General features: G+C 37.5%; 8 protein-coding genes and 1 non-coding gene across 10 annotated transcripts; 5 read left to right on the top strand and 4 right to left on the bottom strand.

Moving 5' to 3' along the window:
• Positions 1-4,497: 4,497 nt before the first annotated feature.
• Positions 4,498-13,570, bottom strand: LOC149013516 (3-ketoacyl-acyl carrier protein synthase III). The gene is made up of 8 exons (XM_089158623.1): positions 13,117-13,570; positions 11,021-11,169; positions 10,407-10,543; positions 10,002-10,107; positions 9,789-9,907; positions 6,788-6,852; positions 6,430-6,652; positions 4,498-5,324 (listed from the first exon to the last, which is right to left on the bottom strand). The coding sequence occupies exons 1-8, from the start codon at positions 13,308-13,310 to the stop codon at positions 5,103-5,105; spliced, it is 1,215 nt and encodes a 404-aa protein (XP_089014749.1). The 5' UTR covers positions 13,311-13,570; the 3' UTR covers positions 4,498-5,102.
• An 8,245-nt stretch (positions 13,571-21,815) lies between these two features.
• On the top strand, positions 21,816-23,390 carry LOC149013515 (protein RGF1 INDUCIBLE TRANSCRIPTION FACTOR 1-like). Its single transcript, XM_089159488.1, has 5 exons — positions 21,816-21,946; positions 22,051-22,233; positions 22,311-22,385; positions 22,499-22,639; positions 22,720-23,390. The coding sequence occupies exons 1-5, from the start codon at positions 21,944-21,946 to the stop codon at positions 23,065-23,067; spliced, it is 750 nt and encodes a 249-aa protein (XP_089015614.1). The 5' UTR covers positions 21,816-21,943; the 3' UTR covers positions 23,068-23,390.
• Positions 23,391-26,840: 3,450 nt separating this feature from the next.
• Positions 26,841-28,940, bottom strand: BAG7 (BCL-2-associated athanogene 7). The gene is made up of 3 exons (XM_089159952.1): positions 28,017-28,940; positions 27,435-27,716; positions 26,841-27,209 (listed from the first exon to the last, which is right to left on the bottom strand). Exons 1-3 carry the CDS (start codon positions 28,782-28,784, stop codon positions 26,976-26,978), a joined length of 1,284 nt encoding a protein of 427 aa, XP_089016078.1. The 5' UTR covers positions 28,785-28,940; the 3' UTR covers positions 26,841-26,975.
• Positions 28,941-30,126: 1,186 nt separating this feature from the next.
• Positions 30,127-30,197, top strand: TRNAG-GCC (transfer RNA glycine (anticodon GCC)). Its single transcript has one exon. It is a non-coding gene; the product is annotated as a tRNA-Gly (tRNA).
• Positions 30,198-30,273: 76 nt separating this feature from the next.
• Positions 30,274-34,520, bottom strand: LOC149013512 (flavin-containing monooxygenase FMO GS-OX-like 5). Its single transcript, XM_089159467.1, is given in 8 exon segments — positions 30,274-30,796; positions 31,359-31,532; positions 31,614-31,749; positions 32,591-32,673; positions 32,801-32,953; positions 33,595-33,665; positions 33,869-34,270; positions 34,273-34,520. Coding segments are annotated over 8 exon segments (1,434 nt in total). The 5' UTR covers positions 34,505-34,520; the 3' UTR covers positions 30,274-30,613.
• Positions 34,521-40,920: 6,400 nt separating this feature from the next.
• LOC149013511 (uncharacterized) lies at positions 40,921-44,654 on the top strand. Its single transcript, XM_089159977.1, has 4 exons — positions 40,921-41,101; positions 41,414-41,602; positions 42,003-42,507; positions 42,714-44,654. The coding sequence occupies exons 1-4, from the start codon at positions 40,988-40,990 to the stop codon at positions 44,300-44,302; spliced, it is 2,397 nt and encodes a 798-aa protein (XP_089016103.1). The 5' UTR covers positions 40,921-40,987; the 3' UTR covers positions 44,303-44,654.
• A 7,558-nt stretch (positions 44,655-52,212) lies between these two features.
• LOC149013510 (adenine phosphoribosyltransferase 3-like) lies at positions 52,213-58,212 on the top strand. The gene is made up of 6 exons (XM_089158577.1): positions 52,213-52,526; positions 52,747-52,857; positions 54,854-54,946; positions 56,203-56,352; positions 57,156-57,214; positions 57,837-58,212. Exons 1-6 carry the CDS (start codon positions 52,445-52,447, stop codon positions 57,888-57,890), a joined length of 549 nt encoding a protein of 182 aa, XP_089014703.1. The 5' UTR covers positions 52,213-52,444; the 3' UTR covers positions 57,891-58,212.
• A 431-nt stretch (positions 58,213-58,643) lies between these two features.
• Positions 58,644-60,661, bottom strand: LOC149013509 (uncharacterized). Of its 2 annotated transcripts, XM_089159106.1 has the most exons (2): positions 59,754-60,661; positions 58,644-59,183 (listed from the first exon to the last, which is right to left on the bottom strand). In XM_089159106.1, exons 1-2 carry the CDS (start codon positions 60,511-60,513, stop codon positions 59,113-59,115), a joined length of 831 nt encoding a protein of 276 aa, XP_089015232.1. In that variant the 5' UTR covers positions 60,514-60,661; the 3' UTR covers positions 58,644-59,112. The 2 variants fall into 2 exon arrangements, with proteins under 2 accessions (XP_089015232.1, XP_089015231.1); XM_089159105.1 differs by lacking the exon at positions 58,644-59,183 and having other exon boundaries at positions 59,190-60,661.
• Positions 60,662-66,960: 6,299 nt separating this feature from the next.
• On the top strand, positions 66,961-67,806 carry LOC149013508 (thioredoxin H-type 1-like). Its single transcript, XM_089159554.1, has 3 exons — positions 66,961-67,139; positions 67,253-67,375; positions 67,488-67,806. The coding sequence occupies exons 1-3, from the start codon at positions 67,074-67,076 to the stop codon at positions 67,620-67,622; spliced, it is 324 nt and encodes a 107-aa protein (XP_089015680.1). The 5' UTR covers positions 66,961-67,073; the 3' UTR covers positions 67,623-67,806.
• Positions 67,807-69,532: the final 1,726 nt, after the last annotated feature.

Here is a 69,532-nt window from a genome sequence, read left to right as displayed (position 1 = left end):
CAACCCTATAAAATATAATTCACTTTTTCTTTCTTCAAATTATTTTCGTGCACCATTACAATCACCTACCCCACACGGGTTGGAAAAATTTTTCTGTTCACACATCATCCGTCCATTCTAAATTAAAATCGTCATTTTTTAATAATTAGTTTAAAATAAATCAAACTATATAAACTTAAATCTCTTTTTCTTTTTCTAAATTTATTATTTCCTATTTTTTTTCAATATTATTTCCTATTTTTTTTACTTTTAGTAGAAGGAAGAAAAAAAAAGAATAAAAAGTTGTTCTTACTGTCCTATTGTGGATCTTAAAGTCCAAACCCTCTCTTTTTCTTTGTTGAATTGGAAAAATTCAAATGTCAAGTTTTATTTGATCATAAAAACGATGAAAAAATGAGGGAGAGCAATTCAATTTTGAGAGATCGCAATTTAATTATTGAGTCGTTTGGTTCTTTAATAGACAATTTTAAAGGATTTTTTATTCTATTTTTTTATTTTTAAACAATAAAAATTATATATTTATAGGAATTACTGTAAGTGTGGAAGGGAAAGGGAAAGAATGGAAGTAGAGATAGATGTATCAAATTTTGTTGAATTAATTGAATTATTTTCAATATTATAAAAATATTGATTTTTTTTTTTTTTTTGTTTTGAATATAGATGTTGGATTCTATTTTAGATTAACTTCTTTTTGGTAATTAGAGGTGGCTAATTCTACTTTAGATTAAATATCAAAAAATGAAGATTATGTTTTAAATTACAAATGGTACACAACTAAACGTGTGAATTGAAAAATATTCTAACTCATATAGGTAGAGGATCAAGTCTCAAAATAAATTATCATAAAGAGAGAAAGGAACAAATATCTGGTTCAAAGATTTGAGTGAAGATCTTCCCTGATTTTGACCATTGAGTTGATCAAGCAACAAATATCTGGTTCAAAGATTTGAGCGAAGATCTTCTCGGACTTTGATCTCACTCACATGACCTAATTCCTTGAATTCATCCCCCAAACTGGAGGTTGGCTTGTGATGGGATTTGAACTAGTAAGGATTGGCAACCCGGTAGTTGGGTCCTCAAAATGCAACAATGATGGGTAGAATCGTAGACCATCAGGGGTGGTGCTCTAGTAGTTTCAAGTCAACTCTCATGCGGTTTGATAGTTTCTATGTCTCAAATTCGAATATCAACTGCTCTTATGTTTCTTGTATTAGGCAGCTGTATATTCTTTGACATGAACATGAGATCGTTACTGGCTTATGTAAATTATAATAGACTTCCTGTAGGACTACGCTGATGGTATAAATATTTGTGCTTGTAGTTCATATGCCTAATACTTGCATAGGTCAAACTCAAAAGTTCAAACATTAACAGTAAATAATGCAAAGTAAGAAGATGCATAAAATCATCCATAGCTAACCTACCACTAGTTGGTTAGAGAATTATCACTTAGAAGGCTGCGTGGATGCTGAGGGATAGTTTTGTCAAACACTCACGTGAGCATAGTTAACTAGTCAAGTCTATCTGCCATCAGTAATTAAGATTATCACATGGAACCAATGAACTTCATTGAAAAAGTTGTTGATGCATGAGTAGAGATGTTGGAAGAGAGAGAGGATCTGATTGCCTTTACATGTTCACTTTTCTACTAAGAGGACTAGCATTTGTTAATGTGCTTTTAGCACAATTGTGATAATCTTCTAGGAAAAGCATCAAAGGGGTCTTGAGTTCGAACATTCGTTACTTTATAATTTTTATTCTGAGTGAATCATCTTCCACAGCATCTCTAAATTTCTAATTTTTTTTATTATAAATATTACTGAAAACTCAGGCTTATGGGGAGGCAAGAAGATGTAGAAGGACAAATGTTCAAAGCCAAGACCTTCTTGAACTTGGTGCCTCTATTAGGAAGTTGCCACGATTGTGCTAGAACTACATCCATCCACATTGTGTTTGGCATTTGTTCTAAAAATGTATTTTAGGTTAGTGTACTTAGATTCCAAACAATGGGACTGAAAAAACAAAAAAATTATAAGTTTATTTAGACTGTTCATATTTAAAAAATCATGCTTTAAATTTCAGCCTATTATTTGACGTTTAAGTGCACTGTTATCCATAGCAGAAATTTTTTCCCCATAACTACTAAAAGGTCTTGAGTTTAAATGCACATAAACAAATCAAAATATTGACTTGAAAAAATGCAAATCAAACACAAATTTTCGTATTAATTTCAGTGCATCAGAGAGATTCAGAGTTTGGACCACTTAATTGGTTGTTCCCACCACCCCACCCCCAAAATAAGCCGCCATAATATAATGAAACAAAAAACTGCGTTTACTAAGTTTGACATGAATTTTAAAACTTCACCTGGCATAATTTTTGTCGTTTCCCTAACTGTGGTAGAGAAGTTTCATGAATAAAATTCGACTAGTATATATTTTCAAGATAACATTTTGTTAATTAATTAATCAAGAGTTAAACCCAATGATGATTAATTAGAGGCTAGCTTCCAGGAACCCAAGGAGGTAACTTTGTCGTTACTTGGTGAAAGCTGAACTCAAGGGTCCTCCAATCAGATGAAGACGAAAATGCATCTCTACTTCAATAAACTATTCTTACCCTTTCTGTTGGGATGACTTCTTTAACTTATATAGATGCTTTGCCGCTTCTGTGTCAAGTTTCAATCACTCTGCAATGTACAGAGCTCAGAGCTATAGCTTCTTCAATCTTGAGAATCACTGCAACTTCCGTAACAGAGCTACACAGAGCTCTTATTGTGGAACTTCATCGATCTGTCTCTACATGTGATGTGGATCAGGCAGAAAAGAGCTTGTTAATGTGTGGTGCCCAGCTTGAACTTCTATGCTTCCAACACTTGTGTTCAAAGGACCAGTTCCTATATTTATATTAAATTGAGGATCGCGTTAACATTAAACAAATTTGTCCAGACACGACAAACCAACGTGTTATCAACTACCCATCATTTATTTCTGGTCCTCTTCAGATAAATCTATACGTACCCTTCCTTCCATAAGCAACCTGCAACCTTCACTGCATTATTCACAGATACAGACACAGACACAACACCTGCTCACATGCTTGTCTCTCTTGCATCTCTCTCTCCTCTCAGTAGAGCCAGCTACTGGGTCTCCTCTATTATCTCCCAACAATGAAACAGAGACGCTGACCCATGAATGGTATCTTGTTTGGCAGGTATAAGATTATAGACACAGCACCACAAGGAATCTCTCCATCACTCCCTCTCCCCCTCCCCCACCCCCCCCCCCCCACCCCACCCACCCGATGAAGTGATCTGATAGATAATCTCAGGGATTTTTCCAGTGGTTATATTTGTATTTAGAAATAACTGCTAATGGATAAGGGATTGACATTATATATGGATGTTTCATGCCTTTTCAGTTGAAAAAGATTAATCAGAAAAGAACAGGAAAGGAAGTACAGGTCTTCGCAATCACAGTTGTACATACCTATTATAAAAGGAAGTGCTATAGAACTTGTTTATAATCATTGTTGTTTTACTACTTATATTAATTACATGTGAATAGAGTATTATCAAATTAGAAGTGGAAACTGAGGAATAGATCTTCATTGGATGAAACTCTAGATTGTTTAATCCATGGATTATTCTTTACTGTGATCGATGGAGAGAACTCCTAAAGATATTCATCATCTCGATGGGGAACAGGCTCTGGCTTCTACCACGAACAAAATTTTCTAGTGGGGGAAGAGGGGGACCTTCCTATATTTTGTAACATTTTCTGGACAAGCTAGCTATGCATGACGAATAGGGCCTAACTGGACTTTGTTTTATTATCCTTCGATGTGATTTTGTTTTCTCTCGTTCTTGTTTTATCTGTGATTTGGCTCTCCTAGATTTCTCTTATTCAATACAGCAATTATTGTTCGTAACATACAATAGAATATATAGTTTTACTCATGAATAATGGTGGTTTTGGATTATTCAATTAATTCTCCAACTTGATAGCTGTTCTTTCACTAACCTGTCAATTCTTACTCTCGATCACCCATACAACACCACAGTTCGTTGGAGAAATCCAGAGTTTGTTGCTATTAATTGATTCTTAGGTTCAACATCCATTGTAGATTTGTAGTATTCCGCCTGGAGTAGAAAATCCATCGGCTATAGATTTGGAGTCTGCGTTGCCCATATCAGAGTCATCTACAGTGTAAGATTTCTTCTAACAAAAACAAAAAACAGTGTCAGATTTCTGTGTCACAGGGGAAGATTGCATAGGAAGACGTAGTTGGACCCCAAGGTAAGATTTCTCCCTGAGCCCAACCTAATATTTTTTTTCTTTTCAAGGAAAGAAAATGAGACTAATTTGAGCCCAAGTCCATAGATCCCCAGAAAGCATGATATGGGTTGATTTTGTTTTTTGTACACCTCTGGGATGGGCTTAGGCCACAGCTCTAGCCTGACCAATGTCTATACCTAAGTAGTCCTGTTTCAGCAGCTCCAAAGCTGAGTTTCATAGAAATTGTAGAAGAGGTCTTTAAAGTGAAACCTCAATGGGTGGGTGGCTCAGTTGGTAAAAAACCAACACCTCCAAATCAGAGACTAGAGTTTGAATTCCCTCAGGACTAATCTTCAGAGACTTCTGCCAGCATAATTTGTAATTGAGTTTTCTTCTTTAGATTTCACTGGCAAGTTAAACTGATGCCAACTACTACCAATGTGATCTGATACCAACATGTAGCGATGTCTTGGCCAATAACTTGGCTGCTAAGCAGTGAAGACAAGAGGTATATTGAAAAAATGAATTGACTACCATAGTACTTATGTTACATTTCTGTACGTAAAAACAGCATATAGAGAGAACCTCAGGTTGGTTCGGAAAAGAATAAAATTATTGGGTTACTCAAAAACGCTGCAAAATTCCTACTAGACAGAAAAAAGGAAAAGGAGAAAAAATAAAAAATAATAATAATAATATGGAGCGGTTGGTGATTTGGGCGCAAGATAGATGTGAATTGCATTTCCCCCCAACTATCTCCCAGTTACAATACCAGGGAAGGCTTCGATCTTCTCTGGTGCTGGTGGGTTGTCCAAAAGTGACTTCTCAGCCCCATCTCACGATTGTTGAACCCCATGTAAGGCCAGCTCCAAAACCAGCAACGGCAATTGTATGGCCTGGCTGCACCTTCCCACTTCTAACAGCTTCGTCCAATGCCAAGGGAATGGATGCAGCACTGGTGTTGCCATAATTAGCCAAGTTTGATATAACTCGCTCTGGTGGGATATCCAAACGGGTAGCAACAGCATCAATGATCCTTTGGTTCGCCTGCATGTGAACACTCTTTATATCATTCACCATAAAAAAATAAGAATGTAACTCAACTGAAACCACTTGGAAATTGGACAGATTTAGGGATGCTGAAACCATCAAACACAAAGGGAACACCCAAGATCTGGAAGCCAGAATATATTCATCTTACTACAAATTCCCAGGCAAATTGCTTCAGTGCTGCTGTAGCACCGTGCAACCTATGGTCCATATTGAAACTTGTGGTTGAGATAAAATCTTGACCACTCGTTTCGTCTCGTTTCACGTAAATGAATTTCTTTTTGGTAAAGTTTAACTGCAAAACGAGTGGTAAGTTTCGATCTGGAATGTAGACTGCATGGCACAGCGCCCAAGCAAATTCAGGGTCTAATATATATAATGATAAAAAAGTGGATTGTTCTTTCATCAGAAAAAACCTAGTGTTCTATCAACAAACACCCTTGATACTCCTCTACCCCCCCCCCCCTCAAATCTAAAATAGAAACAGAATCCATGTACAGTTAACATGAGATGCACCAGAAACCGAACCATAAGATCGGTCCAGACCACAAAAAAACAGTGGTCCAAGGTGACTCAGACCACCCAAAGCCACAAGACATATTTCTTTTCTTCATTCTGGCTGAGATCCAATCAGAGTAAGAATTAAAAACTTCAAACGCCTAATTTCCACATACCATGACCATGTTCCCTTACAGCAAGACTTCTTGTCTTAATATTTCAGCTTCACTTCTAAAATTCTCAGCCCCATGATTATAATGACCATTATCTTGATGCTTTTTGAAGGATTCTCCTGGAATCAGGAAAAAAAACTCTACCGTACTGTTAGGTTACTTTATGTTTTTCTCCCTTCCATTCTCCCACCACCTCCCAAAACTTCTTTTTGCTCTTGTTAATTGGGAAAACAGTATTATTAAATGTAATTGGGTGCATAAAGTTGTATGATCGAGGAGGTGAGGCTGTGACAGCTCTGATCATGAAACAGGATTAGATAAAAAAGCATAAAGAATGGCCACAGCCACACATGCAACACTATACAAAAATCAACTCCAGAACAGAGGCCTGTATTTCCTTATGGTGAGATTAGTGAGATCTTCTATAATACCTGATGAAGAAGTAGCCAATCAAGGTTGGACCCAGCGAGACCAGCATTTGCCAGTGCAGTCTCAATCGAATGCGGCACAGAACGAACTGCAAAGCGGAAGACTTCTTTGCCATTCATTTGGATGCAAGAGTAAGAGGAACGTCTTGGGGGAAAGCCTAAAAGTGAACCATTAGTTCCCACCACACTTTCGATTTCATCATCTTTAATTCCAGCATTTAAGTGCCTGCACAAATACTCAGTAAATGACTACTCAATTCATTTTCTCCTACACATTTAGTACAACTAGATTGCCAAAGAAGAGAAAGAAGCTGGAGGGGGTGGGGAGGAGCATTCAATCAGTTTTATGCCAAGGACATACTTTTGGCCATCTCCATCGCTGTGCAAGTCAAATCCAAATAACCCATCCTCACTGCCATCACAGGCCTGCAAAATAATACTGTGTCAAATACAAGCAATGGTCCATCTTCTGCAACACAGTATGAAGTACTATGCCAGTTTATTATTAATTAATCCAGAAATGAACTAATATTCTCATAGGTGTTAATGATAAAAAGTATAACCAATTACCAAAAGTAAGAACTGGTCTCAGCCCATCAATAGAAACCACAGAGTCACAGACTGTTTTTGAAGGTAAAAGATACGGCGAAGTTGCTAGAAATCTGGAGTTACTTACCCCACAAACCATGATATTTAGTTTTTCACTTCAAGTAAGAGAACAAACGAGGAAAGAGAGAAGTGATACAATCTTACAGGCAAGACGCCATACATGATATAACCTGAATGGTAGATAAGGACATTGTTTACCCAAAAAAGGAGTTGAATTTTCCCTCATTACTTAATGCAAGGAGTTAAATTTCAGCTTTTGGATCAACTAACAACTTTGGCCTGGGACAAAGCTGACATCAGATCCTACAAATTTTTAAATAATCATTAAACTTCATACATAACATAGATACTTGGAATTTAATATCAAACTTGACTGAAATAGGTCATAGCTTAAATGTTTACTGAAAATCAAAGTCCTTCATTCTCAAATATGGCAAAAAATAAAGACCCTAGATGTCAGATCACTATTAAAGAACCTTATGAAAATAAATATCAGAGAATATGCTTAGGGTTGGGAACTTGGAGAATTGAGAATTGCACTCTGGCAGGTCAACTACAGTCTTTCACAACCACTCCTATTCCACTTATTTATGCAAATTAAATACATAAGTTCCTTCAGGCAGCAGATAATCCAAGGAGCAGAATGATAATCTGACAAAAACACGTCCACTTGATAAAAATACTATGATACATCCAGTGGTAATGCATTAGAGAGACCTTGCAGTAACAAGCTTACAGAAAGGAGAAATGATATCCATGATTTCCAAGGAAAACACTATTCATGGAGAAGTTCTAACATAGGCATGGATGTCTAGTACGAAGCTTATCTGTACATGACTGTAACAAGATCTTGTGAGAGTTGTACATATAGCAAATTGCAGATCTCAAGGCTCATCTTTTAATAGGTGAAGCCGCTTCAAATTCAAAATCCATCATTGATTAGATGGAAAAAGAAATCTGAGTTTGAGATGCTAAAGTTCTAACACTGCCTTGACACACCAGAGGGATTGTAATCTAATAACTGAAGTAATATCTCTTGAACTGTCATGAGATTGTGAGTTACAATAAACTATGTGGGAGAGGAACATGAAACACAACAGCTAGAATGAGACCTGTTAATGATTGCAAAACAGTATCACATGTATGGGTAGTCAACAAAGTATAAGTAAACCAGCCACAAGCGACGACCAATACATCAGAGGATCGCAAATTTTTAGTCCAGCAACAGAAAGTACCTCAATCAGATCTCAGGTTTTCAAGAAAATTCAGAACAATAAACTAAAAGTCAACAAATCAAAGAAACAAAGAAGATAGGGCACTGAGGTAGTCTCTCACTCCGAGCCTCTCACCGATGGCATCTCACCATCCTCTCAAAAAGGAAAGCAAAAAAGCTTCCCCCCACCCCCTCTCAATCTCATTAATCTAATCCGCATACAAGGCTGTTGACCCTTAGAGACTTATAAGAAGACTCGAAAGAGACTCAAGCACTAAAAAGGTAAATCCAATGCCGATGGCTTCACACAAGCAGAGTTTGGGCAAACGCTTTTCCTAGCAGTCTTGCCCCAGCAATTTTTGCTGAGAGGCAATTTTGATTCCTTGACCTCAGGATACAACTATGGTCCACCAACCAATGTGCGAAGGCCCACACCTAGACTCAAAACACAAAAACAGCAAAGTAATATAAATTGAACACGAACTAAAATAATGAAAGAAACCACCTCAAAACATGACTCTAGCTATACTAATTAAATAAAGGTAATTTTCATTTGGACCCCCTGAGGTTTGATCCAAGCCATTTTCAATCCAATAAAATAACATTTTGCATTTGCCTCCCCTCTGCCATCCAAAAAAATTAATTAAAGATTCAGCATCATTTTTTTTGACCAATTTGCCCTTACATCCTTTTGATATATTTTCTTCAACTTACCTAGATCTTGAACAGAGGTATGAGGTACCACTAATTGGGTATTGGAGTAAGCTTATAACTGGATATGCTACCAGTTCAAATTTATATGGGTATCTTGGTCATAAAAATGACGATATGTCCTTAATTGGTTTTTTTGGAAACCAAACGGCAACCAAATACAGATTGTCATTTTTTTGGACTGAAAATGACTTGGGCCAAACCTCAAGGGGTCCAAATGAAAATTACCCATTAAATAATTCTCATTTTCCTAATTTCTGTCCATATTTTAGGCCCACTTCAAAGTCTTTCTTATTTAAAAATAAAAAAGGAAGCCCTCCAGATCACTTATTGCAACAACAAGAATGGTTCAGAAATCAATATACATCTTGAGAACTACTTGGTCTCAACCATAGAAACTAACTTGTTCCTCTCTAGCTACATCAAGCCTAAAAGACTGATGAACTGAACAAAATATTATTAAACTGACTCAAAACATGACTCTAAATAAATTAATTAATTAAACAAATCCCATTTTCCTACTTTCAATCCATATTTCAGACCCATTACAAAGCACACATATTCTTCTTTACTTTATTTCCAAGAAAAAGACTACGCCCTGTACATGATTTATCTGTATCAATGAGAATAATTCAGAAATCAATATGCCTCTTGAAAACTTGGTCTTAACCATAGAAACTGACTTTTTCTTCTTTAGCTACATCAAGTCTAAAAGACTGATGAAGAAAACACAATATACCAAATAATATCAAGATATGATAATAATAAATAGTTAGGCGGCCATAGCTAGCAAACACTAGTACCTAAAAGATTGAGAAGAACGAAGTACCTGCACTAACACAGCACCAGCAGCATCCCCAAAGAGGATACAGGTCCCTCTGTCAGTCCAATCAACGTATCGAGAAAGAGCATCAGCACCAATTACCAGAACATTTTGGAACCCACCTCCTGTAATTTGAATCAGCTAAGTTCACATACATAGGCCATAAGTAATATGCCCAAAAGAACTCTTTTTTTCTTTTATAAGTGCACATCTGTTTACCTCGTATGTGACATGCAGCCGAAACTAGGCCCAACACAAACCCACTACAGGCAGCCGTAATGTCATAGGATAAAGGATTTCTTTTACAACCTAGCGCTTTCTGGATCTGATATTTAAAGCATGAAAGGATACTTTCAGAAGTTATTATATGAAGATAAGTACAGCTTAACACATAGAAACTGAAATTTATTAACTGACAAAAAATAAAGTTTTAAATGAACCTATATCACCTAAGCATCACACTTCCTTACACCAACAACGATATCGTTCTTATAAAGTACCTAATTTCATTTATAATAGAAATAACATGTACTAAAGCCACAGCTATTATTGTGATTTCCTCTTCTTAAACAGATGGTTACTTTAACCTTAGCACATCCAAATTCCTAAATCATGTGGATGTACCTGAGGAGCACTACCAAAAAGATCCTCCGGAGTAGATGTGCACAGCAGGATAAGGTCTACATCATCAGCATCAACTTGAGCCATTTGAAGAGCTCTCTTTGCCGCATCAACAGCCATACCCGTTAAATTGTCTTTTCCTGCAACGGCACAAGTCAAACTAAAAGAAATAAATATATTTTCATCCGTAGGGTATCATAACCTCTTAAGGTTAACCCAACCCCCCCCCCCCCAAAAAAAAAAAAAAGAAAAAAAGAAGAGAGAGAGAGGGAGATAGAGTGAAGAAGGAGAATTTCAAGTAACAAATAAGCTCTCCAATGATTGTTCACTATGTAAAACATGAAAGAAAAGCAAAGGGAATGAGGAGTATAAAAGAAAAGAGAGAGAGAGAGAGAGAAAAAAAAAGGAGGGAAAGTCCCACTTTAGAAACCCAAGGGAGTATGTCACCGGTGGTTAGGTCATGGTAAACAATTGAAGTTTGCCCCTAGTTCCACAGAAGATACCACCAAACAGTGGGGATCAACAGCCAGCAGCATTTTCCATTTAACCTTTTAGTCCTGGTACTAAACATAGAAAAATGATAAGGACGGCACTATCCTGGATAGTGAGGATGGTACCTGCAAGAACTCGTCGATTACGAATCCCAGTGCGAACAGAAATCCATTCATCAGACGTTTCAACAAATTTTGCAAGTTCATCATTTGAGATCTGAAGATTGGGAACTGCTGAGCCAGATCCAACAAGTTTACACCCCCTGCTTACAAGCCTGTAGGAATTCCTTGTCAAAAATAATAAATTGAAAAGCAAACCTCAAGTCACAAAAGTTGCATCATAGTTGTATCATCCTAATATAATAGAGATGCAAATATAGGAAGGGGGAAAAAATTGCTTTCATTTCTCAGAAGAACAAAGTCACAGTAAAATTGTTACTAAACTCCAGCTAAACTTACTTTGTCGCTGCAGCATAATCCAGGTAAACTATTTAATTTAACCCAAAAAAAAATTTAATGCAAGAATAGCTAGAAAAGATACTGCTAATTTGCTTCTCGTTGACAGGTCTCCCAATATGAAATTTCAATTAGTTTTGTCAAAACTTTTACCCATGGAATATTTTACAACTGACGCCCACAAAATCAAGGAATCCGCCAAGGGGTTGGCAACGTTGGTTAATGAACTTTTTGATTTGTCAAGTAGTTGAAAATTGGAAGCCACTTGTAAAAAAGGATTCTTTGCAAGCAAGGGAAGCATGTTTGCTAAACCTAAATGAGCAAAAGGTATTCGATTATAAGCACATCATACTACTTATGAGAATCTTTCATCCCTATTTGGTGAGGTCTAAAATTCTTCAGTTTGTCAGTTAAGGAAAACTGCACAGAGAACAGAGATGAATAACAGGTAGCAGCTCTGAGTTTGATGCTTGGAATTAAGAAATCAATAAGTAGAAACAAATACATCAGAGAAACTGCTACATTATCAACAAGCTATTAACTTTCATACCTCCAATAGAAAAGGTTTCCCGGGAGACTTGGATTTCGATTACAACCCAAAGTGGCCACTGAGGTGAGTCGTATGGGATTTATCAAAAGTGTAACAAAAGAGAAACATAGAGGACAGATACCCAGGATCCAGACCATCACCGACAGCAAAACAGTTTTCTTAGAATCAATAGCCAAATCCAGGATATGCCTTACTTCAACAAAACTTAGTAAGATAAGAAGAACGGAAAAAGAAGGGAGAGATCCTATATAAACTCTACAAGACGTAGATGATCATCCTTCAAGCATCCTGTTCCCTTCTGTTAGCATCAACATAAGAATAGTCAAATTATAGCTCATTAACAGAAGTAGCATCCACTTGATGATGGCTCAATATATATTCTTAAAGGAAGGCTTCCCTGAAGCTTTCTGCACATTTAATTTTCCAAAAACTTTGGTAAAGTCATCCCTCTTTCATAGCCTTTCTAACCTATCCTGCATGTGTTCTGAATCACATCAAAATACATTTCATTGATTCTCAAACTAGGAACACCTACTATATCCTATGAGTGTGTCCATGACGAGGAAATTAATCAGGAAAAGATAAGAGCCATCAGCAACAAATCTGGGAATCCCTTCATATCTGTGACATTTGAAACCTACATGATAAATAAAGGAAACACCGTTTAACAGAAACCTGGAGCTAGGACAAATAATTTATTGAAGTGGAACGTCCTTTTACAACTCTGCAATTCGCAGTTTCTGTCCCCCAATCATCTCGAATTATTTTGTCTAATCTTAATCTCTATCCATCATTAATCACTTAGATATAACTGGCAGAGATTTTGAAGTGGCAAAACACTAATGTGAACAAACTCAGCAAGCATCAAACAAAAGAAATGATTGTAAGTTTAAAGCTAATCACTTGGAAGTACATAGCTTTGCAAAGACGAATCCCGACTTCGAAAGTTCATGAACTAAACTAAAGCTAAATGACCATAGACCGTTCCCAGAATAAAAATCAGTAAAAGTCAGATTAAAAAGAAGCCAAAATTCTCCTGGTTAAACATGATCACATCCATCACAAAGAAATACATCTACAGCATCGCGCTTTGAGTTGCACTAAACGGGCAATAGGGCCAACAAAGAGAGGAAATTAAAAGAACGAATGAACAACACTTTGACGCTGATACCTGATCAATAATCCCTAGAAGAAGATGACGGGGGAGGGAACTCACCTGGGTGCTCTCGATTCGGAAGGGGCTAGTCCGGAATCATGCTTCTCCACACTTTGGACAGCTCTGCAGCAAAATACCCTAGTGGAATTTCTCAGAAATGGGTAATACCCAAATCGGTAAACGCAGGGAAAATGCAGATTTCTCAGCCTTGGGCTTTGAACTGGAGGAGAAACGTAACCAATTGCATTGGCCATTTAGAAAACAGGCAGGTATAACAGGATCTGTTTGAGGAGAAAAACAAGTTAAGAATAAATAACTCCGATCTCTAGCTTATGGGGGAGACGCCAAGAATGTTGAAGGAATAAGTAGAGCCCATGATGAAGGCAGGCAAATTACATAAACGAAGACATAAAAACAGTGGGCTTGAAGAGAGCACCCAGAGGAGAACTTATTTCTAAGCTTTGGAAAGTCCGCAGTGAAACGGGCGATGATGCCAACAACATACGAAACTTCAATGCAAATTCCATACGACCTTTTTTTTTGTTCCCCCTTTTTTTTTTTTTTTTTTTTTTTTAATAAAAACTCCATTATGATTTCAGAAAAGAAAATTGAAAATTCTCACCGAGCAGAGCACACTAGCTTACTCACTTACTATTCCTTATTTTTATTCAGGAAATCACTCAAGCATTCCTTATTTCCAAACACCCCCAAGCCCTAATCCTCTACTTAGTTTGTTCTTCTCACTTCTTGGTGTTACCAGTTACCATCACCACCCTCTTAAAAAAATAAAAATAAATTTGGTGTTCCTCGGGCATTCCCCTAGCATTAAGATTTTGCCCTTGTTTGGCATGTAACATTTTATCACAGATAATGGTACTTATAGATTGGCCCTGTTGGTGGAGTTTTCGATAATAAAGTCATTGATCAACTCTAAAGGTTTGCTTTGATTAGTCAAATCCGTTGGTTACACCTCCTATATTAATTCTTCTATAATTAACTAAGAATTTAACAAAACATTAGTAGGTCGAAGTCTCCTTATTGTTATAATGTAGAACATTAGATATGAAAATGTCAACATTAAAGGGGTTGAACTTAGAATTCAAGTAATGAATTTAAATAATAGGAGAAGGTGATGGATTGGCCTTTTTCCATGACTTGGTTGAGATATCCAATCTCTTTTATAGCTATGTCTAGTCTCTTTTTGAATAAATTAACTTTCAACCATAGAAAAAAATCCGGCGATGTTTTGTTGGTTTAGTGGATGGCATATCCAAACAGGGGTTGAACACAATATTGTTGATATATCAACGACATATTGCCGAAAAGTTGGTGATATATCGTGGAACGGTCAAACATTGGACTATATATCGCAACTTCCTCAAAATACTGTCTAATTGTTTAAGGACCAACAACGGCACCGGCATAGCAAACACACATGGATTTAGCTAGCCGATCAAGCCTTCATGGAATGCAACTCCACATCCATCGAACTCAAGGTGGTATTTTGTAGATATCTATAGGCCTTCAATATTTTCCAGAAACTATCTGTCTACGTCGTCATTTCTCTAGTGAAGACCAAGAACAACAACAGCAGCAAAAATGAGGAGAAAGACAAGCAAAAACAGTGGTAGAACCCCCTAATTGATAGAAAAGGAGACGAAAACCCTTGTTGGAACCATGTTATGCTTTTCGACCTAAAAGGGGACCATCAGTTACCCTCTCTGGTGGTTATGCACTTTTCTTATAAGATTATCTAGAAAAATGTATTGGCAGTGGTAGGGCTAATATTGATGACCACAACAAGATCTCAATCAAAGATGGTTATTAAGTTATCATCCACATCCAATAGTGGAGGTCGAAATGTTGAGTGAATTTTGCCAGTTTCACCAAGAGGCAAAACGACGAACTGTGCCTAAATTGCGCACCTTGCTTTCAACCAAAAAATAATGATGATGAATTTAAATAAATAACCAATATTGATTGGTTTTCTAAAAATAAAGCCCTTTCTTTCCCCTTGGTAATAGTTTATGAATCCTTGTGATTTGGTCGATGATGGGCCAAAAAAAAAAAACACAATTTGGTGAATGCTAATGCAAATGCAAATTAATGTTGTTGTTTTTTTTGTTGGAATTAGATGTAATTGACAGGGGCACTTTGGTATTTTTGCTCTGGAATGTATAAGATATATATGGATGAATTGTGGATCTGTTGTTGTTCATCGTGTTAGCCTGTTAGGTGAGATCTTTCCATTAGGATGTTCGGCTGTGTAATGCTCTATGGTTTTGTGGTATTTGTATATGTTTGAGAGAGTGAGAGTACATAGACTCTATTGTTGTAATCTCTTGATGTTAATTTGGTTAGTGCATGGTATGCTTTGAGTTCTTATAATTCATCATTGGATGTAGACCATTCAGGAGATTTTAAATATGTGGATTCATGAATGCGAGATTTGTACTTGTTTGGTTATGAAAATCTCTAGATTCATGAAGTCTAGAGATTCATATTTACACTAAGAATGTGAATTTGTAGATTTATAGATATGGAATGAAATTCAGAGACTTCATTCCAACTATAAAAGTGTTAAATATTTGCACATTCACAAATCACGTCAACTAAACAGTTTTTCATGATGAATCCATAGATCTCATTCAATAAATTCAAGTTAACCAAACCGTTAATTTTATGATTTTCACTTGAAATCTTGTGTTTCACTTGATGTGTTTCTTCCTATCCACTGCGTGTTCAAAAATTTGGTCTTTATCCCTTTCATATTAAACCCAATTATTACATATCCATTAATAAAAATTATATATATATAAAAATTCATCTAATTATAATTACGAGTCAAAATACAAGCAATCAATGGAAACGTGGTCAAATTGTTCTACAATGACTGCTCCTTTGTTTTTTAAGGCTCAAACTTTCACATGATATACCATTAAATATTTATTGTTGAAATTAATGTCATGAGAGAGAGAGAGTGAGAGAATAGAATATCAATCTCAAGAGTGGATGAGAATACAACAACATTGCATTCCTAACCTTAATGCGTAGCAAGTGTTAGGTTAGCTACTAATTATTAGAAAATGACACGATTACTCAAGGCCGAAAGCTGAGGTAACCATTTCTATTAATAACGGGTCCTTGGATTTTTTTTTTATATTTTTTTTTTTGGGGTCAAGATAACGTATTCTTGTTACTCCATGTATAACTGCAACCAAAAAGAAAATTGTTAGAGAAATTGAAGAATAGAACCATATCAAGTAGCATTCATGGATCAAAAGTGTTAGCTAGCTGGGACATCCAAATGTATCTACAACGACTTATCACTTCCTTTCTCTTAATTCTCAAGCATATCTTTAATGCTCATTCAAAAAAAAAAGAGACATATTATCATTATAAGGAAGATCATAGACTTGAACCTAAACCATTTCTCTCTTCCCACATGAAGTGTTTAACTAACTCATCTTTTTGGGCCTAATTCTCCTCCTCCTCTTTGATGGGCAAGATCATGGCAATCAATGCGGTCTAGCCACGCTAGAAGCACTACTTTGCGAGTGATCATGGAGTCTTCCATTTACCCAGAGAAAAATTCTCATCTTTTCATTGTTTACAGTAGTACTGTTCATGAGTTCATCCTTTATCGCTGCTGGACTTCTCTGATTGCTTGCACAAGAAAAGAAACCAAATGCATCAGCTTTACTGTCTCTCTTTTCTTCATGATCCCATGGCGACAGATGAAATTTGTCAACAGGTAACTAATGTTTTTTGGTCCATTACTTTAATCTTCTTGGGTTTTCTTGGTAGGACTAGATGTCACTACGAGGATTGATACATAGAGCTGTTTGGAGAACCGGGATTCATATAAGCTGAACCTGTGTAAAGAGATGTTCCTAAAATGCTACTTTGAGTATGTCTTCTACAAATGTCTCCCAGTTGTTAAGAATTAAAGTTAGCATGCACCACTAAACAACAATTTAAAAGATCAATTTTACACTTTTTTTATTTAGGCATTTCTTATAATACCAATTCTAACTCCCAATGTTAAATGAGTAATATACTTCTCATGAAATTAAAGTGGAGTAATTGCGAAGGACCACCAGGGACGTCCAATCCTGGCGTTTGTCGAGTCTTTTGTTGATGGATCACCTCTAATGGGGGAAGTGTTGGCCATTCATTAGTAGGGTCACACATATAAACTTGGGCTCGTGAGCGCCAGGAGTGCGAGAAGCATGAGGGGATACGAGAGCTTCCCGTTTATTATATGTGGATGATCAGTAGAGTTAAGAGTCTACGTAGCCAAGAAGGAGACAATGATTCTAGGGGGAAAAGTACTAGATCACGAGAAGCGATGAATGGACGTATCCGACCCTAATGTAGATGTGACTCAGTAGAGGACTTGCATTGGGCTAGGTATAACCCTAACATGTGCTAATACTAATACCAATGGTGGAGTGAGAGAGTGATGACTTAAACCCTCAGTCATGAAAAATCTGAGAAGGATGCCTTGATCAAACTACTGTGGAGAACCCAAGAGACAGAGATTGTTGAAGGAGAGTAATTAAGATTACCCAGAGGAGTATGATGATTTGTCTTAATGAGTGTCTACCAATAGAGATCAACATTTATAGAGTTAGAAGCATACTTGCATATTGTTTCATCTCATTCGCATTCACTCATTGTTCTTGTTCTTGAGATTATGACTGCTATAATTGTTAATTGTGTTTGAACAACTTGCTAAGTTTTTTTGAGCTCACCCTTCGAGGAATACCTTTTTTTTTATATTTTGTTGCAGGTATTAATGATTGCAAGAGCCAGGACTACAAGTGACTCGTATTACATGCAAGATCTTGATTGTTACGAACATAACGGTGAAGATTTCCAATGTTGTGATGGTTTGTATCAGGATTAGACCTATCTTAGAGCTAGAGTGTTCCATGCTGGAGTTGAAGACATTTGAGTCTAGACATTGTTTGATGAACATAGATACTCGTTGTGTTTAGTGTTAGAACGATTCTTAATTTTCTTTATTTAATTCAATTGTAATACTTTAGATATTCGATCTAACTTCTGCATTGATTTTAATTTAGAGTTTATTTCTATTATACTTTATACTCTTATTTTGTTTTATTCCGCATTTGGATATTCTTTTGTGATATTTCTGAGTTTCATACTTGATTGTTTCTTAATTTACTTTAATATAATGATTTGTTATTACTATTAATTATATCATTATGCTATGTGGGTATATGGTCACCCTGAACTTGATCTTTGGGCTGTGGATCAAACCTTTGGATATTCTAGATATGGTTACTGGCTGGGGGATTGTGATAAGTGAAATCAGATAATGCAAAGTTGGTGAACCTTGTATTCGATGCAGATCTAGCGATCCCTATTGAAGTCCTCAACATTTCGGAGGATATTTGAACCCTCATGAGGGTAGAGTAGAATTTCAATGCAGCTTATTCCTAGAGAGGCCAATCTTGGCGAGTTAGATGGCCCATTCCATTTATGATCCTTGGCTTTTGAATTTATGTAATATGGATGCTAGGTGTTTTCACCCTTTTTTTCTCAATATACTCAACTTTTACCAAATGAAAAAAGAAATTTAAAGAGAAAATTTTATTAAAATATTAATTATTTGAATAAATACCACTTTGTGAAGCTCATCCCTCTCCTTCCTCCACTCTGCCTGAAATCACCACTGCCCCCACCATGCGGGAAACCATCACCCACTACAAACCTTCTGCCATGAATGTTATGAACGATTCCTCCATTGTTGGCCTTGTTGGTTTTGAGAGACCTTTGGTTGCCAAGAGAAGAGAAGGAATTGCTCCAAAAGACTTCTAGTTCTATTGAGGCTCTACTCCGTGGTCACGTCAAAAGCCTCTTGTAGAAGGTTGAAGAAGTCGAGTTCTTCAAACTACTTACCAAGCACCGCTTTTTCCTCCATCTCTTGGATTCTCGTTATGGGACTTCTAGCACCAACTCCTGCCAACACAAAACTTCCTGAGTTTTCTACTTCATTTCAAGGAAGAAGAAGAAGACGATTGAATTATTGAAAAGGCCCTGTAGGTTAATTTCTCATTTCCCATTTACGTGACGAAGAGCAAGTGAGCACAGAAATTTATTCATTTTATGTTCATTTGTCGCTGGTGATTAGGAATTTTTGATGAAGTTGATCTGTTATCCATTAATGGCAACTTTGTAGGCTTGCCAAAATGGCAATTGAGGAGTTGCCACATTGTATGGGGATGACAATTTCCCATTGGGGGTGGGGGTGGGGGTGGGGGGTGGGTGAATTTCAATAAGGTGAAAGAAGGAGATGAGTGAGGAGGGAATCCCTTCATTTACATATATGAAGTGGTATTTAATCAAATAAGGGTACTTTAGTAATCTTTATCTTTTTCAATGAAAAGGTTGTTTGTTCCTCTTTTCACCCCCCCCCCCCCAACCCAAGGCCCCATCAAAAGCCGGGCAAAAAAAAAGGGGGGCCCGGGGGGAACGGGGGGGGGGGGGGGGGGGGGGGGGGGGGGGGGAAAGGGGGGGGGGGGCCGGGGCTTAGTTCTTTCAATGAAAATGTTGTTTGCTTCTTAACATTAACATTAGGAGTAATCAACATTTGAAGAGCAAAATGAGATTGGTTATGCTTTTCTTTCTCCAAGTGGAAGTCTGCTCATGCTGTTTCGGATCCAAAAAAGATTTCATTTTTTTTAATGGGTGAAGCTTTGTGCTTTCGTGATGCTCTTCAGGATGCAATTCGAAGTGAATATAGATGCATCCAGATATGTTCTGATAATTAATTGATTATCTATTTCTTAAATGTCATCAATTTATTTTTAGATTGGAATGTTAGTCTTATTTTAGGAGATATTTTAAGGCTATGTCAGGATATTGATGTTTGTAATTTTCTTTTTATTTCAAGAGTATTTAATGCTTTAGCAGACACCTTGGCTAGGAGGGTCCGGTCAGTGCAGAGTTTTGACTGTTTAACCCATTTCCTCTGTGGTTGGTGGATTTCTTACTTCCAGGTTGTTCCTCTCGGTAGTTTTTTTATGAATGCAATTCTATTACCAAAAATAAAAAATAAACGTTAACATTGGGACTCAAAATTAGTATTATTAAAAATATTGAATAAAAAAAAAGATAAAATTGATGTGACATTATTATCTAATTCCAATTCTTAATGCACCTGACATATCTGTAATTGAATTTTTTTACAGGAATAATAGGTATAATTGATCGTAAATTTAAGAATTGTCCTTTAATTAATTCTTAAAATTTTATTTATAACGGATCCCATTTAATTGGGGTAAAATTAAAATTATGATTGTTGACTTGTTGATGTAGCGGTCTTCGAGGCCAATGCTCCACCATTTTTGAAATCCTTCCCTGGTTTTTCAGCTTTAGCATTTTTCCTGAGAATTGTATTTTCGTCTACCACTAGCCTCAGCCCACCTACCCAGCAGTACGAAGACTAGACTTAATTTTAGGTCCAACCCATCAACAAATCCAGGCCCAACTGCCTTGCCCAGTCTCTGTCTACTAGCCCAGGCCCATCTGAGCTTCAAAAACTGAGTCTGTTATTACTTCTCTGGCCCTCCCATTATGGTTTTTTTTTTTTTGGTACTTCTGTTTCTGGTTGTCATCCCCCATGGTGTCATGAGGCACTTGACAAAGAACAAGAATTAAAAATTTCTGAACATCCTACAGTAACACCTACTGTATTTTCTCTCAAATTTTCTTTTTTGGGTAAATGTCCTGTCTCTCATTTGATTCTTACAGTTTCGTCTCATAAAATAGCACCCAAAGTATAAACACTAATTAATGCTTGGAAGAGGGATTCTTGCCTCTATCCTCTTATAGGATTTTAAGCTTAAATCCTCACAAGGAAAAAATGTTCTTTGAGTTGATTTCATTAGACATTTAAAACTTAGTGTGGGATGTGGTGATTCTTGCATTTCGGCTCCAGAATGTTTTTTTTTTTCTTGTTAAAAAAAAGTCTAATGCTGTAGCTGACTTCCTTGTTGGAAATGCTGTGTCCGTAGTATGCTAGACTCTTTGGCCTAATTTGAATCCTCGATTTCTTGATATGTGTAATCTTCATGCTTTACATGGAAACATACGTTGATACTATTTCTACCCTTTAAATATTCTTTATTTTAAAAGTTAAAAGATTTAAAGATTGGGTTCAAATACTGACCCAATTTATCCATGCATTGCATATAAATGATCCCTCTTGAAAAACCCAACCCACCTCCATTGATTTTTCTTCTCTGATAATCGTGGAAAAGTCAGCAGTGGCTTATGGGCGTCAGTCACTCTAGGCATAAGAGGAAATTTATTTATATTAAAAAAAAAAAAACACAGCTTTTGGTCTTGTCATTTAGCAGAGAAGGAGATAAAGACAAGAGAAAAACCCTGAGGTGGGTTGGAGTGGTGGCAGGGGCAAAACCTCATTTAAGTTAGATTTTTTTTTTTTTTTGGGTCAACTTTTTAAGTGGAATTGAAATGAGTCTAGCTAGGGTTTGAGTTTTAGCAATTGATGAGAGACAAAAAAACGTAAATTTAGAATTTTGTTGGGGGATTTTGTTTTTATATTTCCAAACTCATTTTTTTCCTTACCAAAAAAAAAAAAAACTCATTCTTTCAATTATTATTACTTCTACCACCACTACCGTGAGTGTTTAGAGTCTTTAGACTATAAATCCTCTATAAATGAGCCCAACCTGCTTCTAGTACTGTTGCTTCATCGGTAACAGTGGTAGACTCGCAGGCGCCGTTCCCATTTCCCTTTTCTTCTTTCTCTTCCCCTCTGATGAGTATTCATTACGCAGAAGTATAAACACAAATTTCTTCTCTTTACAAGTGCTTTGGAGAGGCGAAAATGGTGGTTTTTGGTTTTGCTGATGTCTACTTGTTTGTGTGGATTTTTGTTTTTTTCTTTTTCTTCAAGAGAATACTTGAATTTCGTATTGATTGTCTTTCTTCCAGTTGCAGGAGGGTTTCTCCTCTTTACCTCACTGGCTTGAAGTCCTTCTTGGAGAGAAATTCTTTAGCTCGTGCTTGATTCACGAGTCCACCAAAAAGAATGAGAAGAACATATTTTGTTTGGATTGTTGCATCAGTATTTGTCCTCACTGTCTATCTCCTCATCGCTCTCACCGACTTTTACAGGTTTTCAAACCTAAGCTTTTTAATCTTTCTCTTTCAATTCGTCTATTCAATCTTAAATGTTTCTTTGTCTGGTTCAGATACGCAGGTATGTTTATCATGACGTTGTTCGGGTGGACGATATTGAGAAATTAATCAACTGTGACTTTGTTCAAGTAAGTTCTTGAGTTGCTTTTTCCCTTTTTCCGAAAAGACGAAAGTTAGTTTGATTTTATCATTCTGCTGCGGACTAACAAGGCTTGTTTCTCTTTGATGACTAAATTTACAGTCTTACACAACGAACAGCGCCAAAGTGGTGTTTTTAAATCAAAGACCTCAATCTAGGCCTTTCAGAGGTTCCGGGAACGTTTGCAACATCTGTGATAGGAGCCTTCAGGAACCGTATCTTTACTGTTCGCTGGCGTGCAAGGTCAGAAAACTAAAATTAGTAAGAAAAATCACACTATTCTTTTGTATCTGAGTTTGATTTTAAATTTGCCATCCTTACAGGTTCATCATTTGATGAGGACTGAAGGTGGACTGTCGAAATATCTTTACGACTGCAAGTTTCTTCCTTTACCAGAAGTAGCTAAGGGAGATAGCTTCGAGCTTGACGACGGCCAGTTCACAGCTGACTCAGTCCTTGAATCCCCCGGAACTGTACGCACTTCGTCTGGGTCAAGCACGAGCTGTGGTGAAGTGGGTTGCAAAACCCTTATGTGCACAGCTACAACAGAAATTGTGAAGAAGAAACGGAGCAGCAATTCAACCCCACGAACACATCTTCGGCCAACATGGCACATCTCTCTGAGTTTGAACCGGCGAAAGAGCTTGCCTCACCGGTCTCCTCTATACTGAACTGGTACTCTTACAATAATTCATAGGTTTCTAAATAAGGGAAAGGAAGGGTTGAGGGAGGGTTTTTGTTTTACAATGTCTCTTTCGATGCTCAGATGGGTCTTCCACGGGAGAGAAGTGAACAGGAAATTAATGCCTCCCAATTTTGTAGAGAATTTGATTTTCTTTCCTTTCCCTCCTTTTCTGTTTTCAAGCTCAAATGTTAACTCGTACGCATTTACTTGCCTCTTCTTTTTTCTACTGTGTGTCTGTGAATCAAAAGTCCAAAGAGGGACCCTGGTCTGAAGTTTTTGTCTCGTCTTTACTAACTTCAGTTTCCAGTTTCATAGTTCTTAATGATGCTTCTAAATTGTTTTAGTGGATTTCATGATATACCATTTAATGTTTAGCAGAAGAAGTGTGGTCTGCAAGCTGGGTTTCTTACCTTTTATGGTTGGTCTGTGAAATTAGGGAAAAAGTTCTGTTTTTGTTTTGTGAAGAGAGGGAATAGAAAACTTTGTTTAAATTTGAAAACAAGGTTGATTCCATTTTCAGTGTTACATGGAGAAGTTTGGGTTTGGAAGAGAAGGGGGTGGATTCCATACAGTTGTGTCGATTATAGGGGAGTAGCAGAAGAGCTCTTTTTGTGATATTGGTGGGGCTCAGGTTTGCTTGGAAATGGGACCTTAAAGACTTTTTTTTTTTTGCCCAAAAGACCAGGGACCCTAAAGATTTGTGGGGGTCCCTTCTGTCTTTATTCGATCAAATGATACATTTCATTTTATAAGCTGCAAGCAGACCAACAGGGTCACTTCTTTAGGGGGGAAATGTTTCATTTTATTGCTACTTGATTTTTGAGGTTGCCCTACGTAGCTCTTGAGATGTCTGGGCAGCTTCACTCCATGGGGATTAAGCACAAGGATTGGAAGCTGGGACCAGTATAGTATCTGAGAAATGCTAGTTTCTGATTCACCCTGGGATTTTTCATATGCACGCACGCATGCATGCATGCGTGATTGAAGCTCTACCGAGACATTTAACCAAAAAAAAAAAAAAAAAGCTCTACCCAGACATGTTCATTGATTTTGGGTTTGCCATTCCAGGAGTTTTATTTATGCTTTCCTGTTTGCGGGACCACCATATAGTATGTGTTTACATTAATCTCTTGTTTTCCCTATGGAACGGTAGTTTTTTTTTTTTTTTTTTTAAATATAAGGGTAGCCCTTGGCCTGAAAGAGTGGTTGAAATTGTCAAAAACCAATGGCCAGTAGTCTTCTTAATGTTGTTGGATTCTTCAGTATCAGCTCAATGTGTATATGTATCTCATATATATTACCCACTCGGGGAGTAAAATCTGGTAGATCTTTTCATTGTTTTTTTACTTTCTTGTCTTCCAGTTTGAGTAATCAATTGTGGTGGCTTTTCAGCCTTCATAATTTTTGGATAGACATCCCTGCCAAAAAAAACCCTTTGGGTAAACATGAATCGATCTCACAGTTTGAGGATTCAATTTTGTATTCTCTTTTGGTGGCTAGCCGTCCATGTGAAGATATTTTTTCAAGTTGATCTTCAAGATACGATAGATATTTAACCAAATTTATATAGCACAATAAGAATTGAATTTGAGTTTGAGATATATTTTAAAAAAATAACAAATACACACAAATTCTGAACTGAACCAGTTCAAATCCATCAATCAATGCTTGTTACGTCTTACGAGTAGTACAAAATACTCGTGTGTTAGCTTAGTGGGGTTAATAAAATTCAGTTTTTTTTGTGATGAGAGAGATTCCTCATTGTACATGGAAGCATCAGTGAGGTTAATTGTATTTGTACATAGTAATGTCATGCTCTTGTATGGAGCATGGACCATGTAACAGGAAGACTGACGGACTTTGCTTTTGTCAAGCGAATCATTTTGATCGATTGAATTGAAATTTGGGTATCTGAAATTTTGCTTGATCTTCCTGCAAATTAATTGTACATTAATGAAGCAATTTCGACAGTCTTTCTTCATTTTGGATTTGATTGCTAGCATATGTAAGCAAACTCATCAGCCTCCTGAACCTTTCATTGATCTTTTGCTTCCCAAGCTCAGCTTCACCGTTCCCAACAAACAATGGAAACAGCAGAACAAGAAAAGACTGGCACAGTGGCACTGCAGCACATATAAGAGTGATTCGCTTGACAAGCTGCAGTAATCAATCACAGACATGTACAGGCTTACAATTTGTTAGGGCAGCAGTACCGTAGAGTCAGGTAACACTTGTTAGCTTTTGCAATATGCTACCCTATCCATAGAAGCCAGGTACGGATGGGTTGGGGGGTGTTTGGCTTGGCACCTCTAAGTCCCGAATATGCTTCTTAATTCTTACCTTATCGTATAGGGTTGGGTAGGAAGTGCCAGCAATTAACTGTACATGTCAGACATGGACCTATAAAATTCTCATTAACTTGGCCTTATCTGGTTAAAGCAATCAAGTACTCAAGGCATTGTCATTCACTTTCGAACTCATATAGTCATATCAACTTTATTCTTCATGTAAATGGAACTTTGGTCAAAAGGATGCAGCTTTTGTGTTGGAAGAAAACCCAGATCAAGGGGTACAGATCCGAAACCAGTCATCAAGCTAATGGATATGCAATAAGAGGGTCCAGAGATTTAAAAATCATTTTGACTCAAATTGACTTCAAAGAATATTTCTTCTGTGTAGGAGTATCACCCATATCAAGCAATACAGATCCAACACCTGTATTGTATTCAAGCTAATAATTGCTACGCAAGAACAGGGTCCAAAGACTTCTACAGCACGAAATTTTTCATTAAGATTTTACACATGTGATGTGTCCAGAAATTATTAAGCCTTCAGATATATAAAGATGACCTGCAAAAAGATGATTAGACATGGCCCAACCTTGAAGTTGGGAGGCCACCTCCGAAGTTTAAATCAATCGCTGAACGATCACAAAGCTATGGCTGGATGCAAAACATAAAAATGAATACAAGTATTTTCCCAATAGCTCTAGATTGTGTGGGTCACTTATTTATATAGACTTTACCTCCAATTCTCGACCGTATGATGAGTTCATGATCCTTGCGGATGACCGTCTGATTTTAGGGTTCTTCCTTGGATGTTCATCCGTCAGATTTTAAGGTTCTTCCTTGGATGTTCAAGGCTTCTTATAAATCAACTCTGCCTACCGCAAGATTCGAGAGGTCATTCATAATTGGTAGATCCCAATTGTAGTCTAACTGAGGAGACAGAAGGTCCGAACCCGGTCCAAGCGCAATTTTCTTTGTATCAACATTTTAGTTTACTAGATTCCAAAAAATTAACCCAAAACAACACGCGATTATCAACGTCAACATATACCATGTTTACTTGAAAAAAAAGTCACTGCACGTCTGAACTGACATGAAACTGTTCATCTGCAACTCAACTTGCTTCGAACAGTATATCCATAACTTGTCAAGACTTGGCGTGTCCATGGATTAACTGATGAAAGATCTTTTGCTCATAACATTCTCTTTTTTGTTCACGGTGGGCGTAAATAGAGAGGATCTACTCATTCAACTATCGCTGCGATTGGAATTCGCATCCAAACCGGACAAGATTGGTAAGAAAGTCTAAAAAACATGCCCTAAACCCTCATTTTTGGGAGGGCTTAGTGATCAGGCGATTGTTAAAACCGTGCGAACAAACAAGCATGGAACGAATGCAACCATTAGGAAACTAAACCAGTAAATCCTTAGAACCAAGAACTAAAGATAAATCCGAGACAGATTCAAGAAATAAACATGAAAACCAGCCTGCAATGGCGATAGATGATCAAGTCTCTTACCAATCTCTGGCTAAACAAAAAAGGCCCGAACAGGTCTACGTTTTTCCAATTCACGAAACACAAACATCAAAAGTACAGAGAAACTCTCACGACACCTGATCGAGGGAAACACTGTCGTTGTCTTCCTCTTCATTAAGCATTTGGACAACCTTAGCCACACCAGCTGCAATTTCCTGCTGAATGCAACCATCTGGCAGATCGAACCTCCTCCTCTTCATCGAACCTAGCTTCCCCGGTGGCTGGGGATCCACCACATCGAGCATTGCTTCCAACTCATCCAAAATCGACTTCCTTGCTGCTCGAACCATGATATCAGCTCCCTAATACCGACGCAAAGCAGCATCAACATACACACAAAACTATTAGCCCAATTACCCAATAAGAAATTCAAACCATTTTTCCCCAAAAGTAAAGCAGCAATACAAGTCATCTCGAACGCAAAGTTCTTCAGTTGGAGAGTAGCAACTAGAATTAACCCAGTTCGTCTACCAGTATCAGCGCTACATATACTACTAAATCAAGCTAAGGGCGAAAGATATGAATACCTCGATTGCATCAACGGTGAGGAGGAGGACAATGATCCTCTCAGAGAACCTCTGGTGCTCCTCTGCATCACGGGTAATGCGGTTCCTATAGGAGAAGTTGTGGAACAGTGCCCTGATCTCCTTCAACTTGGTCTTCGCCACAGCCAATTCACGAAGAGCACGGAGAGCTTTCGATCGACGAATCAGATAAGCTCTGAAGCTCACCTGGATCATAACAGCAGCATCTAGAGGCGACAGCTCTTTCTTCTTCCCCTTGGCAGCCTGAATCCTCTTAGCATAAGCCTTTCAGAATTAAGCACAAGAACACAGACAAGTGAGAAGAAGGTACTTGCAGAGAGACGGGCATTAAGGGTTGTCAAAATTCAAAAAACGAACATCCAATGGCAAAGTAATGTCAGCATCTCAAGAAACTCAGAACAGTCCAATTCAAAATAAACAGCTTGGTTGCTATCAAGATGATGTAATCGTTTACAACATGAGAATTAATTAAGTCCAAAGAATGAATTTCAAATGAGTTGTTTCAGACCGACCGCTTCGAGTGAAAGAGAGCTTTTTTTATCCAACTGGCAACTTTGTACTGACCTGTCTGAGAACGATAACCCGTTGATCAACTGGTTCTTCGATCTCCACCACACGTTTGGATGGCGCAGCTTTGAATTCCTTCTTCTTTGTCGTCTTCTTCTTCTTCTTGTCCTTTCCCTTGTGAGAATCAGAATCGGCGTCACTATCGTCACCGGCCGGAGCAGTGGAGGCTTCAAAGGTATAAGAGCGCGTGAGAGGAGCGTCTTTGCCCTTGCCTTTGAACTCGGCCGTCCACTTGTAGTTCTTCTCCCCTAGGGCTCCCGGCTTAGCGCCATTTTTGGCTCCTTTGATTTCTGCAGTCAATTTGTACTTGCGATCTACGCCGTCTTTCTCAGCACCCTTGACCTCCGCCGTCCAGGAGTACTTGCGGTCGGGCTTGCAGGTCTTTTCCTGCACGAATCGGTCGACACCAAGTTCGAGAGCAGAAACGCGGTCGCAGAGGCTCTTCAGGTAGGATTCAGGAGTAGTTCGAGCTTGGTTCCTCTTGTCAGAGGAAGAAGAGGGGGTTTTCTCGATCTGGATTAGATCCGTGATGGAGTCGATGAAATCGCAGGGGGGTGGAGGTGGAGCGGTTGGGAGGGGAAAATGAGGGGAAGAGAAGTCCAAAAGGCAAGGGCTTGGAGTAAAGAAGTCCAGAGCAAGGCTGAGGTCATCCACTTGGGGAAATGAGGGGAAGCTTAGGGTTGGGGTGCTGAAGATGGAGGTTTCTCTGAAGAAAACAGACGGAGGAGAAGGTTCATAGATCTCGATTCTTCTGAATCGACTCATCGTTTTCAGCAGGGGAGAGACGAAAGGGAGAGAAACAGAGCAAGCAGAGTCAAGAAAGGAGCTTTGAGTAACGTTACAGCCTTACAGGGTAAGGGAGAAAGGAGCAGATGTAGAAAGTCTAAGAAAGGTGAGAACCAGGGCGGGAGGGAATGTATCCACCGTGGGAAAGGGTCAAAATTGATCAAAAGCCGGCTAGCAGGGGCGTAAACGTTAATTGTAAAAGTAAATTTCGGATTCTTTTAATCGCCGCGTAATTGCGTAATGGCTTTGAGTCTGTGACTGTGAGAGTTACTTTATTAATGAATTAATTAATCGAGTAAATGTCAGGTGGGCCCGGTGGTGACAGCATTACGGGTTTTTAGCATGTGATGGAGCCTGTCAAGCTGCCGAATTGGACGAGGCAGAGACGCAGCCTGCATTAACAGAAGCATCAACTGTGGAAGATCTTCAGTTGGTCCCACGATGGATGGCATCAGGCATCAATAGAAGAGAAGAGCTCTGGAGTCGAAGAATTTAAAAGATGCTGATCCGTGCTCAAGTACCAATCGATGAGCATCTAAACTAATACACCACAGCACTAATTGTTCAGTTTTAATCTCCAGTAAAAGAAAATAAAAGTGATGGGTTTTTTTTTTCTTTGAGTAGGAAAAGGCACTGGTTTTAAAAAGATAAAAAGTATGCCATATGAAGACAAATGCCAGGAGGGCCAAATGTGAAATGCTCCGGTTATCTGACATGCTCTTTCGGTGGACGAATCTCTCGCGAACATTTGCAACTCAGAAGTCAGAAGCCATCCCAAGCCCCAAGGGAAGAAACTAGAAAGTGAAACTGGGCTAACCCAATCGCTCCCACACTAGGTCGTATTGACATATTTTGGTTCTGGCCCAGTTCTTCAGTCTCTGATCAGCAGTTCTAGTCGCCCATATGCATTAAGCACAAAACACATACAACCAATGATTATGCCCTTGCCGGCCAGTAACAAAAATGTTTCATATTTTTTTATTGTAATAATGTCACTATAGAGGATCACCCAAGCTTTTTGCTGATGCCGATGAAAAGTCAGTAAATTCAATATTTGAAATCATGTGATTTCAATGAAGGGAATCCAATTTCTACCCCAGGACAAATAAAGTAGAAGGTGTTTCGATAACTTTAACAATTTAAGAATAACCGATTTGCCCCAAATAATACCACAATGTCTAGTCAATATATTATCTGTATATAGCGTTAAAAAAAACATACCATGCTCCCATTAACACGTACTTGTTAGATGATGATTAAACCGGAAAGTCTTTCTTTTTTGCCTTGATAACCTTTGTGGCATGCTTCATTTATCATCCAAGCACCAGTGGTCTAGTGGTAGAATAGAACCCTGCCACGGTACAGACCCGGGTTCGATTCCCGGCTGGTGCAATTGCAAGTCAGTTGGATCTTTTTAGGTGGCAGGTGCGAATCCGACTTGCTTTAGAGGTGGTGTAACCGTGTAATATTTTGATTTTGCCCAGTATTTCAGAGAAATGAATTTAATATCCATCACCTCATTATAACATTTCAAAATTTTGGTAAAAATGATATTTCGAATTAAATTTTTGATTATTCCAATCCTCACCAACTTATACAACCATTGTCCAAGTACATGATGTACAAGAAGTATTATCAGCAATGAACCAAGTATAACCTGCAACTTCTTAACATCATTCAAGTAAGAACAAGTTTAGCAAAGAAATACAAGCTTTTTGATCTCTATTTCATTATTAGACCTTAGCACATAAACATAACATATAAGCTAAAGTCCTAGGCGAAGCTTTTGTCCTGAATGACATTTACACTTATTTAATATACTGCAGAAAATCTTCATTTGCCTGCAAGATAAGATCCTCATCCTCCCACACATCACGATATGTTTCTGGGTGGGAACGCCTGATTCTCCCAGTTGCATCATACATTTGCTTTCTCCACTCCTCTGATAGTGGACACCCGCACTCTGTTGCAAGCCAATCATCATATTCAAACTGCACCAAACGTCCAAATGTTCATTACTGTGAAATAGCCCAAATATCCATACAGATACATTATAAGCAGTATTTCAGTTATCTTACTACAATCCCAAAGTAAAAGTTCAATTTCAGCATTAATATTTCATTAGTTAGAGAAAATGGGAATAAGTTTTAGGTGCAGAAATAACAAGGGGAGCCATAACTGTTAGTGGAATTAAGAATCCATCCCTTCCACTACAATTGGTAATTTAAAAGAGCTTCTAGGCAGCAAAGCCTGAGGGTTACATCGTCTCACACCAGTAACCCATGGGCCAGATCATGCTAAACATGCATGGTATACTCATCAGTTTTACAGACACGAAAGTTACTGTTTAAAGGATCCAGGGAATTTTGTGGTTAGGTGCTTGGCTTCTAGTGAAAACGGGGACATCTTGTACTTTGTTACACTTTTGTGGACAAATGCTAAGTAACAAAGAGGCAGAACATCTGGACAACAGCAGACTGATTGTTTTGATGCCATTCATAATCATAGCCGACTTTACCTTGGGGCTTTGCCACCCAAAAAATTCAAATTTACCTGATAACTTCCTGTGTTGTGAGTGTATCTTTTGGGCCACCCAGCAGCTTCAATTTCTGAGTAAAATTTTTTCACATCTTCCATCATTTCCTCCTGTGACGGAAGCAGAATTCGGCCAGACAAAGCACCAGCTACCCACTTGCTTTGTAATTCAAACAGTGGAAATGGAATAACCTGAAGCAAAGATATACCAAAAGTCATTTCCCTACTCAAAAGGAATAAACTGTAAGGAAAGAAGTTCTTAGATGCATATACCTTCCATGGTAAACCAATAAAGGAAAGCCATGGAGCCAACATAGGGGGAAATACTTGTTTGTAGAGTGGTCCTACGCGGTTGTCATCCAGAGTGACAATACCATGAGTCTCCAGAAAAGGAAAATGATATTTGTACCTGAAAAACCAATAAAAGTACAATTCTTTAGATTCAAAACCGTTGGCAAGCAACTGAACAAGTCTTAACCATTTGAATGATCAAAACTTACTTCCATAAGGCCATGGCCATCTAGGATAATAGGTGGAACAGTTATATGTGTGCTTTAAATCCTGCAGATTTCATCATATACTGCACCACAGGCAGATATCCTATATTATGACCCGGAAATGAATTCAGTTATATGATTTCGCAGGTTCAGTAATGAGGCCTCTTCTATCAGGAGTATTCATATATTTATTGCAAGTCTCATACTGAATCTTCCCTCACCCCCCCCCCTTTCTTTTCCCCTCCACTGCTAAAAGGTATGAAAGAAACTAAGTAAGAGATAAACTCCCTATTGTCAGGACATACAGAATAAGATGATTCTAATTTATGAAAGAACCATTACTACCTCATTGTCTATACTTCCTTCTTTTACCCGACAGACACCTTGCTCGCCATAAAAAGGGCCCAACCTAGAAAATCACAAAAAAGGTGGAGCAATAAAAGAGTGAAGGTATTCTGTAACAAATGGTCCATCCATGTTAAGGGTAAGGTTCTTTGTGTGCTCCCAAATTTTGATACTACTGGCAAATTCTTTTACTAATTCTCAAATTTTCATTTTGCCTTTCAAATTAGTTATACCATTTATTCAGCCCAAAAGAGTCAGACCCCTTGCACTAACCCTGATCCCAAGTGCTGTAGATTCAATGAAATTTAAACAAAACAAACTCTAAATTTCATCTAACTTCCTGCCCTCATCTCTGTGCATCAAAATTTTTTTTCATGTGGTGCTAATGATAAACTAATTGCAACATACCCTGTGCAGTGTAGAACAACATCAGCAAGGACTGAACTTCCATCTTGGAATACAATAGTGCCATCTTCATGAGCAGTCTTAATCTGCATTATTTAATCAGAATTTAGAATTTTTTATTCACTGAGTCCCCAGCATAAAGTGAAATGTTTCTTTTGATGGACTTTACACAAGAAAAACCAATCTTTTGTTCACATGCGTGAATGCATTTACCATAGAATGAAGCCATATATTTTCATAGCCAGGCTGCTTTTGCATTGTTTCATCGGTAAGAGATCTCGCAGCAATATGAACTTCTTTAGCAATACCTGCAATCTCCCTGGAGATATCAGACGCACTAGAAGAACTTCCTATCAGAATCACAACCTGTATATAGCAAGAAGTGGATGAAACATGCTGAAAATCTTGAAGAGAGACATTGAAAGGAAATACTGCTACAAAAAATCTCTTTTATTCATTTCACTCTACGTTTTAGCTGGCTCAGTCACTAATGCCACAATGTCACCACCTGAAGGATACATGGACTGATAAACCATATTGTACAACAATGAAGGAACAATTTCTTTAGTTATTAAAACTAGTGGTAATTGTTGTATATGTTAGTTAGACTACTGTGACCTGACTTGGTAGATACAGTAGTCACAATGAGGCAAAATAGTGGAGTTATTTTGTTAATGAACACTATTAAAACCCACGGTTCCTAGCAATGAAAATTAGAACATGGTCGATTTTGGCAACTCTGGTTCAGTAGCTAGAAGAATTTAAAAATTCTAGGTTTTCTAAGAATATTGATCACAGTTAAAATCCATATCAATAGACAGAGATCTAAGGCAATACAACTAACAATCAATTGTTGCTTTATCATTCATAATTGAGAGGAAGATATTGTTATATCTGACTTGGATGAGAGACACGGGGATAATACAAGAACAACCTTAAAATCCAATGGTGTAAAAAAAAATGTTTGTAGCATTAAAAAAACACTGAAATGATAACCCAAAACATACTTGATCGCGATATGGATCAGGGACACGATAATTGTGGCTGTGCATTTGCTTCCCCGGCCATGAATCAATACCTGAAAGAAATGAAATTCAATCAATAACAACAAATAAAAAATGATAACTGAATGACTTAATCTTTCCTTTTGAGTTAAGAAAAGGATTATTATGACAGCAACGATGACTTGACAGTACAGCAAATTAGGAAAAATCGTCTTATTCTGTCTTCTCTATTCAAATTCAATTGTTATCACAAATTTAATGGAAGTGAGAATCGTACCTGGAATTTCCGCAATATTGGGTTCTGTATAGTGGCCATTACAAATCACCACACCATCATAAACCTCGTTAATATCGATTAGCGAATCGTCTCGATCAGTCGAAGGTCTATTTCTTGATCTTACGACCCATTTCCCCTCTTCCGACATACCTACGTGAAACACCTCAGTCTCAAACCGGACCAATTCGGCGATTTCAAAATCACGAGCAAAGTCGTCAAGATAAAATAAGACCTCACGGTGCCCAGGAAACCTTCGAGTGTCCCTATCTTTTCCTTCCTTAGCAACAAACGGATAATCGCGAAAACCCATTACTTCTCTAGGAAGATTGGTGCGAAGGGAATCGTAGAGACTACTGTGAACAATGGTTCGAGAAGGATCGAGTCCTAAAGTATCAGACTCTAGAAATAAGAATCATATACCCAAGTACCTCCGACCTTCTGGCCTTGCTCGAAGACGACAACTTTGTGACCTTCTCTGCGCAATTCTCGAGCTGCAACAAGCCCGGCGGCGCCGGCACCAATTACGGCGACCTTGCGAGAGGCTGTGGGATTGACGGCCGGCGTCATGGCTAATCTATGCAGAGTTGCAGTGGTCCCAACCATGCCAGACTGTGAGAGAAATAGACACCTCGTCATTGAAATTTTGAGGACTCCCGTGATACTGTTGCTCTTTGACCCGGTGAACAAAACTGTCTACATACACTGAACTCCGGTTCAACCGGCTCGGTACAGCTAACCAACTCGGTGGCCGATCATAATAAGTCACATGGCAAATATGCAAATTGGGTGAACCATTGACGTATTACAGCTGTTGTTCTTTGACTCGGAATCAAACTGTCTATGTACACTGAACTCCGGCTCAACCGGTACTGTACTGCCAGCCAACTCGGTGGCCGATTATAATAGACCACGTGGCAAATATGCAAATTGGGTGAACCATGAACGAAAGACATCACCCTATTTTTTCTTCCCACTTTTTTACCAAAATTTTATCCAGTTCAATTTCTTTGTAAATGTGTAACATGTCCTAACATTACATTAAATGGTTGAAATCCATTTAAAAGTTACATCAAAGAGTTGTATTGAAATTAAAAAAAAAAATGTAACTCGTAAATAGATTTTTATTCTTTTGATCTGATATTGGGACACATGTCAAATATCTACAAAGAAATTGACATAATATTAGTCTCTTCTTTTCTATATTGGCTTGTTCAAAGATTCACAAGCACCATGTGTGGTTTTACATCAAAGGGTCAAGGTCAATGCACAAAAGTCTCGAATTCGGTCTAGATGCAATCATGCCAAGGCATGAAACATTTGTTTGCAAATTTCATTTAATCACGACACACAAGGTCTCAAGAATTTGAATCCCTTTGGATTTGAGGCGAAACACTATTATATCATGTACCATTATATAAAAGCATGTACTTTTCTTTTGTGACAAATTTTTTATTCAAATATCATATTTTGTCCATTAATTTTCTTTTTTTTTTTCCTTGCAAATTGTTGGTACCCTTTGTAATTTTTATTTTCTTTAAATTTATAAACTAAATTAAATATAAATTTAAATTAAAACTAGCAAAAAGAATTTACTCCCACGGATTTCGTTTTCTTATTTCAATCCTCGATAAAGAAATTTTTGTTCAAATTAGACATTATACAAAAATAATTTATAAATATTATTATTTTAAACCCAACGAATCGATTTAATCTCGAATAAATCACTTGTAAGCATGTACCTTTCTGTTTGATTGTTTGGTCCTAAAATGTTAGTTTTTGTCTTGTTTATTTGAATTAATCAGCCAAAGTTGAGGGTTACAGAATTTGAAACTTTAACAGAAAGTAAAGAATTTTTTCTCTATTTTAATTTTTACATTTATGCTGATTCTAATGCTTGATTTTTAGGAAATTATATTTATTCTTTTTAAGTTTATGGGGGTATCAAAACATCCTCTAATAAGTATAGTTGTAGTTGTTCAGAATTGTTTATTTTCGTTGAACTTTAATTTGTTTGGATTAGTCCAATTTTCCTTAAACAAAAAATGGGGCATTGTAATTTGTGTTTTTGGGCATCAAGCCTGTAATTTTGTATGTATTTAATTTAATATATGTTACTCACTCTCCATTTCTGCTTAAGGTAGATCAATAAAGAAGGAAAGAAGACCTCCTTAATAGTTGCATGCAGAATCCCAAGCTCTTTCACGTTGTAAAATGTCTTATAGAAGTGATGTTTCATAGTTGCTTTTGATTTGATTTATTCTTGTAAAAATTTCTTTATTGTAGTTAGAAAGTCTCAATATGAAATTTGGTCATTTAATCAAAGACAGTAGAAACATCTTACAGAAATAGTTGTTTTGGAAGACGAAATAGTGCACCTTGAAGAAGAAATTCTAAATTTTAGACATGCTTGATCAAGATGCAATTTATATCACATCTTCCGATGAGGACGTGAGGGTTACTCAATTTGTATGTGTCTAATCTCTATGCAAAATTCTCAACAGGATCAAGGATACTCTTCATCCAAAATTGAAATCAATGCAAAATCTATTAGCAAACTTTTCTTTCCTGAGAATTTTATTTGGGTTAAGGGAAAAAAAGGATCTAACATCCATTGGATCTCTTGGGAGAGATTGATTGAGAAAACCCAAAGCAAAAGGTGGGCTGGGCTTCAAAGACTCACATATCCAAAACAAAGCTCTTCTATGTAAGGTTGTGTGGAAAATTTTTTCTCAGCCTAAAAGCCTTTGGGCCCAGGTAATTAAGAATACATACTTCCCAAAGACTAGCTTCCTTGAAGCTAAATTGGGCCAACAATCATTAGGCATGGCCAACTTCTTTCTCGCTCTAGTACCTCTAGACAACTAAAAATGACCTCATATTCAATAACAATATTTGGCAAACTATTGAAGTAATTAACAAAGCGGAGAGAGCACATAAAGAATTCCTTGATGCCCAACCAACTTTTGCTCTCAACAACTCTACCTCTATCCATCGCAACAATGAATGGGTTGTGCCACAAGAAGGTTGGGTTAAAATCAACTCCGATGCTACAATCAAAAAGGGTTCGAACTCTAGTGGGATTGTTGTTGTAATTGTAGACTACATGGGTCTCTGCAAGCCAAGCATCTCCCTCCCAACCCTGTTCACTTGTCATTTCATTGGCAAAGCTTTGGGCCTTAGACATGGGATGCTTCACGCCTTAGGAGAATGTTATGATAAAGTAGTTGCTGAGTATGACTGCTTGGAGCTCTTTACTTGACTAAGGAATCATGGAAGAGGATGTAGAGCTGAAGCCCAAGTGACTCTTGAAGACATCTTGTACCTTGCAGCTAAGTTTGTTAGGTGCTCTTTCTCCTTTATTTTTAGAGAGTCCAACTTAGTTGCGGATTCATTTGCTAGGAATGCCATCTCTCTTTCGAATGAGTTGATCTGGCTGCTTTCCACCTCTTGGCTCCAAGACGCTTGTGTCTCAAATGTTCCTCATGTACCTCGCCTTTCTGATAATTAAATGAATTGATTACCCAAAAAAAAAAAAACAAACCAATACACAAGTAAAATGTACGTAATTTTATATTTGAAATCTCCATTGAGTGCCTCATCCATGGAGATGAACCTAACCGTGACATTTAATTGAAATCACATTGATTAATGCCTTAATTATCTTATGAATGTTATGACTATAATTATTTAAACTCTCAAACTCAAAAATTCTTTGAATCACCCATACATTTCAAATTTGTACCTTCCCTCATGTGGCGTTGTAATCTTATTTTCAATGCCTCAATAGTCTTCTATTTAACTAAGGAATAATATAAATGCTTAACATAATAGAAACTTGGAGGTTTTCAAGGGTTTACTTTGGCTAAGTTGACCTTTAATATAGATCATTTGACTTCTTTCTTCACATACATTGGATTGATTAGTTGACTTCAATTTTTTTGTTTCTTTCCTTAAAATATTACTTAGAGCTACAAATAAAACAGGATTTCAAACATCCCAACCCCCTCCCCCACCTGGTGAATATCCATATTTTCTTCTGTCTTCTATGCATTTCCATCCGACCAAAACATGTATTTAGAAAAGAAAAAAAAAAATGAACACTAGTCTCATGTCTTCTTAATATTTATGTTTGTACTCTGTTTGTTTTTATTTGGAAGGGCTAATCGTATTTAAAAAAAATAATTCTACTATATTATCAGAATATCAGTCTATCAGACACGACTAGACAAAGATATCTCCTATGGACTAATCATGAACTCATTAGGCTAAATGGATAGAATTTATACTTTATGTTGTATGTTAGGGTTCAACCATGGGTAATTATTATTTTTTCACCTTTAATTCATTTATAACTCAAACTATATTATTTATTTAAAAACAAAAATAATCTCAAATAATTTACTATTGTCTCAATCCAAATGTGAATATTATGGGAATTGAAAATTGAGATACCAAAAGGCCTGAACGGCCTGTGTTTGCTAGAGTAGGTAAAAAGCAAGGACATTGTTTCAAGATTGTCAAGCAAATAAATTTTGGCTGCTGAATCAAAATCTATCAACGGTCGAGATCGAAATTTCGGTATCGATGATTCGAAATTCGGCTTCACAGTCCTGAGCATTAAATGCATAGAATTGAAGCAAAATTCTAAATTAACCTTTGCCTAAATTAAGATCTAGCGGTTAAGGTTGAGTTCTAAGATCCGGTATTTACTACTTAAATAAAATTTGGTTGTATTGACCCAACAATTGGAGGAGGCATGGATCTTATGACATATATGATATATTACATTTTTATGAAAAATAAAAAATTTGAAATTTTCTCTAAAGAAAAAGCAGTTTATCAGTTAATCAGGAAAGAACTTATTTTCAGACTTAATTACGGATACCAAACACAGCCTTTGATTACTTTACCCCCAAATCCCAATGAGGAAGGGGTCCCACATTTTAAGTGTGGAACGACTGAACAGGTTGGAGTTCCCAATCTTAATGATAGGTACAGTCCCGACCGTCTGATCAAACACGACATGGACAAACGGTAATAACTGTCTCACCCCACTTCTGATGCTATGGCCCACTCAACCACCCCTTTTCATCCGTCACAAATCTCCTCGACTCAGATTCTTCAACATGGACGGCGAAGATCATCGTATGACAACACCAAAGTCCAGACGAAAAGAAAGGACAAAAAGGTAAACTGGATCTCTGGAAGGGCAATATGGTAAGGTGAGAAGCCCCTTTTCGCATAGTGGAGGCTTATGCGACAGATCTGATTGATGGTCTTGAATTAGAAACTAAAAACCACAAGAAAAAGTAAGAGAAAAGAGAGAAAGAAAGAAAGAGAGAGTAATGATGTCTACTTGTACTGTTTTTATATGGAAAGAAGGTTGCAACGCAGAACGAGGAATCAGTAGGAGAGAGAGATATTTGTAATAAATGAATTAATGATTAATTTATTTGCTTTCGTTTCTACTTCTACAAAAGATAGATGCTGCGGTAATCCCCACCAGGCGTACAGTAGTAGTAAACTCTCATCTGGGAATCTCTCTCTCTCTCTCTCTCAAATAGAGAAAGAGAGTTCAGTTCTCTGTCCCAGCGCGATCTGATTCCCTTACTTTTTGTTCTTTCTCTCTCTCTTTCTCTCTCTTAAACCCTAGGAGGTCTTGGAGTTTGTGATCTTATTGAATGGCTCTTGCCTCCACAATTCCCTCTGCGGATTTTGTTTACTCATAGTCTTTCTTTGGTCGGAGAATGAGAGGCGTTTGGGAGATGCATTTCTCACTTCTACGTGAATTCCAAGCAATGGAGATTTCACAGAAATGTCTTGTTTCCTTTCATTGGAAGCTGCTTGTCTTTGCTTCCTCTGGTTTCAGGTATCTTTTTGCCTTCCACTCCATGCATTCCCCTGTAAGTTCATTTTGGTTTCATCACATCCCTGTGTTTTTTATTCTCTGATTGAGCATCTGACTCCCTCGCGGAGCTCTTTTTTTTTCTTTTCTTTTTGTAAGTGCTGGATGATCAAATTTCAGATGGAATTGGTCGTTTTACTGTTTAAAATTTCTCTTGTTGGGTTAAATTTCCTTTTGTTTTTGTAAGGTTCGAAATCGGTCTTTATGTAAGCAAATACTCAAAAAAGCTTTTTTTTTTTTTTTTTTTTTTTTGGGGGGGGGGGGGGGGGGGGCGCATAATCCTATAAAACGTTGAGTGGAGAGGGGAAGAATTTAGTTATGCATTCATTGGTTAAGCAGGGAAGCACCAGAAATGGTGGAGGGAGTGCTTCGACTATTAATCTGTTTTGTTTTCTAACGCTTCTGCGGATTTTCTAATCATGAAAGAGAGAAACACTTGTGGTATTCATTGGGTTGGGTTCAGTTTCTCGTACTATCGCATATTTATCTTTCCTTCAAACGGTCAATTTGGTATATATTGGGTGGATACAGTCAGTTTGGATTGAATCCACTGGTGCCTCAATTTTAGACAAAGTAGTGTCTGACTTCGAGTTAATCTCAACCGCATTCAGACAATCATTAAACATCCCAACGATGTAATGAGTCGAAAAATAACAATTGCATCGTTACCCTATGATAGACCTGATAATTTTCAAGAGAGCCTGCAATTTGGTATAGAGCCTAGTGGTGTTTGTCTGAATTCCTCTTTTTAATATTTTATTGATGCTAATTTTAACAGATATATTCAATGGTTTTCCCTGAATTGTGTGCTTTTATTCATGAACGTCTACAGAGGTGATCAAAATGTTGTCAAGTTTTTTGTATGAGTTTATTGAAACATGCACTCTGAAGGTAGTATAATTATTGCTTTATTATAAAAGGATTTTGCACTCTTATGTACTAAGAACTGTTTTTTTTTTTTTTTCCGGAAGAAAATTATAATTGGATTAGGAGTCAATACTTCTCTCTTTCACCTGTTTATGCTGTGTGCTTCTGCTTTTGTTTTCTTCTTCTGTTTCTCTCTCTAATCCTTTTTGCCTGACATTTTTTCTTTCTGAATATTGTGCAGCCATGGAACTTAAAGTATTGTCCAACAGATGTAGGCTTATCTTGTTGATATCAATCAATGCAAGATCAGGCCTGAGGGTGACAATATCTTCTATTTTTACAAGGATATGATGTTGATGTCAGGTGATTTTCGTATAAATTCTGGGCAACATTATACCGATTCTGTTAAGGAAGTTCTGAGGCAGACAATGCTCCATCATGATGCTATATTTAGGGACCAGGTGAGCAGATTTTCTCACTTGAACCCTGCATATTTTAAGGCTCTCATTTGCATGCTTCTTTTCATTTGAAGGAGGAGAGCTATTTGTATCAGATGATTTAAATTTCCTCAGTCAAACCAACATTCTTCGGAATGATATAGATTTTCGAAAACATTCTTAAGAGATGGACAATTAGCATCACCTACTACACTTGTATGAGATTGAAACGACTTTCTCGTTGGACATCAAATGCAGCTTTGTTTCTTTGACTCACACTGTTTGACTCCCTAAATAAAAGATTACATAATTGGATACTGGTTGGTTGTGTTTCAGGTTTATGAACTGCATCGCATATACGGGATCCAGAAGACCTTGATGAAGGACCTCAGCTGGAACGAATTTGGAAATTTTACTTCGTGGACAGCTAGCACGAAATCAATTTCCTTACCATTTCAACATCCAGAAAAAAGTAAAACATTAGGAGGGGATAGAATCTTTTCTGGACCAGCAATGGTAAAGCAGGTAAGCCTTTTTCTTAAATTCAATTGATTATCAAGAAAGGATGATGGCCTGAAGTGTTCTTTACTTTATTTTTTTCTGCTTGTGGCTCACTGTCAAGGAATGCTTAGATCAACCAGCCAATTTTGTAACCAAGGAAATTTCCTGGGCCAGAGTTAACCCTATAAACTGAATTTTATCATGAAGTATTTTCTGGATTTCATTCCCCAACTATCATGATTTGCGTATAAACTCTGTGGAAGCATGGAGTTTTGTAACTGACTTTACCTGTGTGAGTGCAATTTGCTTTTCAGAGGTGATGAATATGCATCTTTTGGTCATCTGTCTCTGACTTGAGGGTTTTTTTTTCTTTTCTTTAGTAAGCTATAGATATTGTTGCATTAAAATGGCCACATGATTTCAGGTTGGGACGACATCAACTACCCACTTGAATTTGCTGGAGGACAGACGAGACCCTTACTCTAAGCATCTGCCATTCAACCTTCAACTTCCTGCCGACGAGTATATTAGAAGTGCAGGAGCCGAAATTCCCGAGGATGGCAATTTATTGCCAACTGTCAACGAATCCATTGGACTGAAGGAATTTTTTCATGCAAACCTTGGTCCAAGTCCAGAAGAGGTGAAACTCTCTCTGAGTGTTGGCAGGGGCACAAATAAGAAGGGATGTTCTAGGAGATCTTGGCATAATAGAGAGGCTTCTTTGTCCCCCATATATGTGATTGATTCTGAAGATTCTGTTGAAGGGAAATCTGATGTGGATATGAAACCTGTTTCTTCCCTCAGTTCTGAAGCTGCAACAGCATTTGATGGAGACAAAAATGGGGTACAAGCTCCGTTCTTATACAATTATTCCTTCGCAAAACCAAATGGAATCAATCAAGAAAATAAATCCTGCTGTTCAGATACTGGTAAGTTTCGTGCTTGCTGCTTTCTATTTTATATTTTCTATCAAGAAAATCTTCTTCCTTTGGCATCACTTTGTGTGGTTTGTAGAGGCTTTGAAATTATCCACTTGTTTAACTATTGGAGTTAGAGAACTAAATTCATGTGTTATTTAGATTCTAGCCCTGATCAAGGATTTTTCTTTTTGGCCCTTCTTTGAAACCTTGTGTAGGATTAAATGAATGCCAGTCTGCTCCCCGACTAAGTAGTCTGTACACCTCAAAACCAGAAATCGCTTTATGTGAGAGAGGACAAGTTGATCTTAACAGAGTTGAGCTTGATGGATCATCTTTTCTCTCCAGTGATCCTTTTCTGAGCTTTTCTTCTCTGACAGAAAGTTCACAAGCTGTTGTCGGCAGACTCAGTAATGAATCCGGTAAAGAGATTCAAAGTGTCAGGGCTTCTGGAAGCAAAGCTGGTCAGAGCTTTTCTGATGAAGCTGCTGCTGGGCTTCAACAAGATAATTTTTTGTGTTCCTCTCTGATGGATTCAAAGTGCAAAGTTTTTGGTGCTCAAGCTTGCAATGTGAGCACAAAGTGTAGAGAAAATGGTGGAAATAAAGTTGTTTTAATTGATCTGGAGTGTCTACCTGAGGAGTTGGACCTCTGTGAAGACTTCAGTGACCAAGATATTAAGGTTTGTAAGGATGATGTGAACTTATCATCCGAATTTCAAAGTGGTTGTTCAAACAAGGGTTTTCAACAAAGTACTTCTGATATAACACCCATATCCAATGTGGAAAGTAATAAGCCATGCACATCTATAAGGTGTACTGACTCACCCCAAGCAATTGATGATGCAGAAGTAAGGCAAATAAATTTTGAGAGAAGTGAAGAGGATACTGTGTCTTCAGGTCCATTTAGAAGTCATGCCAAGGCTCGAGCTGAAAATTGCAAATTATCTGATGCTACAAGCAAGACAGATTTCTGGGCTGCCGACAATTCTTGCTGTATGAAGGGTCTGCAGGCTGGGACAATTGGGGTAGGAGAAGTTGAGAATTTAAAATCTTCTGCCTCTGAAAAATGTGTGGCCACTCAGTTAGGATCTCGAATTACAGGAAGCCAGTCTTCTGAAGGTAAAGGAGAACTGGATAATTCAAAATTGTCTGCCTCTGAGGAATCTGGAGTTGCTCTGTTAGGATCTGAGCTTACGGAATCCCACTCTGCTGAACAAGGCCCGTTGGTGGAAACTAAGGATTATTCTCGTCCTTGTATGGAGGAAAGGCCTTCTGATGGAATCAAGGCAAAGCAATATCATGGTCAGCAGCATATTGTAGATAATGAAATTGATATTTTGGTCCAGAAAGCAGCCGAGTCTCTTCTTTATATTTCTTTGGATAATTCATATTGTTCACAAAAATACATTGCGGAGGCATCAAATGCGTCAGAGGAGGAGATGAATGAGCAGCCCGAGTATTCTTCTGATTCTTTTGAGTCAATCACATTAAAGCTAACAGAGTGCAGTGTGGATGATTACTCAGTATCCTCAATGCCAGTTGAAGTAAAGGAGACAGACAAAGGGTGTGGATGGAAGTTGAAAAGGGGAAGCAGGCTTAAAGATTTCCAGAAAGACATACTGCCCGGTCTAGTTTCTCTTTCTAGGCATGAAATTTGTGAAGATATAAACATTATTGGAACAGCCTTGAGATCAAGGGAGTACAGGAAAAACAGATCCAGAAACATTGGTGGTGAAAAATGGGGTGTGCCTGTGAAAGGCAGGCGGTCAAAACTCAATTATATTGGTCGAAGAACCTACTACTGAAATTCTGGTGTGGAATTGGCATATGAATGGTGCGGTGCATCCATGGATGATTTATATATCTCACTGTATTTCTGCACAAACAATTTTTTGCTGCATTAGTAGGAAGTGTTCCAATTGTTCCAATTTTAGGGTTTGTCAATAGGTGATTTGTCTAATCATACGATTTGTTTTTCTTCTTCCTTCTATCACCCATTTGGAATAGTGAGAAATCTACTCATGATTGGTATCTCCTTAATGTCTAAATCTGCACAGCAGCACAGGGCTCTTTCTTCTCGAATGGCATGCTAAAGATATTGGTAATTACTAAACAGTTGCCGTCAAATTAACCATTGAAGAGTATTGACTGCTGGAAATAACCTGCGGCCTGGTGATGTTGGACACTTCGTTTTATAATTATTAGTTTTTGTCTTCTCTCAGAATTTCTTGAAGCTTTCTTAAAAGTAAATTGAAATTAATCTATTGTCATATCAATATTAAAAATATCTCATTCTGCCAACAAATAAAAAAGGGGAATGTTTCAGGAAATTTAACGATTGCATTTAAAAATTATAGCACTGTCTCCGAACGTACTAATAATGTATGTTTTACTATCCATGTGTGTCTGACTAACATCTGTTCTTTTCGTTTGTTTGATATTTTTGACATGTTTCATTGGTTTGTTTCTCAGTGCCGGCAGCTTTAAAAACCCATATTTTTTCATTAAGAAAAGGAAAAAACAAACTCATATATAATTCATTTGTTAGGAAACTATTATTGCAAATCTAACTACCCAAACTACTAATAATAATAAGATCAAGTACTAATCCAAATCAGGCCAAATTTTCTTTGTCCCTCCTGTCATAGACTTTTGAGGGCACGTTTCGGTGTTGTCGTTTTTGTTTTATTTTTATTATTTTTAGTTTTTAAAAAAATTAATTGCAAAGAAGAGTTCATACGCAGTGGGAGTCTCACCAAAAGGGCCAGCCTTGACAAAGAATCTATCATTGAATCAGCAGATCTAGGAACAAAGAAAAAATCGCAGTATTTGAACATCGGCTTAAGCCCAAAAATATCTTCTAGAATAAAAAACACAATTGTAGGAGGAGAAACTGCAAGCATCATATTCAATAATTCCAAACAGCCCATCTCCATTTCCAGATTATGCCAACCTTTTGTGCCTGCAAACTCCAGACCTGATCTAAGAGCTAGAGCTTCAGCCACTAATGCTGAACTGCAAAGGACTCCACTTGAAAAGGCTGCTAACACCCTGCCTTCTTCATTTCTAAGCACCACTCTGATCCCACCATTGTTGCCATCTTCCACCCTAGCCCCCCATCACAGTTCAATTTGATAAATTCTTTCTTGGGGGCACCAAACACTTCTGTTGCTCTCCGAATCCGTTTGACAATGCATAGAAGAAGAGTACTTTCCAGTGAGTCCTTCAATATTTGTTTCTGGTGGAAGGGGGAGAGAAAATACTTGCAGAAACCTCATTACAAAAACCAGGCCCATCTCTGGCATGGACTTCTAAGAGAGCCCATTGATCGGAGGCCTTCCATTTCTTGTTTCTGGGTTAACCCCAACCATTGGTCTGAGATGAGTGTGGATCCTTCGTGAAAATAGACCCACCATTTTTAGCCCTAAAACCTAAGCACAGCCCGCCCATCCGGGTGTTGTGGAGCCCAGTCAGGTTGGGCATGCTTAGGACTAATTCTCAATCTGTACCATAATACCAAAAAGCAAGGGGCAGACATGAATGCTGCGCATTAAATGTACAACATCTGCTGTCAACGGTCAAGCACCAAAGTTGAACCCAAAAACCAAACCAAACCTAAGCACAGCCAGCCCATCCGGGTGTTGTGGAGCCCAGTCAAGTTGGGCATGCTTAGGACTAATTCACAATCCGTACCATAATACCAAAAACCAAGGGACATACTTGAATGCTGCACATTAAATGTACAACACCTGCTGTTGACGGTCGAGCACTAAAGTTGAACCCAAAAACCAAACCTAAGCACAGCCCGCCCATTCGGGTGTTGTGGAGCCCAGTCAGGTTGGGCATGCTTAGGACTAATTCACAATTTGTACCATAATACCAAAAGCAAGGGGCAGACATGAGCGCGCATTAAATGACAACACCGCGCAACGGCAAGCACAAGTTTAACCCAAAACCAAACCAAACACAGCCAGCCCACGAGTGTTGTGGAGCCCAAAGGTTGGGCAGCAGGACAACACAACCGTAGCCGCAATACCAAAACCAAGGGAGCAAAGTACAAACCCGCCGGAGCACGGTCAACCCAAACCACCACAGCCAACCCACAAGGTTGAGAGCCCGAAGATGGGCAGCTAGGACAATCACAACCGACATAATAACAAAACCAAGGGACAAACTTGAATGCTGTACATTAAATGTACAACACTTGCTGTCGACAGTCGAACATTCAAGTTAAACCCAAAAACCAAACCTAAGCACAGCCAGCCCATCCGAGTGTTGTAGAGCCCAGTCAAGTTGGGCATGCTTAGGACTAATTCGCAATCCGTACCATAATACCAAAAATTAAGGGATAGACTTAAATGCTGCGCATTAAATGCACAGCATCTACTGTCAACAGTCGAGCAGTGAAGTTGAATCCAAAAACCAATTCTACACTAGGTTGGTTTTCAAGCCCACATCTCAATAGTTTTTCCATCTCTTTCCAAGGATATGTTTTGGTTGCAAGAAAAACAAAGGGGAATAAAAGGGACAGTTGTCTAGGATAGTGACTCCCCCACTTGTTTTCCTTATAGATATCCTAACATCTCAAAGGATCTTAGCAATTGTACGAAACAACTACTTTATTTTGAAGATGTGCAATTCCATGATATAAAAATGAGAAGTGTACAGAATCTTCATCTTCTTGGTTCCACAAATGATGGTATATCATCAAATGTGGAAGATTGCAATGGATGATTGATTTAAGTACAAAGTGGAGTATCTTGCAGATCATCCCAGTGTCCTCAGATGGTGTCATGCATATCAGATCCACAATCATGGATGATCTTTGCTTTCCTAATTTCAACCAGACGATTATTCCTTAAAAGTACACAATCAAAATTTAATTATCACAAGTACAAATAGTAAATACTTTTTGTGTCTCAAAATAATTGGTGGAAAGAGGTTATTCTTAAAAAAAAAATACAAATTAATCTGAAGGCGTTGGCTTTGCTGGCAAAAAGATAAATTAAGTCACCACTGCCATTGCCATCTCCATCATCATCATCCCCATCAATGTGAAGGAATACTTTCTTTTTTACTTTTTTTTTAAGAATGTGAAGATAAAAAATGTGAAGATAAAAAAGAAACCTAGACAATGACGAAAATCTAGGTAGATCAGCCAAAAGCATCCCTACATGACCTCACTGTCAACGTAGCAGATGATGGCCCATAACAATTGATAGAAAGGAATGAAGAAATAAACAAGGGGAATCATTCTTGGCCTTATCCAAAATTAATGGGTTTTATTTTAACAAATATTTTTACCATAAAATTGGAGGAAAAACATCCTCGAGTTGGGTAAGAAGTCACTGCTGTGTACAACAGTGCATATATATACCAAATGGTTGGTAGATGAAGCAGAGTAAATATGAGACTATTGAAGATTTTAAAATTTTAAAATTAAGCTTTTAATTTCAGCTTTCTACTTGGTTCAAAAGTGTACTGATGCTGTGCAAATTAAATGATTTTTTTCCCCCCAAAATTTGAGAAATTTGTTATCATCTCCATTGATGGTAGTGTATGATTAGATTAAATTCTTATTTTTAAAGTTGATAAAGTAAAATCTTTCTAAATAGAGTTATACCAGGGTCAGACATGGCTATCCTCAAATTTTTTTTTGAAATTTATTTTTTAGTCATCTTTCCATATGTGAAATATCAGTAGTTGTCATTTTTAATTTTTTTTGAAATTTCTCTCCTTAATTTTTAAAAAATTTCCTTCTAATGAATCCTCTTTTTGGTAAGAACAATGGAAATTGGTGTTTGATATACATCTTGGCCAGCTTATGCACACCTCGATTACATTTTCAGAGGGAGCTTTGAAATGATCTCTTACTGAGAAGTATAGATTTTATCACTCTACCAATCCTGCATTGACAACAATGGATTGTTCTAATGCGGAAAAACTACAATTAAGTAGAATTCATCTGTTTGCAACGGATCTGATTTTCAAAGGTTGATATTGATGCAAAAGAGATCCAAATATACTGATCAATTCCATGTTCAGTTACAAAATTTTAAAACATCGTCTTCAAGCCTTCAACTTCAAAAGAAGAGACAAAAACAAAAAGAAATCACGAAATCTTTTCTTCACAGCTTACTTCAATCCCTCCCTCTTTCTGTGGGCACACCTTCCAGCTAGTTCTTCAACATCTTCTGGATCTTGTGGACTACCCAAGCTTCCAAGGCATTTGTAGAATAATTATCAAGTTGCAAAAAAATGAACATGATTAAACCATTTGACAATCTTCTGTTTCAGTATTTTCAAATCTTAAAAAAAAATTAGCCAAAGCAAGAATTCAGAATTTCAAAAGAAGATGCAAATTAAGAAGCAGAAAAACTGTCTACATGTACCTAATCAGAGCTGCTTTCGTAAACGATCCCTACTTAGATTTGAGAATCTGGAAATGAACATCACAGACTTGTTATCATCTTGATACGATTTGTTAACAAAGTAGTCAACAACAGCATCCTTAAGAATTGGCTTTTAGCGAAACACAAACAGAAAGAGAAACATGACAAACTGTAGCTTAGCTACAAAGTTTTGAAATCTTCTGCAAGTAACACCATTATAAGGGTTGAGCCTAGCTATGACCCTCCATTGCCAAATTTCGATCTCGATCATCGGCAATACATGCTGCGCATTTAATGCGTAACATTCAAGTTCGGGCCCTTATAAATCCCATGCTAGATTGCATTTCAGGGTCGTTATAACTACAAGGAGTTGGGCCAAAGTCATGTGGGTCCGGAAGCCATCTTTTCAGTTCCGAAGGCCCTGGGCTGAAAATAGTTGATCAATATGGACCAGAAAAAGAGTTTTTGAGTGGGCCAGTGGGCCTGATATCAAGTTTATCGATTCGGTATTGGTTTTATGAACCAAAATCAAACCGGTTCGTTTAATTAAATTTTCAACCTAACAAGGTATGCAGCAAAAAAATAAGAAAAGGAAAAACCAACCTAAACTAAAACAAACCAACGAACCGATAGCGAAATTTTTGTGATTGTGATATTAGGGGATGGGAAACAATTAACCATCACACCAGGGTCACCACTTGTTCTTCCTTTAACAGTGGTTGGACCACTCAAGCCAGAATGGTGCAAGCAATTGGTGTGTTCACCGTCAAACTGTTTCGGAAGTACGTTGGAGATGTCTATGCATTAATTCTGTATTGTCAGTGTCCAATGTTTAAAGTATGTGCATCGAGCATTGTATCGGTCAAATAATTTTAAGAGATGTATGTCTTGTATCGAGTATTTAATCCTTCTGGTTAATATATTTTAGTATAATGCAATGGAGAGACGTATGAATATGTATGATCAGCTAGTAAGTTATTTTATAGCGAGAAATTTAAACCTTAGATATAAATTAAATGCAAACATGGGACCGCGGGATTGATCTGTAAACTCTAGCTCATTGAACCTGCAAATCCATGAAATCTGCCTTTATAAATGTAAAATTAATTAGTTTCCGAAAACCAACCCGTTTGAAAGACCAGGATGAGAGAGATGCTGAGATGCTTTCTGATCCAATCCAGTGTGCTGCTGCTGCTGCTGCTCTGTGTTCTCTTGAGTGATGAGTCCTAAGCTTCCTATACTCAGTGTGCAGAAAAAGAGAGAGAGAGAGAGGGACAGATTTGCATAGAAAGCAGCAGCAGCAGCAAGAGAAAAGCCAAAATCTAAATGTCAGAACCAGAAAATCCATTCTAGAAATCTTGTTTCAGTGCACTTTTAATTCACGGGCTTGGAATAAAAATCTTAGTATTGCATGTTAGGTGGAATCTCATTCAGTTCCCTCATATGTCAAGATCACCATATTTATTGCTCTCTCGCCTTCTCTCTCATCTGTTCCTTCCCTTCCATGGAGGCATGGACCCTCCCCTCCCCTCCCCCCGCAAAGTTCTGAACCTTGAGAACCTGCATCTACCACGTTTCATTATTTAATAACTTTCCACAACAAATCTCTGCCAAACAACTTAGAATAAAGTGACTAGAATGAAAAAAGAGAAATAAACACAGAAGCTCATGTCCCTCATGTCGTGGTCTGTTCTCTGCTTGGCTTGTTTGGCTTGTATTCTTGAAGACTGTGATATTTTATTCTTTTGCTTTGCAAGTCTTGTTATCTAACCTTCCTCAGCTTCGTCACCATAGCCTGCCTAGATACACTCAAAGCGACAAAACGAAAACCCAGAGAGAGAGAGAGAGAGAGAGAGAGAGTGGGGCAAGCACTGAAGCACTCACCAACTCCGTTGTTGTTAATTACTGCTTGAACATTATTTACTCTCTCACAACAAACAAAAAAAGGGGGTGTTATTTACTATTACAATACGAGATTGATTTTGTTTCTCACCCAAAAACTATTACCACAGAAGACCTTTTCAAAAGATTTCATACCAATGCTTGAACGATCTCTATCTCAGCGATCTATTTCAGCATTTAACATGCAGTGGGTGGATGAGGATCCTTTCTTTTCACGCGATCTTGAAAAGATTTCAAGGACAGATTATCCCTGAGGAGTAAATGGTGGGTCAGCGAGGAGGGAACACACACAAGCATTAAAATGGAATGAGATTTCTATTTTTCACAAGTCTCTAGATGAATGAGAAAAAACCATGCCTGACCATAAGAGTACAAAGATAGGACCAGCATATCACATAGAATCTTGGCATTCAAATCAATCTCCTTAAATAGGAGGTTCAAATTAAAAACTAGACATTAATATCCAATGCAAATAGGGCAATTCAAGATTTTTTGTTTGGTGTTTTGTGGGTAACATATGGAATTATATGGAACTCATAGTTATGATTTTTATGTAAGAATGTATGTATTATTATTTGTAAAATGCGAAAAATATATCCTTGTGACCGTAAACAACGATTCAAATTAAAACCGTTCAGAACTAATCATCGGAAGGAAGAAGACAACAGAAAAAACGGCCCCACCAATCTAAAGGCTGAGTTGGAGTCTTCCTAACAATCTAGGATCATCAACCTTTGAGATTACAGCCAAAGAGTTATTAATTAAATTAAGTGAACAGCAATACAATGATTATATAGTCTGACTCTAATCACAGACTAATAATAAAAATAATAATTTAATTTCCAAATTCTTTGGGGGACAACTTGTCGTTTTCATTGGTTTAGCTGGCTTTTTTTATTCTCCTCTTAATATCCGAAAAATATTGATAAAACAAGTGATTAGGCAAGGCAGCTGACCAAAAAGGGACCCACATGTAAGAAATCTTGAATGTCCTTCCTCGGATTCTCATCCTACGGCTGGCAGAATGCCAGTCTGGCAAAGTCCGCGCGTGTATTTGGGGAATATTCACAAACAGTCCACGATAAGTCGATAACTCCACATCGCGGGAAATAAGGTTTCTCTTAGGTTGAGAGGGGGACGTATTTGGAATAAAAGAATTCAAAGGGCAATATTAGCTGTTAAGAGCTGTCGTTAATTCGGCCATTAATGAAGGAAAGGAACTGAAATGCAAATCTACTGGACCGTTTCGTAATGCTAAGATTCTGATCTATTGAGATCTACGCCATTTCAGTTTGAATTCAAATTACTTTTCACCGTTGGATGCAATACTGAACCAGAGCTGCCACCTAATCTCCCTGCACTTCCTCGCTATAAATATAATACGTTACCCTCTCGCTTTCTCCCTACTGTTCTTCTCTCTCTTTCTCTCTTTTCAAGTCGATTTTTTAATCTCTCTAAAACTCTTTTCCCTCTCTGGCCTCTGCTTCGCCTTTTAATAATCACAGACGGGATATGCTGTTGTCAAGCAGAGTCTCCTTTTAACTGCTACACAGAACACACTCACAAAGGGAGAAGGAGAGAGAGAGAGAGAGACGCACACAGAGAGGAGAGAAAGAAGCTTCCTTTTGGTTTTGGTTGTTCTGTGAATCTACAATGTCAGGTTGCAAGGAGGAAGACCCTCGTATCAATAGCATCAAAAATAGAATCCGCGTTGTACCCAATTTCCCTAAACCAGGTTTCATTAATTTCTTCTGTCTGTCTTGTAACCTTGTAAATTAAATTTTATAGTACTTGATTGGGGAAGTGGTTTTAAATCATATTTGGTTTCGATTCCTCTGTTCGAAAGCATAAAATGCAACTTTCTGTACAGTTTAATGATGCCCAAACAGGCAATTTTGGTTTCAGTGTTCGCTGAGGAGACATTTCCTGATTATTTCATGGTGGTCAAATGGCAGGTTTCATGTTTAAGGACATCACGACTCTGCTACTTGATCCGAAGGCGTTCAAGAACGCTGTAGATATGTTCGTCGAAAGGTACAGAGGGAAGAACATAACTGTTGTTGCAGGTAAACGGGTTGTTTTCTCCTTATCCTATAGTGGTATTTCTATTTGTTTTGATATTTTTTTTTTTCCAAATGCTGGATTTGTTTAGTGTATCTTGTTGTGTGCTGGGTGCATTTGCTCTGACGTTTACATTTTGGGTTTGCTTAGTACTTTTATTGGGTGGTGGGTCCTTCTTTTCGAGCAAAGTTGGTCGATGAACACAAAATGTTTCCTTTTTTTCTTCGTTACTGTTATTGCAGAAGTTTAGAGAAGTCTTTCTGAATGCTTTTTGGGTTATTATTATTTTTTCTTTCTTTTTTTTATGGCTGTGACTATGTCATCGAGTGATAGTGTTTTGACTATGAATTCTACTAGTGGGCTGTGTTATCGAGTATCAGCTCTGAAGTTTTCGTTGCCTTACAATGCACTTTTGAACTGTGGGTTTGATCCTATTTGCACGGTTTCTAGCGGGCGACGATGAGTAATGGTTGCCACCAAAATTGCTATGGTGGCCCCACTTTCGTGCATGTTCAGCTTGGAACTGTTCTTGGCCCAGTTAATGGGATTTTTCTTTCCTGGTGATTTTTATCCAAGATTCGATTCAGACCTTGTTTCAAGTCTTCCTTTGGTATCATTTCTCTTGTGTTTTTTTTGCAGATTCAAGTACTGCTTAGAATGATATATTATTGTTACGGAGATTATGACCGAGTTTGGTGGATGGAGTTTGTTCAGTTGTATCTGGTTTTGTCTGGGTTCCCTGACAGTTGATTTGTTGAAACTGACCGTCACAACTATTGAACAAATTTAAGAAAAAGTTAGACCACTTTTTATTTTAGCTTTGTTCAATGTGGACTTTGGGTGCTGGTGATCTTTGTCTTTGTTGGTATATAGATTGGCTTCCTAGGAAGTTCTATCAGTCATTGGTGACGGAGTTTTATTTTATTTTGGGCCTACTTGCTGCATGAAATGTGAGATGGTGTCGATTTTAGAGTTGGAACTTTCATGATGGATATCACTGTTAGTGTTCCTGTGTTCTTTCTTTCTCTATGTTTTCAATATGATTTGTCCGGTCCCAATTGTGACTGTTGCTTACAAATCCCATGGAATGTATTTGGTTGTTGTGTCGAATTATGCTATTGGAAATTATAGTTTGCCTTCAGAATTAACAATATAATTTATGAAACTTATGTAAGAATACCCGGTGTCAAGAAAAGTAAGCCAAGTTGCATCCTGTTCGATCAAAATTTTTATTTTCTGTTAAAAAGTGTAGTGAAACATCAAAGCATAAATAATGTGATATTTCAAATAAGCTTATCATTCTGAATTCAGTCGTATGCTCAAAAACTACAGACATGTTAGTATTTATTCTGTCTTAAATATTTCTGACTGTCCATATGAGTGCTGGGTGCATGGTTCAGATACGTTGAATTACGGCCACATGCTGCAGCAGCCTAGAGTCATTTTATTAAATTTCAGTCTTCGTTGTCTTCTGATTATTATTATTATTTTGTATGTGTTTGGCTCTGCTGTATTTGTTTGGATGATTTTTATTTATCAATTTCCTCATTTATGTATTATTTGGACAAGAATTGTTTTTGGTTGGATATTGATCTTATAAGGCATAGTGATTTCTTTTGAGCCACTACGGGCCTGCTTGCAGTGTTGAATATGGTCTGCAAAACTTGCTTCGGTGAGCTACAATTTGCATTTTATTGATGCATTTGTGTATTCTTTATCCAATGTGTCATGCATTGTCATAAATCAATTGCAAACAATCATGATATGCTATTTACCAGATACTAATTTTGTTAAATTAGCAGTCTGTGGCCTAATTTTGCTATATCATTATATTTGCACATCCACTCTGTACCAATCCAAAGGGACATTACTTATTTGCTTATGTATCTATATGCAATTTTACAATTTTCAATTGGCTGGTATGTTTTTTTCGCTGATTTTAAAATTTCCAGAACAACAGCATCATGCATATTGTTCTCAGAGTTATTCTGTTTGTCTCAGGGATTGAAGCTCGCGGCTTCTTTTTTGGTCCTCCCATTGCATTGGCTATTGGAGCGAAGTTCGTTCCTTTGCGGAAACCTAAGAAATTGCCTGGTATGATTCATTTGTTGTATATGTACTATGAATTTTCTAGAGGTTGCAGCTACATGCCACATAGTTCCTAAACCCTTGCCTGCCAGATTCCCCAACAGTTCAAAGTGGTTGTTCATTATGCACTATCATATTTATCATTCTTAAGATTATTTTTCCTTAAAATAATTTAATGACTGGAATTTTCTATCTAAGTAGGTGGTAACACTGAGCATGTAAACAGTACATACTGAAATATTAGGCCGAATTAGAAGAGACATGCCAGAAACCTCAGAGCTATTGATGTATATAACAACAACAAAAAAATATGGGAGAAGGCTCTTTGAGCCTAAGGTGTACAGTGTGCCTCACCACATAAGCTAATAATAATAATTACCTAATGTGGCAAGATCTTGATGTTGTTGTTGGTTTCATTTTATTTGATTTATTTTTATCAGTTTACTTTATTTTCCAACATTTAACAACATAGATGCTATAAATTTTACATGGTTTGAAAGGGTTATAACTTGTAAGGACTGGGATTCAACTGATCAGGGGAATCCTTTGTTCTAATCCTTTAGCCATTTCATGTATTTTTTTTCAAAAGCATTTTGATGATTTCACCATGGGATGAACTGTTTGTCTCAGTATGCACAGTATCAGACTGTTGGTTTAGAATTGTATAATCTGTAACTTCATCAAAAGTATGTTTTGATGATATTTTGTAAAATTTACTCTGCTATGGTTTTGCACTGTTTTGGTCTCTATGTTTTGAAACTCAGCTGGTTCCTACTGTGCAATGTGGTTTACCTCTTTCTTATTCCTCATAATTTCTGTTCTGTGTTGCTGTATCAACTTATTTTCTTAGGCCTTTCATTTGTATGCCAATTGTCATTGACAGTTAGAGCAAAACTCATATTTATCCAAATAAAATTGACCTTTTATCAGGATTTCTTATTTAACCATTACTTCTGTGCACATTTGACATGATTTTCAAGTTTATCAAATTCTTCTAAGAGAATTAGTTGGGTTGCCATTATGTGGACTGAATCCTGTTCCTAGTTGAATCAAGCAAATGAGAGGCCTAGTTATCGATGAACACAATTTCGCAGGTTGTGGTCTGGCATTCATAAATTATAATACCCCAAGTTTGCTGAGTAGCACTTGATATTGTTTTATTAGTGCATGGATGATGGACTTATCTAACCCACTAGCATGTTTTCTTAAACAATTATAAATATTCAACATTTTGAGTTTGTATGAATTAATTTGTGTCGCAGGTGAAGTTATTTCAGAAGAATACGTCTTGGAATATGGAAGAGATTGTCTACAAATGCATATTGGAGCAGTTGGACCAGGTGACCATGCTTTGGTAGTTGATGATTTGGTAGCTACCGGTGGTACACTTTGTGCAGCAATGAATTTACTCGGTCAGTATTCTCTCTGTGCCATTATATAATTTTCATTAATATAGAAAATCCCACAAAACATTCTAAACTGTGACTTAGGCAAGGAACTGAGATGATTTGTCTGTGCCACGGGTTATTATGTTACCCTTGATTGGCTTCATGGGGAGGAATAGGTGGCTGCCTGTGGTCCAAGTCCAGTAGATGTACCTGATAATACTTCCTCTTTTCTCATTTTTCACTCAATATGAAAGCCCTATAGACGAGGTTTTAAAATCTATAGGTTAGCTTATGATTTGTTCATGCATATTCATCTTAGCTTATCTTACTATGTCACATGTATCAAGAAATGTTGATAGAAATTTACTGTATATTCTTGATAAGTACTCGAGAGCACAACAGCAAACTTTATTTTACGTCTCTCCAGCTGCTGGATGGACGGTTCATGGGCTTGGGTTGCTGGATGTCAAACTGCTGAGCCAGATTCAACCATATTCTCCCACATTTATTTGCATTTCCCCTTGATAATAAGGAAGTCTACTTGTTATTCAACTCTGTTTGGGCTGAAACTTGCTGTATGAGCTGTTAATATTCCATTTGTGGTTTTTAGTGGTGCATGAAAGTTTGGTTCCAGTAACATCTGCAGTGTCAGATATTAGGGGAAGGGAAAGCCTAAGTAGGTCTTGTGTGTCTCTCTTCTTTAATCCCTGTCTAAAGACATTGCATTACATGGTCCTCTGTCTGCTGGTTTTGTGTTGGTCTGTGTGTGAGAAATATGCATGGTTTGTTGTGATTGACTTAGAGATTGATTTTTTTTCCTTTCCCAGAGCGTGCTGGGGCAGAAGTTATTGAATGTGCATGCGTGATTGAACTACCAGATTTGAAGGTTTGTGTGCATCATATTCTCCTTGTCCAATTGTGCAGTTTTCTTCAGTACATAGATTGATGGGTCTTGGCCTGGTTGTTTCAACTCTATATTGAAGGATTTATAATACCTGGATTTGAGATATAAAACTGATAACACTACAAATATAGGCACCCCTTCCTGGCATGAATTGGCTTGGCATTGGAGGTGCCATTACAAGTGAGCAGCCCTAGATATGAGGGCAACAACCAAACAATAATGAAAAAGCCCGGTGCAGGTTGAATTATCATCCATCTGCTGAACAGCCTCTCATCAAGGTGGGGGGAGGGTATCGAGTTTGATGGGTAGATACACTTTTTGCTCTTAGATCAAGGCATTGTGGTTATGATATCAGAAAGCATTTCCCTTTGCAAAGTCTTTAGTGTGGCAAACAAAGTTCAGATTCCTTTAAAATGATCTAATTTGAGGATATCTTCCTGAAGCCTCAAATGAGTGCAAGTTCTGTGCTCAATTTTGATAGAGGTTCCCCCTAATATTTCATTCACCTTAATGCTAGATTTTGCATTTCCCTATGAGCTTAGAATTGCAGAAATTTAGAATTTTATGATATTAAGGTTGTGGATCTGTGGTCTGATGCCTGCAGGGTCGTGAACGACTGAAGGGCAAGCCATTGTTTACCCTTCTGGAATCTCACTAGAGGCGTCAACATGGTTTTAGTGCATCTCCAGTGAATACTTTGATCGTTCTGTACATGGGAAGAGATGTTATTGGTGGATTCCATTTCCAAACGTTTATCATTGTTTCCAGTTTTTCCTTCAAAACATTAGTTGGTGGTTTTCCTAATCCTTTGTTATTGGCGCATTATTATATATCATAAATATGAAAGAGAAAAAAAAGTTTAAGTTTGCTTGATAGTTTGGTAGCATTTTCTCTTTTTGTTCAACTCTCGGGAGTTTATACTCAATATGCCTTGAGGTATTGTGTTTACGACTTTACGTGCATTACTTTATCCTTTGGCCAATACATCTTTGTGCAATCCGCGATTCGGTATGATACTACTAGATATGTGTTTATATGGACTCACATATTGGACACAGTCGATATGCATCATATTGATAGGTCTCTTAAGATCTCTTGATTGATACGATATTCTTGACACCGGGGCACACCTAAGTTAATGGACAATCTTATCAATCACAAATCTCTTTCTTATCATTCATTTGTCTCTTTTGTAGGTTCCCCTATGTGGGTGGGCCCCGGGGGGACCCCCCGGGGGTGCAGGGAAGGGCGCAGGGGACCCAACCCTATCCGGCCCGCGACAGGGCAGCCGCCCCGTGAACTTTGGTACTATGCGTTTGTACTTTTTAATTATTTAAAAGAAGTGCTGTTTAAAAAAAAAAAAAAAAAAAAAATCAGAACAGCAAGAAGATTGCTTGAGGACCTGAAGAAAATAATTTATGTATTTAGTCATTACTGATTAACTGTATTGTAGGGCTTCCATGGCGACAATGAACCATGAAGCATGTGCACAGAACATGATAATCAAAATGCCACATTTCATTTAGTTAGGCAGATGTTGTGACTTATATCAAGCACTGAATCTCTTTCTCTGGTTTTTCGTGAATTAAGCCACAACCATGAAGAATCATGCCTTCACACGCCTTAGGATATGATCTCTGTTCCCAGGTGAGAAAGAGATCAACATTAACCTTCATGAGCCATGACACCTTATGGTCACACCTAATCTGATGTGACCGTCAAATTCTTTTCTGGGTTTTTCTTTCCGACGGAGATGAATCTTGGATGGTATGTGGGTTCTAGTTTGGGTAGCATTTCGCATGTGAACTTGGAACTTGGATGAAATACCAACAAGAAAATGAATCTCACCTAACACACCAGAAACCATCGAGTCTGTTTCCTTAGTTTTGGAAAAGTAGAAAATACAGCCCGTGAATCGCGACTCTGATTTCATCATCAAATCTGGACACCACTGCATAATATAGACAAACAGAAATCAAAGAGGTAGGACCCTTTACTCTTTATACATTTCACAACTTGCAAACTATGGACTATTCCATTGCTGCCTGAAAGTAACCCAATACAAACACACATGTACAGAGAGGAGAGAGCCCAATTAAAATATAACTCCATGAGCTATCTCCTTCGAGTTGCAGAGTTTCAATCAAAACTCAAATCATTAACTTAAATCTTATCAGGAGAGCTAATTCATCCCACCCAAATCCCCTAGAAGAAGAAGATGATAAACAATTCAAAAACCTTTGATGAAGCAAAGTGGAGTAACAATAATTAAATGTTGAAGTATTTTTCAACTCAATACAAGATAAGCAAAATGAGTTGATAAATACAAGAACATTGAACATTTTTTTCCCCCTTTTTTCCTCTCTGTTTTTTAAATTCTATAGTTTGTAGATGACAAGGAAACAGGGCAATACAGCTCGTGAATCATATACAAGGAGCTCACCATTGTCCCCATTCACCGAGTCAAACCCAACTCGGCCTTCCAAAAACGAGTCAAGTTCAAGCTGCTTACACACCCTACCTGCAATGACGCGGCACACTAACATAGCCCTCCGTCCTTTACCTCCACCGGCGTTCTCGTGAGCCACTCCACTGCCGGAAAACGTACGTATCGTCGCATCTATGCTGCCGGTAAATGTACACATCCCACCAACGTCGTAGATCATTCCTGTGGTGGGACCCAAGCAGTGAAACCTCATCATTTCGTTCCCATCTGCGACGCACCGTGCATCATCTTCCCTACTATTACAGCCGCTTCCGGCACCGCCGCCAGTGCCGCCGGCGGCGGCGGCGTGAGACTTCACCATCTCTCTATACTCCTCAAATCGGGCCACCGTCTTAGGCAGGTGTTGGATCTTGAACATCATCTCGACCCGACCCGAGAACACCTTAGGTGACCAGCTCGTGTGGAATATTATCTCCACAACGTTGCGAGATGGGTGCCCCTCCGACAACTCCGTCAACGTCGGAAAGAAAGATTCCGGCGTTCTTGCAGTACGTAAGGAGGCACTCCGTCGGACACGGTTCGTTGGGTTCGAACCTGCGTCGCCTCTAATCTGTCCCGAATTCCTGGAACTACTTCTTCGTGGAATGGGCGATGATGGGTTTGATTTTCTGGGCTTCTTCGTGTTGGTGTCGATCACATCTTTAAGATTCTGAATTTTTTTTCTGCAACTCGTAGAAGCTAGCAGATGATTGAGGTGCTTACCACCACTTGGGTGGTAAACATCATCAAAAGCTCTTGACTTACATTGTAACGATTTGACCCAAGCAGTCGCCATTAACGTCAACAAGATCAGATTTCTTCTTTTGCTCTGTCAAGCAATTGAAATGGAAATCTGGATCACATTTTGGAGTGACTTGCTGGATAGAATACAAACAGAAGGAGAGTAGAGGGAAAGAAAGAACTCAAGACAGAGAGACAGACAGACACGGTCAAAAGAAATAATGAAGCAACACTCGCCGTTAAATGTGTCCTTAAATGACTCTTATCTTCACATGTCTGTGGAATGTCGAAACTACCCATACCACAAATTTTTAATATTACAAAATTAATGCATTTTGTCACGATTAAAAAATAACAAAATTTGATTTTAATAGAAGACAAAATCCATTCATATGTTTCAATGGAAAAGTTCCATGTAACATGTTACGTCGTGTCAGTGAGAGTGAGATCAGAAATTTCAAATCAATTGCAGGAATCATGAACTCTGATGGTTCAGAAGCACCTGATATAATTCTCAAGCTGGGTTTTTTATTGGTAAGAATTCCCCAGCTACTAAGCAGTAGTGAATTTTAGATATTTGTTGGATGTGCTCAAATATTTGTTCTTTTTTTCACAAAATGTGGATTGTTCTAACCCTAAAAAATGTGTTAATTCTATTGTGATTATTGTGATTAATGTTAGATCAATAATACTAGGGGTGTCAAATTGCAGCTTGAATTGGTCAGACCAATAAAACTAGGAGCAGAGTTGAGATTTAACACTGAAGAAGACCATCTACTGCTATTTCATATAAAATACAAAGTTTTCTCTATTCAAGAAGGTCATGTATTGATATTTCACACATGCAAAGATGGCCAGGTGGAAGTTTTCAAAAGATTGAGAGAGAAAGAGGCAAGTGCGAATATTTCATACATGAAAAAGGGCTAAAGAGAAAATTTCAAAAACCTAAGAAGAAGAGGAGACTTCTCAAGAAAGTCGAGGGAGGGATGGCCCCCATAACCTGTAGTTTCACCTCAAAATAAAACCAACCGACAAAGAATAAAGAAATGAACTAATCTAAATCAAACTTAGAAATATATTGTTGTTCTTTAAAAAAGAATTTCATTCAATGCTCTATTGTGTTAAACAAGAAAGTTTTAAATCATGAGAAGGAGGTGGCTGAAAAGTTGTGTAAATTGCTTGGCTGAACTATTCTAGAAATCTTAACATTAAATTTGATGGAATTAAATCTGAGCCGTCCATCATAAATGGTTCAGATTTAATAGAAAGATTTATTTACACAGCTGTTCAGCTACATTTATGCCTTAAATCATCAACATACATATAAAAGGCCATAATCTAAAATGATACAAACCGACACTTCATCTTAACCGTGATAGTTTTGACAAATAATAAAGTAGAATTACAAGAATTGAAGAACCATTCAAAAATCAGTTAAAAAATCGCTATCAATTTAGTTCAAAAGGTATATGCTTTCAAGCCAAACAATTCCAGGTACTCGTCACTTTTTCAATAATTTTTTGTTTTTCACTTTGTCATAACTTATAAAACAAGCAAAAGTTATTGTCACTGTTTTTATAATTATTGAGCGCTCTTCCTCATGAAAATGAATGAAAGAGAAGTGCTCTTTTTTGCCTTTATTTTCTTTCTCTTTTCGTTACTTATGGTTCAAAGGAAAAATTAAAAGTTAAAGTGATAGACCTGTATTCTCAAAAATTTTAATACTTATTATTCTTCGAAAGAGATGGTTCCCTAAAGATCTTTTTCATTAATTCAACGGAGCCTCTTTCCCTCCTTTACAAAGTTCATTGGTTCCTTCTTGGAAGCACTTTAAAACATTATCATATTGCAACCCATGATGCAAACAAGTAACATGAATGGGCCAAGACCTTAACATTTGCAGGATTTATTTATAGCTTTGGATATAGAAATCTAACCAGCCAGATGAAAGCTCAACAACTCTCTCTTACTTCTCTTAAAATGGTGTTAATTATAAATCAAAATAGAGCCACCCTAGTATAATCATTAATTATTAGATAAAAGAATATAAAAAGATCTTAATTAATGCATGATAAATATTATTAATATGATATAATACAAAGGTTTAATTAAGTATTAAAGGAACTGATTCAGAGGGATGGGCTCAGGTTTGATTTTGAGTTTCTTTTAATTAAGATTCAGTCAACAAGTGAGACAGGGAGAATAGAAGAATAATTCATACCGAGGGATAAGCTAATAAACAAAGAGAGCAAGCACCACTGGACCCAACTAACAGAAAAAGAAAGAATAGAAGAATAGAAGGAGAATGAAACTGAGGAGGGGAAGAGATGATGCACTGAAACTAAAACTGAAAACGACAAGCTTTCTCACCCATCCAGGCACCAACCTTGACTTTTTAGCTACTTGTCTGTAGAAACTAAACCATATGGTTTTCTGGTAACAAAAGCATGAAGATTCCCAACAAATCAAAGGGAAGCAAAGCAAAGGAAGAAAGGAGTCTGTGCAGAAGAAGAAGACAACATTGAGATATGTAAAGTAGATAAAAGTAATGGTTGTTAGATACCCAGTCAGTCAGACAGACCAAGCACACATGCAGCTTGGAAAGTCGGGAACAGAAGAGGAATTCAAAAAGAGCCAAAGACCAGACTTAGAAATAGAATTTGAAAGCGTACGGGTTTGCTGGGTGAGTGAGCGAAGAAGAAGATGGTTGGGTGTGGTCGTGTGGAGCCGTCGCGGCCCTGCTGCCTTTGCCAGCCTTTGGTCTCACGCCTCTGAGGAATCTCTTTGACCCTTGAGCCCCGGGAAATGTGCTTATTGGTTGTTCAAATCCAAATTTCACCATTTTTACTGCTGGCACCACCCACCATGTTCAATAAACGGCCCCAAATCCTCAGCATCTGGGCAAGGTGTCTGTCTAGCTATCCAGCCACTGAATGCCTTGCAGCCCTGCAGCATGTAGTTTTTTTTTTTTGGGTATAAAGTTTATTTGAAGAGAGAATCGAGACAAGCCCATGGTGACAGCAAAAAGTCATTCAGTTGCCAGCCATAATGTCGAGCTCGGAATCATCAAGGCCACATTTTGCTAGTTTATCAGCTAAAATATTAGCCATTCTAAGAACATAAAAGAAAATTACAATTCTCAAATTAAGAACCTAGAAAAATAACATCATAAACTATAGGCTGAGCAATTAAAGGAACCTGTTTGTTGCTGTAATTTAGGATTGAGATCAGTTCATTGTTGTTTGCTTCAATCAAAACTATCAAGATGCCCAGCTCTAATGCTTCCCTAAGCCCTTCATGAACTGCCATTGTTTCACCATCCAAAATATCCAAAAACTCCATTGAAATTGATTTTGCAAGCAAATAATGGTAGCATGTAGTTAAGGCCCAGATTTTGCCATATTTTAATAAAGGAATCGGATGGTTTGAAATTAAATAGCAGGGGTTATGTTGTAAATATAACTTTTACTCTTATATTCAAGTGTTTAATAGTTTTAGAATTTACAACACAAAACCCCTAATTCTAATGATTTCAAATCCTTATTTCTTGGATATCTATTATCCATGTTAAGGCCAGGGGTAGAATGGAATGCTAGAGAATGAATGAGCTCATTGTCTTGTCTCTCTTCCTTCTTCCTCTCACGTTTGCAGAGATGAATGACCTTAAGATCATCATGGACTCTAGAAGCATGATACTCTTCAAAAAATTCGGCTTCACTCACACTCATCCACATATTTACTTGCAATTATTTTCTTTATTACTTGTCAAATTAATATTCTTGGAACTCTATCACAAGGTTTTTTAGGTCAATAAGAACTACATAAAAGTTTTTCCTACACTCAATATTTTTTTCCGTAAGTCTTCTAATAAAATAAATAGCTTCCATAGTATATCTTTATTGGTGGTTTTGTTAGAAGGGTTCGGTCAAGTTGTGTCCTTGAAGCAGAACTTGAAGCCATTTGCCAAGGTTTGGAGCTTGGCGGTGAGTAGTCATCTCCTACCGTTACAGCTCGAATCGGATTTCCGGAAAGCAATAGAGTTTTTTGATCCATGTTGTGTGGATTGTGAGAAGTTTGGTCGTTTAGTTGAGCGAATTGGTGTTTTGCTACATGAGATGGTGAGTACGCAATGCGTATATGTTGGACATGCTGCTAATAAGGCTATTGATTGGATGTCTAAGTTTCCATTCGATTTGGAGTGCTCTTGGATGTTCTTTCAAGATGTTCCCTACGGGTTGGAGGAGATCCTTCAGGCGGATTGTGAGGATGCTTCTTTTTAGTTTCTCTTTGAGTCATTGACTCCCTTGTTTTATCATAATTCATAAAAAAAAAAATGCTAAAAAAAAACGCAAATTAGACATTGTGCTATACATCGCTTTATAGTTACAAAGTTTCTGAATCAAATTTTAATATAGAAATGAGTCGGAGAGAGAAAACAAAAGCAATTTTCTTTTCATTTATTCTGAAAATTAATGATGTTCACCTCAAATGCATGTCGCTCAAAGGTTGTAGGTATTACATTATTAATAATAAGTAAATGAAAAATAAAAGAAAAAGAGTCCAAAGGGAGCTAGAGCTAGCTAGTCAGAATAGAAAAATGGGTCCGGTAATTAATTAGCGATGCTACCATTAAATGTTGACGTACAAAGTCGAGCTGTGAAATCATCAATGAGTTTGAAGTTTGAGCCATGAAAAGAGAAGAGAAGCACAACTGCACAAGCACCATGTCGACAACCGGAAATCAAGCTTTTAAACTTATCACTTGAAAATTGTGATTTAACTTCTTGGCTCAGCCTTCAGCGGCTCGGCTTCAGGCTCTGTTCTAAACAATTTTAAACATAAGAATTAATTTGGATGCCTCTCTATCTATGGACCACAAATTGTGCTTGAGCCCAGCCCATAGATCAAAGTGAAGGCTTACCTAGTAGGCCCAGCCCAATATGTTGCTTATTGGGGGCCCAATCCATTAGTATAAATGGTTCTTTGACTTGTGAAGGTCGGTTGTTCTCGCGAATGCAACTCAGCAAGTCCAGGCATCACCACGTAATGTTAGTATTTCTCAAAAATAATAAAACATATTTTTAAAAAATAGGAACGGTCAAGATCAAAATTATCTTGACCGTTTGCTACTGGTGCTGCGCAATTTTACTCTTTTCACACACTGTTGTTGCTGACCATTTGCTCTTTCGGCAACAAAAGAAAATTCCTCAACAGATAATTGAGATCCTGCTTATTCTTCTTTTCTTTTCTTTCTCTTTCGCAAGAAAGAAAATTCCGTTTGCTTATTCTTTTTTTTTTTGCCAATCCCGGTTAATAAGCCTTGACTAATCCGGTGTTGGACACAGGTCGCACACCTGGCTATGGTGGGTGAGTCTTCCAGCAGGGTTTTTTTGCATCCACAAGATTTCAATACCAGAACCTTGCTTAAGCGGACCAAGCTGCTTACCACTTGGACCAACTCCCGTTGGTTTCCTGCTTATTCTTTGTTTGACAGAATAAAAGGCGTGGAATATTTTATTTTTATTATATTTAATGAAATCTAAAAGTTGGATTTATTTTTCTTATTGTAAACCTCATCTGGTACTATTTTTGCCTACCCTGCGGATAAAATAACTCACATATTTACATGGGTTTTCTTTCATTGAAGAGAATCTAAGATAAACTTATAAAGTTTAAATATTTCATTTTTTTTTGTTCTTTCGCCCTTCAGATGAGGCTATTTTAAACAATCTATATTTTTTTTTTTCTCTTGTAAACATCTTGGTCGATCACATAACATAAGAAAATCCCATGCCTCAGATACTTTACTTTTTGCCTTTACATGATGATGGCCACTAGTTGATGAAGAGCATTTTCCAAAGTCCTTCATAGAGGTTTGTTTGATTCTCTCTTCGGTAAGGGATAAATATCTTATTATTCCCCCTTATCTCCACGGCACCACTTTTCTCAAAAGTTGACAGCTTTTCTCGATCTCTATTTTTATTTTTTGAAGTTTAATCTAGATTGAAATTTTGATCCGACAGTCAAAACCAATGCTTAACCGAAGCAAAATCCTCTCTTTGAAACTTTAAGCTATTTTATGACCGACATGCATAAAAGCACAGAAAATTTGGTTGGAAAAGAAGAAGAAGAGAGAGGTTAGTATCATACCGCATGATAAGGTGAGGGAAGTTTGGTTCAATGAAAAAAACAATTTTGATACACATAGAATCTCCTTTATTCTCTTCAAAACCTTCAAGGAAAAGAAGAGATAAAGGATATGATGTGGTTTGTAAGGTTCTCAAAAAAAGGTAAACCAAAGTTGATTGTCAAGTGCCAACCCTATGTGGATACGTGAGGTCAGGAAAATATTTTGCTGTTACTCGGAAGGAAGGAAGTTTCCCGGTAATGCATGTTGCTAACCTTTCAATTATTCTTCTGTATCTGGAATACTTAAAGCGCGTACCTTTTGTAAACGCTTTTCCAGCTCTTCTCAAACACGCCTATATATGTGTGATTTCTAGTTCCACATCTCCTTAACTTTGGTGCTTTTGTCTGGTTACCTGTGTTGTGTTTAAAGCTTGCAGAGAGAGAAGAGAAGAAGAAATCTACACCCAAGAAAAAAGAGAAGAGAAAATGACAGGGCAAGTGATCATCTGTTCCGACCAGCGCGAGTGGGATAAGAACATGAGTTCTGGCAAGGTATCCTTTCCTCTCTCCGATCGAACCCTGTTAGTTTTTTGTAGTCTTCGATCTTGTGAAATGAATTGTTTTTCTTTTTATCTCATTGGGCTAGCTTCTTTAATCTGTTGCAGGTGATGGCCTTCTTCACAGCTCCATGGAGTGCACAAGCCCACAAGCTATCTCCAACCGTGAGAGATTTGGCAATCGAGTACCCCAATATCAAAGTACTCCAGTTAGACATGCGACACTTCCAGGTGTGTATATATATATATCGAGAAAGCTTCTTAATTTCCCTTTTAAACCATTTCTTCAATTCTGAATTAGCTCTAATTAACAATGGCAACTCTTGTCTGTCGTTGGTTGCAGACTGTTGCTAGTAAAAACAATGTTGAAGCAGCTCCGGCCTTCTTGTTCATAAATAATGGGAAACAGATTGCTAAGCTTGACTATGCAAAGCCAGACCAGCTCTATGAGAAGATGGAAAAATTGAGTGCAGAGTAGCCCATACGCAAACTTCATCACATCATGTAGTTGTTGTTTTTTACTTGATTACTATGTTGTCACAGGTGTGTATTTGCCTTGTATGAGGGGCAATAGATTTCAATAATGTGTTTTGTCTAACTGCAACAATTAATTGTGCACTTAGATATGTTGGTATGGTTCTATAATATTATTTATTCCATCATATCTTTGAGTTTGTTCATAATTAGCATTCTAGTAATATGTATCTTCTTATTTCTGTTTTGCATCCCTCACTTAAGGGGTTATATGGTAACTTTTAAGTTCAGCTTCCCTGTTTTTAGATAAGAAACAAATTTTCCTTTTTCTAAACACTTCCATTGTTCCTATAAGAAAAAGGACAAATTTAACAGGAAATAAACGAGGTTGTAACGTTTCAAAATCTAAAGGTTTATGTTTTAATGTAAAATAGACAAGCGTGTCCTTCAGCCTTTTCAAGAGAAGTATTTTCTTTTTTCTTTTTTTTTTGAAAAATACCGACTTTTTCAAGTTACGCTAAAAAAATGAATCAAAGCTCCAATTCGTCTAAAAATATGGGGGAAAAAATACAAGAAATGGACCCAAATACAACATGCATGATTTAAGCTATTTCTTCTTTTTTTTTTTTTTTTTTTGTTGCCAACCTCGGTTTTCAAGGCTTTGCCTTGACTATTGCGGTGTTCGACCCGGGTTGCACACCTAGCTATGGTGGGTGAGTCTCCCAACGGGAATTTTTTGCATCCACAAGGTTTTGATATCGAATGGAATCTTACTTAAGCGGATCAAGCTGCTTACCATTTGGACCAACCGTGATGATGGCTATTTCTCTTTTAACAATGCAAATAACATAAGAAACAAGAATGTTACCATTTAACCCCTTTGTCATTTTACCTCTAAAAGAAATAATAAATAAATAGATAACTCTTTAAATCCATATGATATGCCCAGAAACACATCTTTGTTTATTCTTCTTCGTTTTTCTTCTCTTTTTTCTTGGGGGGGGGGGGGGGGCAGGGAGGGGTAAACACTCTCATCTATAGAATTTTTTCATTTCTTCTCTTCTCCTCCTCCTCAAGTTCATCTCCTACTCAATCTGATCGAATACATACATTGAGATAAATGCATCTGAGATACCCCGTGAGGCCTAAATCAGGCCAAGACTTGACTTGGGCTTAAAAAGCCCAGCCCAAGTCAAAAGTGATGAGTTAAAACAGAATAAACAAATTGGGCATAAGTGTGGCTGAACGCCATGAGATTAGCTTGGTTGAACGCTTATAGAAATAATACAATTAATTTATTAATTTAATCTGAACCGTTATTAAATAATATAAAAATTTTCCACTAATTCACTGGCAACTTCCTATCACTGGTTACTTCCCCATCTCGTGCATTGAATTGTTTTTGTGCCTAATTTATGTAAGAAAATGTCTTTTTTCGTTAACCGTTGGCATCAGATGACCCAACAATGGTCGAACCGAGACCCTATTGATTACAATAGAGGATTGTTGGATCCGACAGAGAGAACAACAACCATTTAATTCCCAACCCTATGGTCTTGATTTGAGTTGGTTGTGCTCTTTGCAAAAAATGAAAGAAAAAACAAAGGCACTTCGAGACAATAAATATGGATTTTGGTTGTGAAGTCATGTCTTCTTGTTGAGGCACTAATTTTTCCTTTTAAAACATGGGGCCTTATCACCCACCACCATTGTCTTCAGCTTCTGTTAAGATTGTCCCATTTAAATTTAATTATTATCCCTTCTTAGACTTAACCTGACTTCATAAAACAAATACCAAATTTCGTACCCATACCTATGATCGAGATCTGAAGCCATGCTAATTGGTTTGGAAATAATGCAGAAAGTGATCTATCCTTGAAGTGGAACACCACAAAACAACGTATCCAAAGCGGA

Source organism: Hakea prostrata, chromosome 6 (genome assembly GCF_041222555.1).
Source record: "Hakea prostrata isolate BN-2017 chromosome 6, UWA_Hpros_2, whole genome shotgun sequence".
NCBI classification, from domain to species: domain Eukaryota; kingdom Viridiplantae; phylum Streptophyta; class Magnoliopsida; order Proteales; family Proteaceae; genus Hakea; species Hakea prostrata.
Note: the sequence above shows the minus strand (reverse complement) of the source record. Positions and strands in the feature narration are given on the sequence as shown.

What these genes read in the sequence shown, in the direction of transcription:
- LOC149013516 (XM_089158623.1), bottom strand. Translation starts at nt 13,310, where the DNA reads ATGGCCAATGCAATTGGTTACGTTTCTCCTCCAGTTCAAAGCCCAAGG. An exon ending in TAATCGACGAGTTCTTGCAG is followed by an intron (nt 10,544 to 11,020) that starts GTACCATCCTCA and finishes GTGCCGTTGCAG; the next exon opens with GAAAAGACAATTTAACGGGT. An exon ending in CTGGTGCTGTGTTAGTGCAG is followed by an intron (nt 6,853 to 9,788) that starts GTACTTCGTTCT and finishes ATTATTTTGCAG; the next exon opens with GCCTGTGATGGCAGTGAGGA.
- LOC149013515 (XM_089159488.1), top strand. An exon ending in GCTCTCACCGACTTTTACAG is followed by an intron (nt 22,234 to 22,310) that starts GTTTTCAAACCT and finishes TGTCTGGTTCAG; the next exon opens with ATACGCAGGTATGTTTATCA. An exon ending in ACTGTTCGCTGGCGTGCAAG is followed by an intron (nt 22,640 to 22,719) that starts GTCAGAAAACTA and finishes CCATCCTTACAG; the next exon opens with GTTCATCATTTGATGAGGAC.
- BAG7 (XM_089159952.1), bottom strand. Translation starts at nt 28,784, where the DNA reads ATGAGTCGATTCAGAAGAATCGAGATCTATGAACCTTCTCCTCCGTCT. An exon ending in GGGTTATCGTTCTCAGACAG is followed by an intron (nt 27,717 to 28,016) that starts GTCAGTACAAAG and finishes TAATTCTGAAAG; the next exon opens with GCTTATGCTAAGAGGATTCA. An exon ending in TCACCGTTGATGCAATCGAG is followed by an intron (nt 27,210 to 27,434) that starts GTATTCATATCT and finishes CGTCGGTATTAG; the next exon opens with GGAGCTGATATCATGGTTCG.
- LOC149013511 (XM_089159977.1), top strand. Translation starts at nt 40,988, where the DNA reads ATGATGTTGATGTCAGGTGATTTTCGTATAAATTCTGGGCAACATTAT. An exon ending in GACCAGCAATGGTAAAGCAG is followed by an intron (nt 41,603 to 42,002) that starts GTAAGCCTTTTT and finishes ACATGATTTCAG; the next exon opens with GTTGGGACGACATCAACTAC. An exon ending in ATCCTGCTGTTCAGATACTG is followed by an intron (nt 42,508 to 42,713) that starts GTAAGTTTCGTG and finishes AACCTTGTGTAG; the next exon opens with GATTAAATGAATGCCAGTCT.
- LOC149013510 (XM_089158577.1), top strand. Translation starts at nt 52,445, where the DNA reads ATGTCAGGTTGCAAGGAGGAAGACCCTCGTATCAATAGCATCAAAAAT. An exon ending in GAACATAACTGTTGTTGCAG is followed by an intron (nt 52,858 to 54,853) that starts GTAAACGGGTTG and finishes TGTTTGTCTCAG; the next exon opens with GGATTGAAGCTCGCGGCTTC. An exon ending in TTGAACTACCAGATTTGAAG is followed by an intron (nt 57,215 to 57,836) that starts GTTTGTGTGCAT and finishes TGATGCCTGCAG; the next exon opens with GGTCGTGAACGACTGAAGGG.
- LOC149013509 (XM_089159105.1), bottom strand. Translation starts at nt 60,513, where the DNA reads ATGGCGACTGCTTGGGTCAAATCGTTACAATGTAAGTCAAGAGCTTTT.
- LOC149013508 (XM_089159554.1), top strand. Translation starts at nt 67,074, where the DNA reads ATGACAGGGCAAGTGATCATCTGTTCCGACCAGCGCGAGTGGGATAAG. An exon ending in AGAACATGAGTTCTGGCAAG is followed by an intron (nt 67,140 to 67,252) that starts GTATCCTTTCCT and finishes AATCTGTTGCAG; the next exon opens with GTGATGGCCTTCTTCACAGC. An exon ending in TAGACATGCGACACTTCCAG is followed by an intron (nt 67,376 to 67,487) that starts GTGTGTATATAT and finishes CGTTGGTTGCAG; the next exon opens with ACTGTTGCTAGTAAAAACAA.